Raw genomic sequence first — 60,979 nt, 5'->3', positions numbered from 1 at the left:
AATTGGAAAAAGAACATTGCACTTTAGGTTTCTTAAATATTGCTTTTGCCTAAGAATATTTAAGCCGCATTAATACTTAATATTAAGTATGGCAAAATGCAGACCACTAAACAATAAACTTGAATGCCCTTTTTCAGTTTAAGTAATGTTACGGTTCTTGAATACATTTAACTTCTATTGAATAAATAAAATTGGGAAATAAAATATATAATCTAATATATAAAAATGAATTTTTGTTTGTTCGTACTTTATGCGCTGCCATACCGTTCAACCGATTGCGATGAAAATTACTGCTTGCACCTGCATCAAAGGTTATAGGCTTAGTACAGTTATCATTTTCATATCGATCAGTATGTGGCAAGAATCGAAAGACAACGTTAATATGCTAGCTGATCATGCGCATCAGAATCAAAAGACCAATATTCGGCAAAAAGTGAGGCAACTATTCTTAACGGAAAGTCGATTGTAGAAGATATGTTCATTCCACACATTCCCATTATTGCCACTGACATGCCTTTTCATTTCAAACGACTGCAGTTCCCCATTCGACTTGCATTTTCAAAAAGGCGCAAGGTCAATCACTTCAAGTTTGAGGATTGAACCTAGAAAATCCATGTTTTTCACATGGTCAGTTGTATTCTGGATGCTCAAGAGTCGGGCAACCAAGAAATTCTGTTTGCTTTTGCTGAAGACGAAAAAAAAAAATGTCTACCCTAAAGCACTTAAATAATAAAGTAAAAAAAATAGAATAAATATTATTTGTACGTTTTTTTGATATGTCATTCAATTTCAATTAATGTATTCATTGCCGATAAGAAAAAAAAAATATCATTCTTTCTATCAATCCTAACTAAACAAGACAGCTATTTTAAATTTCAAATGATATTTTCAAAATTATATCTTCTTAAGCAGCAATGCGCTTGATATCAGCTAGTAGCAAATAAAATGTAGAAATATGATAGTGATACACAAAATACACCATCATACTTGAAAGCAATATATAAATTTATATAATAATTCATAACATGTTTTGAGAAAATAAGCGAAAAGAATACTTATTTAAAAAAAAATTGAAAACTGATATATTGTATTTTTTTCTGGCAACTCTGTTTTGGACAGTGGTTATCACATTCATAGCCTCCCTCATTTTTAAGAGATAATTGTCAAATTTACTAGGTTTGCTCTTGAATAATTCTAAATCAGAAAAGAAACCTCAATGGAAAAATATATGTACATCATCCTTCTATGTTACTCAAAATTTTTATTCCTTCCACCGATAAGAAACTGATGATCTTCAAGTATCAGTTTTATCACCATTGAATAAATTGCGTTTTATATTTATTCTATTGATTTCGCCACCTGCTGTAGAGTACATTTTTATGCTAGGCCTGTTAGTATCAGATGTATAACATGATGATATTTCTACGACGCTCTCCGTTATATTGAGCCAAAACAACTTCGTAAAGATATAGTAGCAATATTGTAATGCATCTTGTGATAACAAGACGAATTTTCCAATTTTTCGAATTGTGCTGAAGATTTTGCCTATTAGGATTTCCTATGTAAGTATAAAATTAGATTGTTGTTTGTATTTTTCTTCTTCATTTTTCTATTCGTTCTATAAGCTAGATTTTTAATTTTATTGCTCTTGTTCTGACTGTTGAATTTTTCTGCCCTACTTGATACTTACAGTTTTAAATTAGATAATAAGTAATTTAAATCCTTGGAAAGAAATGTTTGCATTGGGCTTGCCATTCATTTGTTTTTGCTTCTTTTTTATCACTCTTATCTGATTAAATTTCAGTATACTGATAACTGATGTAAGATAAACTTCGAAACTAAACATGTAAGATGGCCATAATCGAAGTATAGATGTTAGGAACTCAATTACAATGCATGATGTTGAGCAAACACACAAGCATTTTATATGAATATTTTTCATATTATTGGGAAACGATTTTAAAAAATACCTTTTATGCTTTCTAAAAAACCATGGCTAAAGACTAACTTCCACAATGTAAGAATAAAATACAACGCAAATTCATTTTGAGTTTAAACATGGATTTAAAAACCAAAAAATTCAGTTTTTTAATATTTAACTAAATTTGGACGACTATTTTTTTTAAAAAAATTACAGAGCAGTCGAGAAACGCCTACAAATATTTTTCTTCCAATTTAAATTCACGGACCGAAAAACAGTTTTATTCTTAAACTTTGGTTCTTTCGTTTCAAATGATATTATAATGATCAATTTAAAAAAAAATCATTACCTGTAGGTAACATTTAATTGGTACTATTAAACATGGACACATTTCTAAAATTCTTTATGATTCCAAACATTTCTATTAAATGTTTTTCGCGAATTATTTATCAGCTCTTTTTTTAATTGGTCATTATGATACTATTTGAAATCGAAATTTTAGAATAAGATAATTTCTGGATTCGCAAATTCTGGTTTATAGAAAAGCACTTATAAGCACTTCTGATAACTTTGATTTTTTTTAACAAAATTGAATTTTTCTAAAAATAAAGGAGTACATAACATTTTTAACAGCTGTTTCCTTTTGTACAACACGCATTTAAGTTCAATAAAAAAAACTAAAAAAACCTGAATTCTGGTAAATAAACTAACAGTTTTCAAGACCACCAGCAAAATAGGTTTGTGCTAATGAAACATTTCAGGAAAACAAGCAATTTTTTTTTCTTTTGGAAAATGATGGTAATCTTAATATAAATATAATGTATATTTATGTATGTATATATGTTTTACACCTCCTCTTAAATAACAAGAGAAAGAATACTGCCAACGTCTCAAAATTCAAAATACTCAAATAAATATCAAGTTAAATACTCAATTAGATATAAACGGATATTTTGCTTTTAGCATTAATTTCAGGGGAAATTATTCCAGAAGAAATATTTAAAAATCATCTTAAAATTAAAATTTTTGTCATTTTAATGATGTTAATTAATTTCTGCATAATATTCCTTTCGCCAGTTATTAATTAAAAAAGTTAAACGCATGAAAATTAATATTAACTTTGAACTATTCTCCTTTTTAAATTTATGTTTTATTTTAGTAAATATCTTTTTGTCAAGTTTTATTTGTTCGAAAATAGTGATTTAATTATACCGACAAATTTATACTGGCTTGAAATTAAAAATTTTATTAAATTAAGTTTCTCAGAGATGCGATAAATTTAATTTTTATCATCAATCTATTTTAATTACATGCAGAAAGCATTTTCCCCCTTTATTTTTGCTTTATTAATGCTCTTGTGAAAACACAATATTTATTAAAAACAAATTTCAAATAGTTATTGACAACCTAACAAAACGTGGGAAAAATGATTTTGTTTCTCATCTTAGAAAATCGTACGTATGCATTTTTGAATAGATGTACAAATTTGATATAAATGTAGGAATTATTTCTTCTTCTGCTGAGACAAAATTATTAGAAGTGATATTTTGAAAGAAATGAATAATTCGATCACGCATAATAAAAAGACAGGAAAATTTGTTCAAGCTTTGAATATTCTTAAAGATTTTCGACTAAGTTGCCATCAGAATATCATTAATGAAACTTTATGAATCTTTTAAATGTTCAAAACTCTATTGCATGGCACTAATATACGATTCAACACCCATGTCAGTATGAAAGCGTTGCATGCAGTTCGTAATCAGGGAACTGTGTTTCCAGAGGAAAATTTAGAAAATAATCAGTTGTTTTTAATCTACATTATCATGCAAATATCAGATGCTTTTTGTTTCCTATTTTTATGCAACAAAGAGCATATTTTCTCATTTTCTAAGTAATGTGATTGTAGATGCAATTTATTAATTATAATTTTCCAAGAAAATATTCTACATGAGCAATAGGACAAATGATAAGTACATTTAAATAGACAACTTTCTTGTTACAGTCATTATGGAAAGGAATCCCCCCCCCAACTTCCCATAGTTGGACAAAAATGTGATTTCATTAATCATTTTATGTATTTTCCTAAACCATCCACATCAGAAATATTTTCATAATTATAACTTTATCTTTATGAGTAATGAGAGTTCTAAATTTTTAGCTCATGTCGATTCAGAAGTTATTTTACCTGATATTACAATTCTAGAAAACATCAAACTTTCTGTTCAGTTTACCAGAGTTGCTACTACAAAGGCCATGTAATAAATTCATATCGAATTTCTTAAAATATATTATTCAGGCAGACTCCTAAAGCAACATTTACATAGACATTTCTTAATCCAACAATATTTATATCACCTAAATATACTCAACAGTTATTGCATACCTACGTGTTGTTTGATCCCAGCACACGCTGGATTTCGAGGAATTGAAGAGACAACACAGTGATCATAATTTTAAAAAATATCAAAGATAATTTTGTTTCCACTTAGTAGACAGTTCAACTCATTAAGGCCTCAGTTATCTTAGTAGACAATAAAAACGAGACTTTAAAACATCTTAAAATCATATACGGCAAACAATATTGGGAAGAGAATCTAGAACTAAATTGTTCCAAATACACCATTTGTTACAGATTCTTAAAACGTGCCTTCATTATGAAAGCATGACGTAATTTCATATAGATCACGCATTTGTAACACAATTGTGCCATGTAAACTCTAAGTATTAATCGTTTGCAATGAGTGTTATATCTATATGAATAAAAAAATTTATTTAATTCTCTTTCAATAATTCAGCTATTTGGCAATCATTGTCAATTTATAACACATTTTAGGGAGCAAAGTTCTTATATATTTGTTGTTGTTGTTTAAGCAAACTTCCGAAATGCTAAAATCATAAATACGTCAACAGTTGTTTTCATTTTTATAAATATGAAATAAGGAAATGAACAAATTTAAATTGCTTTATATTTTATTTTAATTCTTCAATGTTTATATATATCCCAATTTTTCGTCTGAAACCACAATTCATTCAAAGTTAATTCTTACATAAGAACATGTTGCTTTTATAAAACGCATTTCATGGCATTCCTTTGGCATTGACGTCTTTTGTGCATTTTCCCTCTTGAATCTGTTGATTCATATTAACGAAAAGGCAGTGCTGGAAAAAGAAAAAAGAAAAATATTTACTATTTATTACATTTAAAGAAATCAAGAACGAAATAGCAGAAAATTTGAGATTAGAAAATGATCAAAACGCTATTAAACTCTTATAAGGGCTTAAAAGTTTTTGAAAGTAAATTAAAGTAAAGGATGTCCCAAAATCAATGCAAGATTTGAATTTTCCACCATTCGTACAGTAAAGTGTTGGCAAGCGTATCAAAAAAACCCTTCTGATATCTGAAAGATGAGAGGTATTAAACATGGAGTGTTACACGCTAGAACAACGTGTTAAAGCAAGATTTGAATTAAATAAAAAAAACAGTTCTTTTTCTTTAAATTGTAATATTTTCACTGAATCGTAAAGTACATAGAATAAGATTATGTATGTGTGATGTCCCTATATCATGTGATTTAATTAATTGGTGTTAAATCATTCGATCTAGGGGAAAAATTTTCAAATTTTCTAACTGTGACAGTCAGACTATCATTATTTTTGAAATATTGATCAACAATCACTTTGGTCTATCGTGTAACACTCCATTTGTACTAACCTAAACTTCAACTGCCTAACTTTTTTTTAATAGGGTTGCCACCGCTTTACTGCACGAATGGTGGCAAATTCAAATCTTGCTTTAATTTTGGGACACTCTTCATATCTTATCTTTTATTGACTACATATTAAATCATAAAGCTTTTTTTATATTTTAAATCATTGGTGAAAATATGTTTACTTTTTGCTACCAAGCAATTTTAGTTTAGTTATATAAACTTTTTCTTTTGAAAACAAAGATGCAGCTGTTCTAGAATTGACCTCGTAATTGTGAGCGCCGGGCTCATGACAAAGATGCCACCAGAGCTGGCATTTCTTCTTCAATCTTTTGCGCCACACAAAAAGAATATTTGATCCAAGAAGTCAGATTTAACAAACAAGAAGCTCGAGGACGAAAAGTGTAATTTGTAGAAGAGGTTTCGGACCTGTAGCCCGCCTGCTCTGAGTGCAATGTCTTACCACTAAGTCACTGCATCCATGCATTTGTTTAAAATGCACGTTTGTGGTAACAGTATGAATACCTGTAGATCAGACCAGATTCAAAAAAACAGACAAACAATATTTAGACACTAATGAACTGTAACGAAATTTCCCGAAGTTCAATTTTTTTTTATAATTAAATATAATAAAAGCGAATTTAACCCCTTGTCTCTTAAGGTATTTTTTACTAGCTTTATTGTATATAATATTTTAGATGCCATCCTAACCTATCGATCTGGAATCGTTTCAGGTTTCTTTGAAATGCAGATAACATTTTTCAGTACTTTTAATTATAATTTTATATGTAATCAATTTCAGTTTTGACTTTAGAGAAATGAAACTGTTATTTTTATTTTTATTTGAAATCTTCTTTTTAAATGCACTCATAATTAATTTATCTGGTGCTTCGAAGTTCAAGTAGCTTGAAATTGACTTTCTTTCTAATTGTTGTGATCAGCTTTTAAATATTTTCAGAAAAAAAATCATAAATTAATTCAATATGATCAGTTAAATGCTTATTTGTTTCAATGGGACAGACCGATTTTGGTTTTTCTTGTTCCCTGTGTTTGGAAATGTAATTTCAACCTTTGATTAATTGTTAAAGACTAAACATAGGCTTATGTTTGAATTCCTTTATCCATTATTGACTATCCCCAGGAGCACACACACAGTATACAATAAATATTGTATGGTATCAAACAACATTCACAATATCATGAAATATTGAATAATATAATATCACACAATATTTTACAATACTGTGAAACATAATATACTACCTGGAACACAAAAATAAGTTATTAAAGAAATCTTTCAACTTCATATTACATTTCACATTTAAACTATATGCACATTTTTAAATATTTAACGACTTTACTTATCCATTTTTTTATATAAATGATTAACATTTTTTACCCCTTTTTCTCCTCCTTATTATGGGCTCAAAACCTCAAATGTCATCTTAAAATTAAATTTTTGACTGAAAAAAGTCTGAAGTATATTTTTCCCCATTTCATGTCCTCGCGAAATAAATTTCTAATTTCTAAACATTATATATTCCTCACTAAAAATATATTTCCTCACTAATAATAAACAAAGTTATCTCATAAAGTGCTATCCATAGAGTACATAATGAAAATTGTCTTCAACGTGATTAGAATCTCACAACAAATTTGGAGCATGACAGGAAAAAGCTTTTTAATAATTTATTGGGTCACTTATCTTTAGTTCCGCTCGTATAAACCTTTTTTTAGATAATTTAAAGAGACGTTTTGCGTCTTACAATGAAAAGCCACTTTCAAAAGAGATATAACTTCAGTCGTTGTTCAAACAGTAATAATTAATCCATAATAACCTGTGAACAAACAAGTTTCGGAAAGGTACGACGTTTTCAATTAAATAGTATTGATACATTGAAATAATCTCAAGGTGAAAAGATTAAAAATTTTATTTAATAATTTTAATTTGGTTTTCTTACATAGAGAAAAATAGAGAATACAATCTAGAATTTACAAGAAGTTTTTAATTTAAGAAAAAAAAAATTGTGGATTTATTTAAACTGTAATCATTATTGTTTCTAATACTCTTTTATACATTTAGCATTGTTAAACCATTGTTTAAATTATAAAATACAGATTTAATTTAGAACATTTCATTCAAAATTAAGATAAATAATAATTAAAACGGCAAATGCTAACTTTTCCTTTAATAGTTAATAGCGAATGTTTTTTTTTAATTTATTGATTAAACAAATTTACTTCTGCCGCACACATGTATCCATAAAAATAATACTTGATCATATGTGTAAACATGCTGTTTCTCATAGTCTACTAAGATTATAAATTTAGAAAGATATCTTACAAATACGTCTTTAACTCTCGAACATTCGCTTGCCTTGTCTGAATCACTACAGACCATCTGTAAAATAAAAAAAATAAAATTTGTTACCCTATTGCATCCAGTTTATTTTTTTTTTAAAGTAATGTGAAATGTTTAGTTTTGCTTCTGTTCATTATTAAGATTTTTATAATTCTGTATTATATGTATCGCAGTATAATGCAATTTGTCAATTACGTACTTAATTACTTACTTATTTGTAATTACTTTGTTAATTACTGTTACTTTGTCAATTACTAAAAATAAAATGAATTTTTCTAATTTATAAGACATTTCTATTTCTCTGACTGCTAAAACGGGAGTTTAAATAATTCTAGAAATGTTGGAAAACATTTTTCTTGCCTGAATCACAAAGTCCAAACCTACAATGAAATTTATATATAAATTTTTATTAAATTATTTTTTATAAATAAAATTCATTAAACCATTTACTTAAAAAGCACATTTAATACAGCTAGAAAGAATTCATTATTTATAAATAGATTTCTACAAAAACACTCAAGCATTGTAACAGAGTAAAAATGTGAATCGAGTTGATAGTCGAGTTGATTGAATTTTTATTAAATTTAAAAATAACCAATAGCAAAAGTTTAAAATGTCAATATGTTTTTCTTTGTAATTAATAGATAAATTGCAATGTCATTAAAATACTTTTTCTGAAATTTTCTTAATTTAATTCGAAATTAGATAAAACATTTCATTACAATCAGGGCAATTTTCATTGCCATTTACTTTATCTACCATTTATTTTATTTAAATTCCTTAAAGAGACAGCAAAATTAAATTTTGTTGAAATTTAAAATGCTATTCATATGATGTGAGATTAACATACTCGTTCTTTTTCATTTAAGATAAAAACGTTATAACTAAACTATCACAATTTTCATTTTCTTAAGCAAATGATAACAATAAAATGTTGTTTGATTTTTATTTCTCCAACATTAATTCTTTTCCTTTGTCCAGGGATATTCCCTATCAGCACAAGATATTGGAAATTATTCCCAAGATGTTGTTCGATGGTTTGAATTCCTGCCAATGTTGGAAAAGATATCGTAACAATATTGTTCGGCATTTTGTGCTTATAGGGTTGTGTGATTAAGAGTTAAAAATGAAGACACATATTGATTAACTTATTTAACATGTTGAATAAATATTTTCCAAATCTCATATTTATTTTTTCATAGTTTAATTCGAATCAAGTTAAGATATTTTTTAAAAAATTATCATATATCTCGTGTTTTTTTTCATTTGTTTCTAAATTTATGCAAATAATAAGATAATAAAAATATCGAAGTTTGCTTTGAGTATCAATTTACTTTCATTCACAACAAAAGTATTTTACTACTTAAGGGATTCTTTTGTATGTTGATTTAAAATGTAACAAATAAACATTTTTTTAGCTCTTAATTGTAATAACCATATTTAATTTTTTTTTAAAAAAAGGTCAAAATACTTGAACACACACGCACTAAATTTATGTCGATTGCTCTCACATTATTAAAAAATAACCACACAAGAATAATTTTGGACTCTTTTTCCTTTTATTCTGGTCATTGCTTGACAGCACGCTCTTGCTGCCGCAAACACACTCGCTCACGATACACTGAAGTGTTTTGCCACAAGAGGGCAGCACAAGTGACAGGTCAGAACAATACTAGTGATATAAATTTGTAAAAGTAGGATAATGTTTTGGAAGGAATGGTATTTGAAAATGTATTGGAATTTTTCTCATTTCTTACAATGAGGGAATGTATAGGTTTCATCTAAAAAATAATATACAATTCAAAGCCTTTAATATGTTTAATGTAACAAATTATAGTTCTTAAAGAAGTACGTATTCAATCACATTTGAAGAAAATCTTTCTTATTTTTTTCATTTCAAATTTTAAATATCTGTTGAAGAAATGGGAAATGTCCCAAATTCATTAACATTTTCAATTCCTTTAAATGTTATTAAATTAATAAATTAGATCCTTTTAAAACAAATAATTTTAAATAGACAGTTTTTATCTCTAAAAATACCTAAAGATTATCATTATCTAACTAATAAAATTATAAATTTAAAGCCTAATTGGAAATAAAATGCAATGCATATCATCCTGCGCAAAAAAGTTAAAAGTAATAGTTTGCCTCTCATATGTTGAAGCTTTTAATAGCATTATAATCTTTAAAGTATAGCAGTATTTTTTTTATTTCTTACCTTCAGAATGTCAATCATACCCTGTGCTGATTTTTGATAGGCTTTTTGCTGTAAATCAGAAATAAAAGAAAAGTCAAAAAGTGGTTTGTTATTTAAATATAGGTGTAAAAGTATTGGCTAAAAAAATGAAATTTACTGCAATCAATCTTATAATTATTTTTTTTTTAAAAAAATGTAAAAAAATGTTTAATTTCAATCATTTTTAAATATTTAGAGCTATTTAACTAATGTTTTGTAAACTGTTAAAAAAAGTCTAAAGAGTCTGAGATTTAGTGACAAGTCGTTTCTCCTAAATAAATAATTTTGAATAACGTATTTATAAAGTAGAACGCTTACTGACAAACTTAACTCATGAATTTGTGACTTCTAATATTGAATTTTCAAATTGGTCATGACTAAATTTTTTGCAGTTTATAACTAACTCTCCACAGATAAATTTTTAGCATCTTTTAATCCCTTGATTATTCTTCAAAATTATAAGAAGCACCATTTTTTCTTATTCACACTATTATTAATCGTAGGAAAAGCATTTTTTAAGAAATAGGAATTAAATTTGAATACACACAGGACAATGGAACCTGGCAATACCTAAGATATAAAAATTAGTTCCTCCTTATTCTGTATTTCTACAAAAAGTGCCTTTAATAACTGATTAAGGTAAGCTGGATAATACGTTATGCAGCCAAAATGTTGACTGGATTCTTTAAATATGTTTAACAATTTTTATTATGTGAGGACATGATGTTGTTTGGGTTTGAGGTTTTTGAAGATACAAAATGCAAATGCAAGTGCAGAAAATTGTTGATTTATATTTTTTAAGGCGTCAATTTTTCTAAGGTTATTAGAAAATAATAAAGAAGGTTATCACATTTAGGGACTTATTGCCAACAAAGATTTACAATTTGGCCCTGCCCTATTTGGCCAATAAAGACTAAGATCATAAGAAGTTATCGTTATAAGAAGCCCAAAAGAAAGCGGAAATGAACACGAAACAGCGAGGTGAGGTATCGAAAGGCGTATATATATATATATATATATATATATAAGTTTTTTTTAAAGTTTCATTTTCAACTTTTCTAGGTGGCAAAAAAATTTTAGAGGTCGAAAGATTTTCAGATGGGGAAAAAAAACCGCGTTTCAAAAAATTCAGGATTGCACAATACAGCAGTCACGTGATCATTTCAAAGTGGTATAAACTGAATTTTTGAAACACACACACACACACATTCTGGACTCGAGAAAAAGTTTTGGAGCTCGACTGATTTTGAGATGTGGGGGGGGGGCATCGTTTTTCTAAATATCGATGTTGCTTAATCTGATAGTCACGTGATTGTTGAAACCAGTTTAAACTAGTTAATGACTAAAAATAACAAAGTTATTAAAAATAATAATAAAGTTCTGATATGATAACTGCGTCAGCTGATTTCAAATTCCGTAAAACTGATTTCACTATTAACAGATTAAATTCTTTGATACGTTTGATTTTTCTCACGTCTATTTCTCGACACTTCTTTCAGGAAATGATTTATATCAGATTTTTGATTTCACAGAGCATTATATATTATATTATATGTAGAGTATGTTAATTTCCATTAAAAACAAATTCATCTTCCCTATGACAAACTTCAGAAAAATAAGTTCACTTAATATGCTTTCTGGGGAGACTAGTAATGTATTGTAATCAAATATAGAAAAAAAATGTAAATCTTCTGAAATTCGAATGGGACAATGGAAACATGCCAGCTAGTTAAGTTATAAATTGTAAATCAAATCAAATGAATTTTGAATTAGCTCTCAGGTAGGGATTGAATAAATACTTCAATACACGTTTATAGTTTCGGTATTAGGAAAATATACAAAATGCCATTCATCTAGATCAATGAGTTTCCTGTTTATTTTTTCCTCCTTATGTTAAACACACACATCCGTATTCAATACTCTCATCTAATTCTAAAAAATTCATATTAGGTAAAAATAATTAAAGTTAAACCATTTTGAATATTACAGTGCCTCAGAAATATATTTATTTTGCTATTTAATATAAACAGCGATAAATGATTTTGCTGTATTCTTTTAAATATATTTAAAAAAATATAAAGCAACTTCTAAATACTTGTAAAGTTTAGAGTTATGATCATTATACAAATTCAATTCAACACCTATGTTAAATTTGTCTCAAGGTAATCAGCTCATAAAAGACAATGTTACTTCACTTTTGCTCCCGAATTTATTAGAATACTTTTTACATTATGCGATTAGTGGGAATAAAGCAAATGTAACTTAGGCACTATAAATTTTTCCAGTTCGATTTACAAGTTTACAGCTTTCATCATACACTTTCAGCTTTAAAACTTTAAAATAGAAATAATAATTAATAAATAAGAGTAAAATATAATAAAAAAGAAAGTTTAGTATATTTTACTCTTTATATAAGTAAATTTAAGAAAAAAAAATCTTTTATTAGAGCATTAACTTACATGAATCACCAGACACATTCTCTTTAAAAAGCATATTCCAAGAAACAAATAATACTTATTAAGTTAAGCATCATCATACTATATAAATATATTATGAAATTATATCAAAATCCATATTTAGTAAAAAAATATTTTTAAGTGGTTAAGTGAAAGGAAAACTGACCCTTTTGGTATCATCAAGATGGCAGAATTCATTTATTGCATCGAAAACGTTATCACTTTTGTAATGAGAATAATTTTCTTTCACGTGCATATAGCTGGTTTTTAATTCCTGAAAGAAAAAAATACATAAGAAAATTCATTAAATCATAGATAAGTAAGTTTACCTTTTAATAAGTAACAGTATTCTTATTTCCAAATTTTCTAATATATTAATACCATGACTTCCCACTTATAAAATTTTGCATCCATAGAATCTCAGGAGAAACGACGAAGCTTGCAACTTATTTAAGAACAGGAATATTCAGAGAGGCACGCGGCGTGTGATATCAACAATGATAATTGTTACATCTGCTTTCGTTTCAGAAGCGTTTCGATATATCAGGCACTTTAAATCTACCCGATTAATTCAGTGAACTACTCAAAAATATGATAAAATCTATCAGCAAAGACAGTCACTTGCGTTTTAAAATATTTATTTGATTTAGACGCAACATATTTTTATGAATTCACACTCAAAACACGGCTATGTGTAATGCTTATATACAATCAGTTACGAAACATATTTTATATTGATGGAACAAGAGCACGCAGGCTCGTGAACAGTCCGTTCACTTCAGTTTGCTTTTAAACGTTGACGGTCTTCTTCACATCCTCCCTACTTTTTGAGTGATTACTGCAACTCAAAAACATACATAGTTTTGTTCAATAAATCAAGCTTATTGGGAGCTTTAATACATCTGGCAGATCGTGTAAATTTACATTCGGTAGCTGCAGGGGTGGAGGAAGTGTGAGAAAAATCGCCCTTACATATAGTTTTATTTTGAATACTTTTATTCTCACTATTTGTGAGAGAATCTATTCCATTAATGTTTAATTCTAGTGGAAAAATTCGCTGCACAGGTCTCAGAGAAACTCCAGGCTGTGTTTTTACTTTAACGGTACGAATTTTTACGGCGCGACCTGGCAACACATCTACCAGTATCGCCAAAGGCTAATTCAATCGTTTTTTACTGTCGTCTCCTATTAATACAACTTCACCAATATTTTGTTCATGAATGTCTTTTTTCTTATTTTTTTGAATTAATAAACTCAAATATTCTTTTCGGAAACTAAGTCTTAAATCTTTCAGTAACTTAGTTCTATATCTTATCCTTTTTCTTAAATGATCGGTCTCTACCATGTCTATGTCATTAGTACTAAAATTTCGATTCTCAATTAAAAACATAGAAGGAGTTAAAGGAATAAGATCATCTGAATTTTCAGAGATATAAGTTAGGGGACGCGAATTTATAACAGACTCGCTGTCACATAACACAGTCTCGAGCTTCTCAAAAGACAAGATCGATTTTCCGAGAGAGCATCTTAACAGTTCTTTGAGAGCCAGAATCAACCGTTCCCAAAAGCCTCCCCTCCAGGCAGTTGTGGGAGGATTAAATTTCCACAAAATTCTAAGAATGTTTGCTTCTCTAGTGATTTTTTCCCAATCCAGTTCAGATAATTCATTATTTGCACCTCTGAAATTAGTGCCATTATCTGAGTAGACGGTTCTTGGTCCACCCCTTCTAGCTATAAATTGACGGAATTCCATTAAAAAAGAATCGGTACTTAGAGAAGCCACAAGTTCTAGATGAACAGCTCGATATACAGCACAAGTGAACAATACAATACAAACCTTCGAACTGTTCCTCAAGAAAAGTGGTCCTGCTAAGTCGAATCCCGTCACTTCAAACGCCACTGTGTCGGAAACACGATCTTCAGGCAGTGGACAAGACTCAGTAGCCAATGGTTTTGCTTTATAACGTTTACATTTCAAACAACCATTAAGTACATTTCTAATAGTTTTACGTGATTTTACAATCCAAAATTTTTCTCTAGACAGCATAATCTGAGTACCAGCATGACAATTTTTTCTGTGAACAGATTCAATCAAACACTTAGCAAATATACAATCACTTGGCAAAAGAATTGGATTCAAAAAGTCTGGTACATCTTTACGTTCAGTTACACATGTCTTAACTCTTAAAATACCAACATCGTCTTTAAAAATGTCAATTGCCGATATCGAACTTTTATCAGCAAAATATTGGTTTTGGATTAAACGTATCAATACCGTTTTTGCGTTTTAAATTTCTGACAGAGAAAGTTTAGAAGATTTAGAAACAGAATTTTTCTTACAATTATTTATGAAACGTAAAGTCCATGCAACCACATTTATAATTTTATCATAATCAGAAAACCTAGAGGCATACCAGGGGTTTTTCTCTTCCTAAAAATTTACACTACTTAATTTGGATTTTCCTCTTTCTATCTCATTAATGTCATAGCAAATATTATCTAATGGCCAGCCTTCCGAGGGCATTAAGAACCTATTGAGGCCATTCCACCATTCAGACTTCAGCATATCTATACTTATAAATAAAGCTCAATGTGTGTGTGTGTGTGTGTGTGTGTGTGTGTTGGCGCTCTACAGGCCAGATCATTTGACATACAGCTAACAAATTTGGTACATGTGTACCTTAGAGGTCGGGAATGTGCACCTGGGGTCCCTTTTTTGAATTTTTAATTATAATTTTAATTATTAATTAAAAACTAACTTTCCCGCCAAATAAATCTTCCATTTTCTCCACCGAAAAAAGAGTAAGGCTTCAGTATTTTTTTCTCCCAACAGTAACGAGGCTAGGGTTAACATTTTTCGGCGGATTATTTCAAACGATTCTGTTTATTCTGTTAATGTTTTATGTATTTAAAATTAAACATTGTTAATTAATCCATTTTTAAGATTCATTCTGAAGTACTTTTGAATTAAAATAACACAGAATAAAGAAAATTAAAAATGTCTAATATGCATAGCGTTACCCCAACTGGCGTAGAAAAATTCACGCATTTGCGTTACCGTAACTGGCGATGGAAATTCACGCATGCGCATTGTGCTCTGATTGTTGACATGACAACCATTATCAACGGATGATTTAAATTATTTTTAGGTTAGTTGCATGCTTTTGTAATTAAGTTGTATTTGTGTTAATTATATATTTTTTTGTATATGCTTATAGTTTTAAGTACATCGTTTTTTAAGTAGTTTTTTTAAACTTGTTTTCGACCGATTATTTTAAACGATTCATTTTATTTTCTTAGTGTTTGATGTATTCAAAATTAAACATTGTTATTTAATCGATCTGTTCATGATGAATATGAGAAAATTTTGTTGATAAATTCTTGAGATATTACATAAATTAAGAAAGATATTCTTTAGTGCCATAAAGTTTAAACGCTCAGTGACTCTGTTATCAGTAATCATATTATTAAAAAAATGCTTTTTTTCAGTAAAAAAAATATTATTATATTAATTGCAGATTAATCATTTACACTTTAATTTAAAGCATAAAATCTACGAGAGGTAACAGAAAATTAGAGAGATACTTATTGCGTTATGACTGAAGGCCTTTATAATATTATGAGTGAATTATATGACTCTCAAAATTTGAAGTTTTAAAATATTTTGAGGAAAAATCTATTAAAGTTGGAATTGCGTAAAATTTTTAATGGTACGACCGGAGATTAACTCCTTACTTGGCGCAATTTTTAAAAATCGCCAACAACGGTCTTGCGAAATGTTCAAAATCAAAGGAGCAGATGTCCAATTACAGTTCATAATAAATATTGCCAGCTTTGGTGCGTTATCGCAACTTGGCGAAGAAGGGGGTTAAACTCCGGTTCAACCTATTTAATTATTAAAATTTAAACGAACATTAAGATTGGCGAACCGGCTGGTCACCAAAGGCGGCTAGTATTTAATAGAGCAACCTCTTGATAATAAATCAGCAGGATTCATATTTCTTGGCACATGGCGCCACAACTGAGAACTAGATGACTGATTGATTTCTTTCACTCTATTCGTAACAAAAACTGACCAATCTCCTTGCTCCTTGATCCACCAAAGAGCAACTGAAGAATCAGCCCAGAACGTGATTCTTATATCTGGTAATTCAAGGACATTACGAACAGAATTCGCCAATCTTGCCCCAATGCAACATGCCATCAGTTCGAGGCGCGGTATGCTCAAAGTTTTCAAGGGAGCAACTCTAGATTTCCCCCGTACAAAAGTAACTTTTACTCCATCCGAATCAACAGATCGTATAAAAATACAGGCTGCATATGCTTTTTTACTGGCATCTACAAAAACATGAAATTCAGAAGTTTCTAGAATTACAATATAATGCGGAAATTTTACATTGCTCGAAAAAGATATCAGTTAGCCTTTTACAAAACTCTTCAATAAAATAACTTGGGAGTTTTTCGTCCCAAGAAATTTTACTCTTCCAAGTTTCCTGTAACAGAAGTTTGGGGAGTAAAATGGCTGGGACTAACATACCGATGGGATCAAATATTTGCTGTACAAGGGATAAAATTAATCTTTTAGTAACTCTAGTTTCACAAGTTAAAGTTTTGAAATTAATGTTGCGCATTAGAAAATCATTATCAAGATCCCACAGCATACCTAAAACACAAGTTATACCAGATGATGTGCACATATATTCACATGGAAAATTACTATCCCATCCTCGAAGCAAGCTCTCGACATCACCTTTTGCGCTGTTTCAATAAAATGTTTTTTTTTTTCAGTAACATTATTCACACTTATAAAACAATTATCAACATAAAATGAATGTCTTAATTTCTGCACCACGTCAGCAAAGCCATGAGGAGCGTGATCAAGGAGATATTCAATTGATGCACTTAAAATAAAAGTGCTAGAAGTAACCCCGAATACAACCTTAGAGTACCTATAAATTTCTCCTTCATTACTAGGATAGAAAAAACGAAGATAATCCCTATCATGTGGAGCAATCCCAATTTGAAAAAAGGCCTTTTCTATGTCTGCACTTAAACCTATAGGGAACATTCTGAATCTATCAAGAATATCAGGTAATAATTCAATTAAATTGGGTCCAGTAAATAAACATTGGTTTAAAGACGGTTTTCCCTTCTCTCGTGCCGACGCATCGAAAACAGGTCTTATCTTAGTGCTTTGGCTACTATTTTTAATAACAAGTCTATGTGGAAGATAATGACATATTTTGTTTAATTCTAATTCTGGGGCACTTTCAATAATTTTTAAATTTTCCCATTCATTGAGTATTTTTTGATATTCGTAAAGATAACCATTTTCACGCTCTCGTTATAGCTTTCTTATGTCGTTTCGACGCTCATTATTTATTATCTGGCAAGTTTGAAGAATCTAATTTCCATGGTAATTCCACCTCGTACCTACCATCGGAAAGAACAGTTAATTTTTCATGAAACTCTTTTAACTGCTCGTCAAATAAATTCCTTTTTGAAATATTTTCAATGGGATCAGGAATACATAAAGAATCAATTTCCCACTATTAAGGAAATATCATTACCATTACCATACAAAGACAGAACTGTTTGCACAGAAGAATCTACAACTATTTTATCATCACTGGAACCGAGTACAGTTTCTTTGCCAACAACAGTCCATCCTAATATTGTATGAATTGCCCCTAAGCCAAAATTTAACTGAACACACTTTCCCGTTAATAATTTCCCAATTAGATCTGATCCTAATAAAAGGTCAATTTCATCTTCGTTAGAAAAAGCATCAGATAATTCGATCTTATTTATTCTTAAATTCTCTAATATATGCTGATTTTCTATTTTAGGAATAAATCCACAAATCTTACGTTCAGAAAATACTTCACTGCACAATTTGAATGAGCCATTTAAATCATTAATTTCTATCGCATGTATACCATGCTCTAATGGAACAGTTTCTTTCCCTTCGAATAGACCATGAATTACCTTTTCACGTCTGAGAGGTTTTAGTTTCAAGTACTTAATAACTCTATCACTAACGTACAAACAGGAAGACGCACTGTATAAGAGTACCAGAACTCGAATTTTATTTCCCTGACCTACAATTTCTACACAGATAGTCTGCAAATATACATTATCATTATAATTATTATTCGACAAATTATTTGCAACTTCATTGCTTTCATTAGCTTTAAATGAATGAATTTCCTTTTTATCAGAACACATTAAAGTTACTGCTTATTACATTTTAAACATTTTAGTTTAACTCTGCATTTTCTACTAATATGGCCGCAATTCAAACATTTAAAAAAAATCCCTTTTTAAAGAATATTTGCTTCTTTTCATCATAAGACATTATTTGAGCCAAAAGGCAATCGGAACTCAAACTCCCAAAATACACAATTTTGCTTACCTTTGGGTATCCTGTCACGAGAAACATTTGTACTTACTAACATGGCTGTCAGCAACTATAATTTTTTTATTATTTCGTTTAACTTCACCATTATTTTTACCAAATCCTTCTCGAGCTAAACTTATTATTTCCTCCGATGCGACTTCATGACGCACAAAACACATTATTTTACAAGAGATCTTTGACTTGTAAAGTCCTCATTATCTTCCGAAACTCGGCTCCTTTCCCAGGCACGTACAGCGCTTTCAGGTAGACATGATTCGACAAGAGATTCTAGAAAGTCCTCAAATTTTTCTTTCGTGCGTCCCAAGCTTTCCAAAGCTCTTAGTCTCGTTTCCAACATGTCGTAGAGGCTCGCTAAATCAGGAGAATTCCTTCCGGCAGTAGCATTCTTCATAACAAGAGAAAGAAGATCTCGCACATAGATCTGTACTAAAAGATCCTCCCTACCTTATTTTCAGCTTTTAAACGGCTTTACAATAATTTTCAGATGTTATTGGTAAACTGGAAAAAAATCTTGCAGCTTTGGATTCAGGCACCATTGCTTGATATAAATAATGGAATTTATCGATTTCAGATAACTCATCCAATTCATGAATTTTAGAAAAAATACTCCAAAATGTAAGGAATTCATTCGGATCACTAGAAAATATATTTACTTCAAATTTCGGTAGTTTCAATTTCGCAGCATTGCTTTTAGAAGAACATTCTGAATCACATCTGGAATTTTTATTCAAGAATGTCGCCACTTTCGATTTCAGTTCGAGATAACTATCTCGGTAATGTTCAGCCACTTCAAAATCTGTTTCGTATTCGGCCGTGTTCTCTTCTAAAAGTAATGTGGATATTTCGTTTTGAATCTCATCCAAACGAGAAAATTTATCCTCTAGTTGTGAATTTAATACGTAAAGTTAATCAATATCCTTGGCATCAGTTTCAAGTATAGCCAAGAGTTGCGCCAAATTTCTCTCTGCATTTGTAAATGAAATTCTTAACGACTTTCGCTTCATTTTAAGAGCATCCATGATTTCAAATGCAAATTATATTCTATAAATCACTCACCAGATTAAAGAGTCCTGTCGCGGACGCCACAAATGTTATATCTGCTTTCATTACAGAAGTGTTTCGATATATCAGGCCCTTTAAATCTACCCGATTAATTCAGTGAACTACTCAAAAAGATAGTAAAATCCATCAGCAAATACAGTCACTTGCATTTTAAAATATTTATTTGATTTAGACGCAACATATTTTTATCAATTCACACTCAAAACACGGCTATGTACAATGCTTATATACAATCAGTTACAAAACATATTTTATATTGATGGAACAAGATCACGCAGGCTCGTGAACAGTCCGTTCACTTCAGTTTGTTTTTAAAGGTGGACGGTCTTCTCCACAATAATGTTTGCTTCTGAATTTACCGTACTTTTAGAAAATGTGATGCCTTTAGGGTTCTATAATAGTGGTAAAAACTGGAAGTATGTCGTGGAAGTCTTCTGTTCCGTCAACTGTGATCAATATTTCGCACAGATATGAATCTTTGTCACAAGACCACTCAGCAGATTTTATTTGTCTTCATTACATTTAAGAGTTATCGTATTCACATAAGAGGGAGGGATGGGCGACTCGACGTCCTATTCAGCCCAAAATTGGATAGAAATCAAAAATTTTGGTGAAGGGGAAAAACACAATAAAAATTCTTCCTTCTATCTGGTTGAGATTTTGAGATAACCAGTTCACAAACAGATTCGAAAGTGCAAGTGATTATTAATTCTGTGATTATTAATGTCTAGAAAAAATGTCTTAGAACATAAGACCTGTTTCTTATTTTCGCCTTAAGGTTAACTATTCTTACTTTTACAAAAATTGCAAAATTTATTAAAAAAAGAATTTAAACATCTGTCATGGATGCATAAAATGGAACAATAGAATAAAATCCTCCAGTATATCACGATTAGATATTTTTCTATGTCAGGCTAAGATGAATGGCAGATTATTTAAGTGTAATAAGGTGAATATCTAAAGCGTTAATCACTACAAAATAAAAAAAAGAAATATTATTGAGCCAACATACATATTATTCGAATGGAAAATGTTAAAATAAAAATTTTAATTCAGAAGCATTCTCATCTTTCTTTTTTCATTAGAAATCTAGAGAGCTGTCGTCTGCTCTATCTATGCAGGAGGATTTAAATCGTTTCGACAAACTGTAAATGTACTTCAGCAACAGACACAAATCGGTTTTCAATGAATCATGCAACAGCGAATGTAATTGACAATCATCAGGAAAGTCTTTGCTAATAAACTTAAAAAATATCTCATCCGCTAAGTATACGACACGAGTACAATGAAGTAGAAATTCAAGAATAGCACAGCAAAGTAGTTGCCAAGAAAGCAACATTCAATGTGGTACTCAAAGTGGGGATATGATAAATTGGACTTAAATGGAAGGAACGCGAATAAAATTTAGAATTTGGTGTAATTTTTAATATAATGATAGTAAAATTTAAAGGGTGTTCATTCATTAAAACATTAAAGAGCAATAATCTGTCTATCCAAAGAGAAAAACCATTAAACATTTGATATAGTTTATATACTAGTAAGATGGCTTCCTCTTTAGGCTTCGAAAAATATGGTCGTTGTTCGTGGGTAATCAAATAAAGGGACCTGATCTGTCTTTTTTCCATTTATTATACGTAAAGCAACTACTGACGAAGACATCTAAAGCAAGGGTACAACTTGCACATAATCGTGCACATACATCACATAAACACACACACACACACACACACACACACACACACACACACACACACACACACACACACACAGCTACAGGAGACACATATTTTCAACGCGCGGTAAAACAAAAGTACTCTGGCGGGAAAAAGTTGTTGCCAGATCAAGATTTAAGTTCTTGCGCTGGCTCTGCAACATTCCGCACCCTGTTGGACACTGGTCCAACATCCTGAATTGGAAGGGGAATTATGCGGTTCATGGCTCGCAGAAATAGTCCGTTGGAGGTTTGCACCTCAACTACTCGAACAAATCCATCGGTTCCAGGTATTGTCTTCTTTATTTGCGCCAACTTCAACTGTAATGGCTTGTGGTCGTCCTTTAATATGACTAGGTCACCTTCTTTCAGATTGGGCTATGGTTTCTTCCATTTCTGCCTCTGCTGTAGTTGTTGCAGATACTCCCGACTCCAGCGGTCCCAAAATTTAGATTTAAGGTCCTGGACATGGCTCCACCTGGTAGATAAACTGACAGCAGTATTTTGTTCAGTTAAAGATAGCAACGATGACCCAACCAAAAAATGTCCCGATGTTAGTGGTTGTAGATCGGTTGGATCGACGGACAAGGGACTGAGGGGTCTTGAATTCAATATCGCTTCAATTTCGACAGCCAATGTGCTAAGTTCCTCAAAGTTCAGAATTTTTTTCTTGGTGACTTTCACTAAGATTTTTTTCATAGATTTTATATTTGCCTCCCAGAGACCACCAAAGTTGGATGCAGCTGGGGTTATGAAATTCCAGTTGATGCCTTCCTCGACACTTCACCTTTGAATGGAATTGGATTTGCATAATTTAAATAGGGGGTTCAGAAGAGCATATACTCCTTTAAAATTAGTTGCATTGTCGCTCCAAATTACTGAAGGTCTCGATCGCCTTGCGATGAATCTATTAAAACATGCCAATAAGCCTTCATTTGTTAAATCAGATACTACTTCCAGATGAGTAGCCTTAGTGCCAAAACATATAAATATGGCGATACAAGATTTGACTGTTACTCTATTTCTTTTCAAATTAGGTTTCGTTATGATTGGGCCTGAAAAATCAATTCCCACCTTGTCAAACGGTCTGGATGGAATGACCCGATCTCTTGGTAAATCGTTCATCATCTGTTGAATAGTTTTATTTTTTACTCTAAAACATGTTAAGCATCTTTTGATTACACTTTTAACTTTGGCTTGACCAGCTGGTATCCAGTATTGCTGTCTAATTAAATACAGAGTAGTTTGAACACCGGTGTGGAGTGCTTTTTTTTATGAAAGTATTCTATAAGTATATCTGTTAAATGGTGTTTCTTTGGTAAGAGTTGAGGAAATTTTTGTGAATCTGGAAGATCAGAAAGTTTTAATCTTCCGCCTACTCTTAAAAGCTCATCATTATCTAAGAATACATTTAAATTCAGAAGGGGATTATTCTTTGGAAGAACTTTATTCTTTTTTATACAATTTATTTCTAATTCAGTTTGAAATAAATTGCATTTGAAATTTTCATTTGTATAATTTTTATTAAAGACTTTGTAGAATTTTGTAACTTTGTTACACTTAAATGATCTCTCTTTCTTTTTTGCAATTTACAATTATGTAAGAATCGTAAACTGCTGAACTGCTGAAAGAAGAATATCTTTTAATCAAATCATCATCTAATAGATTTACTCTTGCTATTGTTGAACTTATTAGAACGTTCTTTTTCAATTCTTAATTGTCTGCGTCTTCTTTGATATTTGTCCCATTATTTATTTTACCTAATTTAGGCCATTTACATTCATTTTTTAACAACCAATTTGGCCCATGCCACCAGAAGTTAGAGTTTCTCATTTCATGCACCGTTACCCCTCTTGATATTAGATCAGCCGCATTATCAGTTCCAGGAGTGTGATTACATTCAGTGGGATTGATTAGATTTTGGATTTCTTTAATTCTGTTTTTTATGACCACTTTAAATCTTTCAGGGTCACCCTAAATCCAATAGTAAACAATTGAAGAGTCAGTCCAGAAGAATCGTGTAACAGGAAAGTTAATGCACTTAACTGTTTTACAGCCTAGCCTTGCTGCTAAAAGAGCACCTTTGGGATCGAAAGCATCTTTAGAGGGGCTACTCTACTTTTTGAAGCGACCAAATTTGATTTGATTTCCCCGTTTTTCAATAAGACTAATGTACACTACAGTTCCATATGCCCTCTTAGAGGCGTCGGAAAAACAATGTAATTGAGCTTCAGCTGTTTCATTGGTTTTTTCTTCGGCGAAAAAAATATCTAGGTATTTTAATAAGATGTAATTTTTTTTTATTTCTTCGCACCATTCATTTATTTTAGTGGTCAGTGTTTTCTGGAGAGGGTCATCCCAGTCTAATCTCAAGCACCAAATGTCCTGTATTAGACATTTTATCTTGATGGTAAAAGGTGATGATAAAAAATGCGTCCAGTTACTTGAAGAACATATCGTTTGGAATTTATCTTTTTAGACAGGAATTTCTCTAAGCTTCGAGTGTCAAACTGGAATACATCTAAATCGGAATCCCAGGCTAATCCTAGCACTTTACAAGGAGTTAAAGCAGAGTTATCATTAATTGAATATTTTTCTTCGTCTATTTCTAAACCCGTCTCTCTCCATTTATCACGAAGCTCAACTGAGTTAGTTTTCCATTTCCTTACTTCCATTCTCGCTTCTTTAAAGATGTTGAAACATTCTAGGCTTGTTTTAAAAGCTGAATCAAAGTCTCTTTGGCTATAGATTAAATCGTCGACATACAATGATTTTTCTAGCATTTGACAGGTATAAGAAAATTGTTCTACATACCTCTTTAGATGGTGTTGGATTGTAGCTTCAAGGAGGAAGGGGCTTGATTTGACACCGAAGAGAACTCGAGTCATCTTGAAAATTTCCTCTTCTTCCTTTTCTGGATCTTCCGTCCAGAAGAAGCTAGTATAATTCTGATCTTATTCGGCAATCTGTATTTGCAGAAAGGCCTTCTTTATGTCGGCAGTTATGGCAATAGCCTTTTCTCTAAAACCTATTAAAATCTCAAAAAGGTCTGGAATGAGATTGATACCAGTATGTAAACAATCCTTTAACGACAATTGTTCTTTCGCATGAGAACTCGCGTCAAATACGACTCTCAAACGAGTATTAGTTTTATCTTCCCTTATTACCGCCCTGTGAGGCAAATAAAATGATGGTTTTCCTTCTTCACATGTTATAACTTTCTTAATGATATCTTCTTTTAAATGATCTTCAATAACAGCTTTATAATCTAAAAATAACGAATTATCTTTAATAAATTTTGATTTTAAGTGCTAAAACCTCCTTTTAGCCATTTCAAAATTATTAGTTAAATATTCTTTCATATTTGTTTTCCAAGGAAACTTTACAGTATATCTTTTATTTTGATAAACAATATTTTTTTCAAATTGCTTCTTAATTTCTTTGTCTATAGTATGTTTTTCTAAATCATCCTCTTCAACCTCTTCTACCTCTAATTTCTCAAGATCCCAAAATTGTTTAAGTTGGTTCGAAACATCCTTTTCATCTACTACAATCTTCATGATCATTAAATCATTTGATAAACCTACTTGTCCTTGCAAGCACCATAAAAAATTTTTTTCAGTCGCTACCAGTTTGTTGTTTAATCTTTTTATTCTGCCTGAAACGATTTCATAATAATAATCTACTCCAATTAATATTGAGATATTCTTGCCTCTATTATCAATATTATGAGCTAGCTGCAAATGCTTCAATTTATTGTACGTTTTAGTAATATTGTTGTTAGGTACAGGAAGAATGGTGGCTGAAATGTTTTCTGTAACCAAACGTCTACTTCAATACGTAAAGAGGGATCCTCACGGTTTTTTAATTCTGCTCTCACTATATTGTAAGAATGTTCCTTTGCTTGTTTAGCACCAAAAACGTATACCGATAAAGATTCTTTTCTTATTACTTTTAACTTTGATTTTTCTGAAACTTCAAGTGTTCTCATACTTCCATTATCTAACATTAGTCGTGCTGTTTCAAATTCGTTTGTTTCATCATTGCGCACGAGGGCTGCACATGTTTGAAGAAATATATTACCACGAGAAAAGCTTGTTTTGTTTTTATCGTAATGAGAAATCGCGGTAATTACGCTCTTATTATCTTTACTTATACCGGGCGTGTTAGATTCTGCTTGAAAGCAAATAGATATAGTATGCTTCTTCCCGAATATCTCACATGTCAAATATCTTCACTGGCGGCATTCATTAACTCGATGTTTTGGCTTTAAGAATAAAAAACATCTGCCATCTTGTTTTAATACACCGAGTTTCGTTTCTAAGTCGGTTTGGGAACATAACTCCGATCGATGCTCGCCTTTACAATATAAACGATTTTCGTTTAATGCTGAAGCGGGAAAACATTGAAGTAGAGATGCATAATCCACGGTATTTTGAATAATAAATAATTTTGTTATTGTTATTTTTAAATATTTGTTCCAAATATCTGTTATTTCAAATATATTATTAATTAAAAATTATTACTTAATATTAAATATTAAATTTATTAATTATAATTAATACTTAATTTACTAATTTAAGTAACGTGTGATTGAATTAATTTATCTATTTCAGCATACTTCTTAAATTTGATTTTTTTTCAAAACTATTTATTTTATTTTTTTATTGTGGTAAACTGTTTTCTGAAAAATTTGAATTAAATATATATATCATTTCTTTAAATTGTTTACTTTAGTTCTATATTTTACCAATAGATGGCGCCAGCAGTAGACGGAATACATGCAAAGTCACAAGCAATAAAAAAGGATTTGTATTGAATATTGCATAATCAAATGCCAATATCGGAAAGTCAAGGTTACTCTCATGAAGTAGAGCGGCGACTTCACACTTTCCAGTGAAGTCACCGCTCCGATAAATTTCCGTGATATGCACAATGATACGATAATTCCAATAACCGGTCCGTTCACTTTTCAATCCATTCACAGATTTCTCCTTTTCTGTTTTGTTCGAGAGCTTCCATTGAACAGATCGTATCGATTGTTACTTTCCAGTGAAGTCACCGCTCTGGTAAATTTCAGTGATATCGTATCGATTGTTACTTTCTATCGTGATCCAAAACCTGTAATCGAAATATCACTAGTAAGATCGTATCAAGGATTTGAATCACACCCCTCTTTGAAAAGTATTGATCACTGGTATTTGTGACTTTATGATATTGGTTACGTAATAACTGCTCGTAAAATATTCGTCATCCCTACATTGAATATCTTTCGGTTTTGCGCTTGACCTTGGACTTCGCAATTTATCATGCGAGCTAGCTGTGTTTCGACTGAAGTTGTGGAAAGGATTCTGTTTCACTTTTGGGAGAAAATTTTCTTTGCGTTTATCGCCTTTTGCGGTATGCATAAACGCAAAGGATTCTCTACATTCAATTTCAATTCTTAAAAAAATTTAGTAACTCAGTTACATTAAATTCTAACTTCACCGAATTACCAACTCTTTTTCCATTAAATTCAAGGACAAGATCTTTGGGAATCAATTTAATTAAAATGGGATAGAGTAAATGCCCTTACTTCTCTGAAGTAACTTTTAATGATTCTAAACTTCTTAGGTTTATCTCTACGGTATTATACAACTTTCTAAGACCATAAATATTACTTGAATCAGTTACTGGTACAAGATTTAGTAATTCTGACATGTGTGCGTTAATAACCAGCTCTTCTCTGCCAAATCTTTGTTTCAACAATTTTAAAGCCTGATCATAATTCTCGTCTGAGAGAGCAAAGCCATTAACCGCAATCACGGCCGCACGCCCTAACAGCGACTTTAAATATGAGAATTTATCTATTTTTGATAGAGATTTGTTATTATCAATAGAATTTTGAAATTGATTCCAAAATTCTAACCGGCAACAGGGGTCTCCATAATATTTTTCCAATTGTAAGTTTAGGCAGTTTTATAGTCTTAAAATTATATTCGTTTACAGGTACGATGGCTGAACTTTCCTGAGTGTTGTTTATTGCATCTAAATTAGGATTTCCTGTAGCGCTCAGTAAAGAAACATTTGATGTCATTGATTTACGCTCTGATTCGTCTTGTAAACATTTTAATTGCGCTGTTAACTTAGAAAAACAAACGATAATTTTTTCATTGTATTCGAATGCCGTCTCAATTTCGGTTTCGAATTCTCTATCATCTTTGATTAGATTTTGTATAAGTTTATCATAGTCTTTTAACTGTGTAGACGGTATATTCAAATAATTTAAGGCTTCTTGCAAATCTTTGGTGGTAAGAGAATCTATTTTCAATTCCAAATCACTATTAATTTTGTTAATGTACTTTGTAAATGAAGATCTATGCAAACCTCTGGTTTTTGTCAATTTAGAAAGTTCATTCATCGTTCTTATGTTTAATATTCAAAAACTCCAAAATTAAAATTGTATTTCTAATACATCAAATTTCAATATCAATTTTAGATTTATTCACACATTATTGATCAATATTTCAATTGTATTCTATCAGAAACCAATATCTTTAAAGCGAATAGATAGTATCAATATGTAATGAAAATTCAACTTCAAATATAAAAATCAAATTTCACTTTATTGTTACATTCATTTCTTTTAACTTCGGACCTTCAAATCGATGAAATTAAATTATTTTAAATGTTCGAGTTTCTCTTAAATAAAGGAAAATATTCGCTCACCTTTCTGGTTACTGATTTCTTTCCATCTTCATAGCTGCTTTTCCATTAGATCAGGCCCCACGTTGGGCGCCAAAATGTTCGTGGGTAATCAAATAAAACGGACCTGATCTGTCTCTTTCCCATTTATTATACGTAAAGCAACTACTGACGAAGGCATCTAACGCAGGGGTACAACGTGCACATACATCACATAAACATACACACACACGGCTACAGGAGACACATCTTTTAACGCACGGTGAAACAAAAGTACTCTGGCGGGAAAAAGTTGTTGCCAGATCAAGAGAAAAAGTTGCAGTCAGATCAAGATTTAAGTTCTTGCGCTGACTCTGTAACAGTCGTCAAGGTAATCGTTTCGTAATCGGGAGGCCAGGAATCTGTCTTTCTTTTTAATTTTTTAATTTTTTTAAATTAAACTAATTTAAAATAATTTTAAATAATTTTCATCATTTTTTATGCAAACTATATTATTCTCCTAATATTTGAATTGTTGTTTAATTTTTAAAAGAAAAATTATTATAACTTTAAGGGTTATAAATAATTTAATTTTAAAATAATTAAAAGCTTTAAATATTTGGGATTTAAAAACGATAATTTTTTTATTCTAATTTATCAAAACGCCTTTATATCAGAAATTAAATAAAGCAATTGATAATTAATTAAATATGTAATTCAACTGTTCTGATTTTTATAACAGATAATTGATGATAAAAAGCAGGTATCCAAAAAGCTCACAAAATAAAATCAAAACAAATGGTTTAAATATAAAACACTTTCGTATTCGGTCAAATGCTAAGGAAGTAATGCTCTTTTTTCTCAAAGAAAAGCATTTATTTCAATAAATGATTTCAGTAATATCACAAAAATTTTGAAATCTTTCAATATGATGAGAAACTGCCAACTTGTAACTTTGAAATTATTAATTCAAAATGTACATCCCTTGTTCAAATCCTATGATGTTAATTTTTACAGACATATAAGAAAAACTCTTAAAGGTGTATACAGAATTCTGTTTATTTAATCGAACGTGATCGGAAAATAAATTCTCATGAAGACTCCGCTAAAATATAACCTAAAACACACAGTCATTTATCATAGCCACTTTTAAAGAGATGTTGTTGCAAGCATGATATGTAGTTTAGCTTTCTGATGAAGAATAACTATTTTTGAATGTAATTTCTTTATTTTTTTTACATTAGAGCTATATTCAACCTTTCTAATATGCTATTCACAGAACGTTAATGTGTATAGAATAAATTTCTAGAAATATTAAATAAGACATTTTTACGATATGAATAATTATACTTAATATTTATCATCATTAAAGTGATATTTGAAATAATTTTTCTGTTTAAAAATTGTATTACAATTTAATAATTAGATGAAGGAACCTTTATTTTCGAGTAAAAAAATGAACAACATATTATTTAAAACATTATTAAATTATGGTTATGAAAAATTATAAGTTTAAATTGAAATGATTTTTTTAAAAATGTAATAACATACATCTGTATTTATGTTTTTTTTCTCTTAAAAATTAAATTATAATTCACGTAACAAAAAAATAAGCCTTAACTTTTGCATAAAAAAATGAATTACATATAAATTAACGTTAAGTATTTTAATTTTTAAAAAAAATAATATTTAAAAAATTTAAAAGCAGACAAAAAGTGCAGAATCGCACCCTTATGCCAGGGCTGAGAAACAAATACTTTGATGACCACCCTGTTTGAACGGTGAAAGTGGCGATAAGTCATTAATATATAAATTATGCCAAAAGTTTTTATGTTATTTTCTTAGAATTAGCTGACTGTTATTCGTTCACATTTTAATGAGTGAACATACCAAAGGAAGACTATTATATTTATGATTAGCATGGACTCATTTTTTCAATTCATGCATTCCTATTGACAGTATCAATATCATCATTTTAAATACTTTAGTATCATTCTAGTTCGTAGGAAACTTTTTAAGTCGGGCAAAATCTTAAAAATATAAATTTGTATTTTCTTTTCGAAATTCGAATTTGGCCCTACAGAATCGATGTTTGATTCTGTGTTAACAGTGTCTTCCGTCTGATGATACAACATATCTCACCCTCTTCTGCCAATGGAACACATCGTTCACCCCCCACGTTTTGGTTTATTTTTACTTTGAATAAAATGGTTGTATTAAAGTGCTCTATTTCATTCAAATATTATATGATTAATGTGATTAATCGTTCATTATTAAGAAACAAGCATTATAAATAATAACAATCGGTTTTTATAATTAATAACCATTACATCAATAATAACCGATCACTAATATTAACCGATTGATGACACTCACCGAAACATATATGCAGATTACAATAAATGTGAAAATCAGTAATTATTAGTAGTAAACGTGAAAAAGAATAAATGGATTATTACTTTGACCCTTTCTATTAATTTTAATCGCTACGATTTTTAATAATAATCAATTAATCCCAATGTCCACAATATAATTATAAACAGACATTGAATTTCATTTCCAGTTGACAGATCATTTAGAATATTATCTCTATTTCTGATACTGAAAAAATATAATTATGAAACAAAGACGAATATTTATAACGCTCAGTTTTTTTTACCAGAGAGGTAGAATTATTTGGGACAAATAAATAAAAAAAAGGATAGTTTATAAACCGCACGAAATATCTGTTACTTTTTCCGAAAAATTTTCCTCCACTTCCTTTATAATTGCATGTTTTTTTTTCTCTTGAAACTCAAATAAAAATTTTTTCCAAATATTCCAAGATCTATATTTTAAGATTTCATTGCTTTGGAATAATTTTATCAAAGTAATTTCTGATTTGCATTGATTTGTCCATTTTTCCGTATTAATATTGCATAAAAAATATATCAATACGTTATACAGACATATTCAGCAATACATTATAGATTAAAAATCAGCAAGTGTGTAATTTTCCTTATTTGAAAGTCATAATTACATATAAATTTCGAAGCATAAGTACAAAACAGAATTTAGAAGTATAAAGAAATTTCAAATAGAGATCGAATGAAAAAATTCCATTCTTTTAAAATTAAATTTACTAACAGGGTTAAGACAATTCTTGAAACGTAATAAACGGCTTTTAAGGAATTTCTCAACAAGAATATTTTATATGATAATCAATTTCAATAGTTATAATTCAAAATATTGAATGTAAAGTTTTATAACAATGCTAGAAAATTGAATTAGCTCCTTTCTTCATAAGGTTTCTGTTATAATGTGCTTGATAAAAATACTTTTGAAATGTGAAAATAAATCTGATTTTTTTTTACCTCTGGTTTTAAATTCATGAAGCAGTTTCTCAGTTTTTGAGCCTCTTCCTCATCTGAAACAAATAAGAGTTTTAAGTTTTAAATAATCTTCATACTTGTGATAATTGCTTAGCATTTATTGCTATTTTATTTTTTGAAAAAAATTTAAATTTTATATTTTTGAGAAACATGAAAAAAATCCATTTTTAATCATTTATTTTGTTGATTAAAATTTCTTAAGAACCATGAATCATTTTGCTATACTTATAACTTATAAAATTGAACAGATCTTAAAATATTTAATATTGGATTTATTGTAGAATTTTTCATTTCAAAAATTCAATATTTTTAAGCATGATTCCTTTCTTATAAACTTAAAACCATTAAATGTATCGTTGTAAGTCAAGCGAAACATTCAATAATCTAAATTTGTAATATAAAATGAAATATCTGGTAATCTGGAAGATAAATAAACCGAATGTCATCTCCTCAACTTCCCATCTATGATATGCTAAAAGCTTGACCATGGAAGTGCGTTCTGTTGTTTAGTTATTAAATTAAAATAAATAATTTACCTTTCGTACATAGAATTTTTTTGTGTTTAGCATTTTGGAATTTATTTATCTAGAAATCAGATTAAAATATCACGACTAAATCACATGGAATTTCGTTGGATCGAATAAAAACCACAATGCTCGTTGATAGTGAATTTTGCTGTATCGTGTGAAATACATCAATAATGACGCGCTTACAGTGTCGGGAAGCCAGAGTGCAGATCTGTTGATTTCACTCGCTGTTTAAATTCTCAAACACTAAGAATGCAGTTTTGTATCTGCCGTTTATTTGACCCCATGTTAACATCCATTATCAAGCCATCAAATCAGACAGCTTAGTTGTTGCTATCACGATAAAGGATAGATAGTTCATGCTCAACATCTACAATAAAGATACTTTACCTTTTGGAGTTCTTGCCATTGCTTTTTTTTTTCTGTTTTCTTGATATATTTTGTGCCATCAATAGTCAACCAATAATTCAGCCGGAGAGTCAATATACGTGGCATTGCAATTTAGTAGATAGTCACAGTCACATTGCAAGTTAATAGATTGCAAGTCACATAGATACAGAAATTGTTTCTAACAATAAACAATTTCTTACGATAAATTGTAAATGTTTATTACAATGTTATTCAAAAACGGAGGAAAAAAATAAAAGAAGTGAAAGAAAATAAAATTAATTTAAAATAAAGAAAAATAATGTTTAAAACATAATTATGATGATGTAAAAGATCAATCCTTTTTTGGGTGTATGTGATATATTAGAGCATTCAACTATGTTTTCTGGAAGCTATATTACTTCTCCTTTCTGGTAAGCATTCATTTGAAAAATATTTTTTAGACATTGAATTAAAATTTCGCCTAAATGTTTCTTTTTTTAAGTTATGTTATTATGAACTAAAGTCTAATCTTTCAGTTTATATTTATTTTGTCCGTCTTTTAGTAAAAAAGAACATTTTTATAAATACTTAGAATTTTCTTACGAAATCGAGATTTCCAAAAAAATTTTAAATGTTAAAAATTTTATTCTTTATAACGCAGCTAAAACTGTAAGTTATTATGACGTTATTATTAGAGAAACAGATTCATTAGAATTTTTTTAATTATTATGTTCCTTTGTACTCGGGTAGACAAATAAATGAAATTCCTGAAAAGCATTTCATTCAAAATTTGATATAAATCTACAAATTCATTCGCATGCCAAATATCCTTCATTTTGCTCAAAGCGTTTTTGAGATATCGCATTCACAGACAGAGAGACACATAGATAGCTAAATCTGCAGTCCTTTTCCCAAACTAATGTTTTCTGGACTCGGAAAATAAAGGAAAAAAACCCCGAGATCTTGATTTCGAATTTTCGGCGATTTCAATATTTTCTCTTTGTTATGCTTCTAACATGAGAAAGTAAAACGTGTAAACATAACCATGCGAAAATAACAGTGACCGTTTTTGAAGGCAAAAAATGATAGATTCATTAACAGAAAAAATTGTTGAACCAATTCACCAAAACTCTACTGTAGAGCATCTTATCTCTCCTTTCGTGATAATGAAGGCTTCTTTCCCTCTTTTTTACTTTGATTAAAATATTACCTTAAAAATATCAAGTTACGTTATTAAAAGTCTATTTGTATTATTCTGATATAGTTAATAATAATAAAATATTAAGCTTTATGCAATTGTGTTTAGCTTAACATTTTCAGTTAATTATTTTCATTTGATATTTAAATAAAATGAGAAAGATTATAAAATTATGTGAATTTCACAGCAGCTGGTCAAAACATAGCACAATTTCGAATATATATTATAAGAAATTTGGCGGACATATTTTGTATTACTACATAAAATTAAACTTTATATCATAATATTAAAACAAACTCCAATTTTACGAATTTCCGAATGTTTATACCTACTTAATACAAATGACGAAACTTAAAAATCGCAATTTTGAATGGCACTTGGCAACAAAAATTAAAATGTTTCTGGCAAGCAATGTAAAATATAAAAAAAAAAAACTTAGCAGCAATTCTAAATTTTTTTTTGTTTTGTTGACGTAGAAAAATTGTTTAATAATCATAATTTTTATTTATGTTGTAGATATAAAATTGAAATTAAATAATATAGTTCAAACAGATTATCTATCAGAATTCTTGTTTGACAATAAAAAAGAAAAAAATCATTAAAAGTCATTGATTAAATAGTAAAGGATTAATTAAGTTACATCCAGTTGTTATAGATTATTTGTCAATTAAATAATAACTGTTTTCACTTTTAACAATAATTAAGAACAAGAAATGATTCATTAACTTAAACGATTTCTTCAAAATTTCATTTTGTTACCTGAAAGGCACTGGTTATTTATCCAGCAATTATAATATTTACTCAAATCCTCTGGATTACGATTACCCTGAACGATAAAAACAAAACTTAGAAAGAGCAAAATAACAATACTTAGCTTGCCTACCATCTTGTACCGATTTAGGTTCAAAGAAACCTGAGTTTGGAAGTATTTCTGTGTTTTTATACCTATTGGAATCAAACAAAAATTTTACGAATCAATAAGCTTTGCAGTAAAGTTATTTAATTTAATATTCGATAAGAAATAAAAATTGATAGCTTTTTTTAATCATTTTTATCAATATTTACTAAGTTAAACTAAGCCTGGCTATCATGTTTTATTTTATTAAATTCAAATATTTATTATCGCTTGGAAAACATCTTGATAAGAAGATTACATTCAATCGAAAAGTAATATAGTTAAAAAATAAAATGGAAGTATGCGGTATTAAACTTACATTTTCTCAAAAAATTTCATGATATTTCTTAATTCTTAATTACTTCTTATTTCTATTTTTAATAGTTAAATCAATTAAGTAATTTCAAATTTCATTAATATTGAAGTAAATTATTTTAAAAATTTGAGAAACGTTACAGAAAGTTTGATGTTTGGAACTTTTCTTTTATCTTTAGCGATTTTAATTCTTGAAATTTTACTCACGATATATTTATTTTTTAAATTTACAAAGAACCCATGCTTAAGAAAGAAGAGAAAATAAGTTACAATAGAAATAAATTATATTTCTTATTTCGTGAATGTATAAATGGAACTAAATTGTATTGCATGTTTAACCATTTGCAACTTGTGAAAATCGAGATTTGATGGTTAACTTAGTCAAACTGAGTTCTAGCTATCCTGAACGTTTCACATTCAGAACGGTGCTTAGAAAATTGATGATTTTGAAATCGATAGCACCTGGCTTGTAAAAGGAGAAGAGATCTGCATCTTGTATTAACTTATTATTAATAAAATCCCTTTTACCAAAATAATTAGAAACTTAATCGAAGCAAGTTAGTCGCATGCTGGACATAGAAGAAAATTATCTTGATAAATTTATATTGCATATTCTCATTATTGCCCCATCACTTATACAAAAGATAGGTGGGTCCTGTAAATCAGTACGCAGTTGTTGTGACGTGTAATTAGTTAAACGTTGGGCGTCAGTCGATGATTTAAAATTGGATCATAGAAATGTATTTTAATCTACATGGTGTATTTACTGCAAGCATATCTAGTAGATATAAGAAAAAAAACTCTTTTGCAATGGATATCTCACCACTGAACCGCAACACGAACATGATTCGGTTTCCAACAATCAAAGAAAAAGTTCATGGCATTTATTACAGATCTGCACCATCTTTAAGAAATATGGTGTTCCATCCGTACCATCTTTGGAACTATTTTTATTTCAAGCTTTCTTTCATCAAAGAAAGGATCGAAGCGAAAGACATATTTATGGGTGGAAAGAATAAGATCAAATTACTCTTTCAAAAAAAATATTATTAACCATAGAATGTGTGGTAAGCTAAATCCATTGAGGTTGGCAAAGAACAGAAATAAAGCCATTTACCTTCTTCATAGTGATCCAGAGAGAAATGCCTCTGAAGAAAATCAGATATAGCAAACAAGATATGAGCATAATCTTATTAACTAAACAGGAAAAAAAATAGAATCACATATTTCTTATGAAATCAAGAAATCACAAACCAAAAGATAGACATTGGAAAATAACTATAAAAATGTTAAAAAATCATCGATAAAAAAAATTAGAAACGAAACTCATAAAAGGAATATATATTTTTCATAAATTAAATTAATAGAAAATTATGATTTCATATTTTTTAGTGAACACTATTACGTCTATGTGTGTCTAGATATGGAACTCATTAAGAACTGAAAGAATAAATTCAAAATTAGGTACGATGAAAAAGATATGTTAAAAATTTTCTAACAGATTAAACTTACTTAAATAATTTATGAAATTAGGTTTCTAAGATAAATATTTAGAAATTTTTTTCGATCATTTTATTGCTATTGTTAATTAAAATAAAAAAAAATCATTCAATTACAATTTTCAGAGTCAGATTCTTAATATTTCAAAAAACGAGGTTATATTATATAAAATGTTTTGACAATTAAAAAAGAATATGCAAACTATAAAATGTTTCAGTCTAATGAGATAATTATAAAAATGAAATGAAATATTTATAAAAAAAGATTTTAGAGGCCAAAATGGTTCCTAATTTATTTTAATTCTTATGATATATTTGAAATGACTTTCAAAGTGGCATTTAATGAATTTGAAGAAATTTTATGATGGCCAATTAGAAAAAACATATTTGATTAATAACTCTTCCATTAAGTTAGATACAATGCGAGGCAGGGCAACACTACATATACCATCATATCCGGGGATTATCTGCAGGACACGAGTCAGTAGTTAGGATAGTGGAAGGAATTTATCGTCTTGAATAATGACCAGACCTCCGACACGAAGCTCATGTCTCTTTTGCTCGGCTTGCAACTGATGAAGGAAGTATCCGGTTGATCTATTCGAAATTTCAGGTTCAGATTTTAAACGTCTTCATCATAACACTTTTCCTGTCTTCAAGAAAGATTAATATTTTGATTTGAGACATAAGTTTCATACAGAAGCTCAAGAAGGGGTTCTCTGGTTCGGAAATAATTTTCTGACGTGTTGCATCTTTTCTTGTACTAAATTTTTATCATTATTTTTAATGTATTCTTAACAAGTGGTCAAATGGTTTACATGCTCCTAAGGAGAGACTAGTTCTTAAATGAAAATCAATAATTAGCCTTTTTATTAAACGAAAAACCTAATTGGTAGGAATACGAGAATTACATTTTTGGATATTTTCTGTGCTCCATAAATACACTTCTTCATAAAAGTTTCTATTAACTATTAGAGACATTTTCATGATGTTCGCCAGCAATGAAATGGTTTCTAAAATGTCATAAGTTCAAACCATATGTGTTCTTGCTTTTATGCTATTTTATTATTCTGTTAGCGTTCACTAAAATTTGTTTGTTGAAGAGGTTGCCTCCAATTTTTCTATAACAATAAAATTTGCAGAAGTTCAGAAAATCAACTTTAAGTATTGTATCACGAGACACCTGTATAGATAACCTGCATAGATTTTTGGTTAATGTCTTTTATATTTCAAAACACATGTGAAGATATACTTATGCCTATACTGTGAAGTGATTCTTGTTTGCAATATTACCATTTTTATACTATTCAGGTTAATTTTAATTCATTCAAAATGCGCTTAATTAAATTATTTAGTTCTTATATAATTCAAAAGAAGAAGGAACTTTATATGACAAAGGTATTATAGTTAGGTAAAAACATTCATTTAACTCTCTAATTTTAATCAAAAAATGAATTAACATTAAAATTAACCTTAAATTATAGTGTAATCATATGGTACAATCTCTATGTTACTTTCTTTATGATTATCATTGGATACATTTCCCAGCAATTTTGTATAATTGGACAGTTATTTTCTCAAATGAAATCCCCACTTTTTAAATAATTACAAAAGCAATTCAATATGAATTATATTTAATAATAATAATAATAAAGGCAAAGGCTTAATAATAAGAAAGAAACTAGAAAAGGCGTTGATGATTTTTACTTCATGTATCAGAGTTGTTAGTGCTCAAATCAAAAATATTACAGTCATTAGTTTCATTTACTTCAATGATTTCGGAAAAATTAAGATTTACTTTTATTTATTCAATTCAGTTTCCAATGGCATAGTAACAATTAAAATACAATTTTCTAACATAGATACAAAAATGAAAACAAATTAACTTTTTGAAATATTAGTAAATCTTTTAGAATACAGATGCGTACTTGTACCTTAATAATTTCAAGTGAATTCACCTTGTTTTCAAATCAACTTTCGCTTTCAGAAAAAAAAAAATTGTACTGAATAACAATGAAGTAATTTCAAATTGCAACTCTGATCGTATGTCGCGTGTTTTTGTATCTTTTCTGATAACCTAAGAAACAAGAAACAGCTTTCAATCAATGATATTTCCTTCAGATTCCCTCTAATTTCATAGATGCATCATAGAAAATGAAATTTGCTTACACAACTGCAATTGACATAAAATAACGACTGTTAAAAGAGCAGTGAAATGTTGAATGAAAAGAGAACGTGAAAATCAACCATAACAATTTCGCAAACAGAATGAAATGCAGAAAGAGATGCACAATCTAAACAAAACATTTTAACTTGCAAGAATATTTACATAAAATAACGATTTATACAATGATATGTGTGATCTGCGTAATATTTGAATGTGAATCAAATTTTGATAAGTTTTTATTCTCACGTTGAAAGCACGTGTAATGTTTTCAAGATGTAAAAAAAGAATATGAAAAAGTTGCATATTTGCAGGAAATTATTTTACTTTATTCATTATTTGTGTCAATTTAAAGAATAAATTAAACTTTCTTGATTTTTCAATCGTATATCTATATTGAGTTCGCTTGTATCCCCAATTCCAATAATGTTAAAGTGCCTTTATTAATGTACTTTTTTTCAAACAGTATATAAAAGATGCAAATATGAAATATATTTTGAAACTAAAGTAATTAGAAATATTTATATTAAAAAACATTTGACAGAAATATTGCTTTTGTTTAAAAATTTAACTGAAAGTCACTGTGAATTTTTTTTAAAAAAATGCAATTTTCTGACACAAAAGCAGCTTTATTAAGAAATAATTTTAGAATTTCAGATTAATTTCACTTCAGTTTATATAATTATATGTATAAAATATGTAAATAAAATTTCAAATTTTTAATAGCTGAGAAAAGACTTATTTCCTCATTAAAATCATCATCGCCATACTGACAATGTCAAATAATGAAAATTAATGTACATTTTTTCTAAAACTGTGGTAAAGATATAAGTATGAAATTTTTCTACAGATTAAGCGCACAAGTATCTTCTTACTGAAATGAAATTTTACAGGAATATTGATAGAATTTCTTTGAAAATTTTAACTGTTCGTCTCTCAACATTTTTTCAGAAAAATGAGTAAGAAATATTTGTGGGAATATCTCACAATTTACCCTTTAGAATATAAATTTATAAGTATCAAATATGTGGTAAAAATTTCAAGTATATATATTCGGGTGTTTCTGTGAAAGAGATATTTGTAGCTTCAAAAATTAGACTTGCAGAATTATTAGAAAACATGTATTTATTGAAATACCTAGAATTTTTTTATGTATTCTACAGAACATAATTCATAATTATTGGTACACTTATGGCATTTGAAATTAAAGGAAGTTGATGTGTCGGGACGATCTTTAATACTTGCACTTCAAATCCATTCCTCATTCCTTGCAATTAACAACACGTTTTAACACCTATGCAAAGTTATTCAAGTTTATTATGGCATAAATAATGTCTTTAACTGCATCATAGAAATGGTAAATTATCATTAACATAAAAAAACTTGAATTTCCATCGCTCATTATGTCACAAATGCAATCGCGTTGCCGCATTGTCACTTCAAATGCTATCTAACACAGCACAATTTAAATTTTTAAAAAATACTTTTTAAAACGCTTCAGACCAATTGTTTTTTAAAAAATCATTTTTTATTGTTGCATGTTTCAAATTTCCTAATAAATAAATCAAAAGTATCTAACATTTCAACAACAGCAAAAATAAAGCCCGCTGAAATAGATGAAAGTTTTAAACCCAAGTCACAATGAATAAAAAAAAAAAAAAAAAAAAAAAAACGTGATTAAAAACAAATAAAAACGACGTGAAGTAATTTCAATGTATTTATCTATCATAAATGCAATTAAACCGCAACACTTTATGAAATAATTAGGGATTGCAATACCGGTATACCGGGATACCGAATACCGGTATTTTGAGCCATTTGTACAATTTCGTAATACCGGTATTCACAAGTTTAAATACCGGTTTTTCGGTATTTACTAGAAATTTTTAAAATTGTTTCCAATATATATTCCGGTATCGCGAACATAGCAATATAGTATACGCTTTTGTTTTTATGTCTCCCTAACGGGCGAAATTAATTAGCTAATTAATGGCTTAATTAATTGCTTAAATCTAAATTAGCGAAACATGGATTATCCCTGAAAGAAGATGTTGTATCCATAACGACTGATGGAGCAACAATTAAGAAAAAAGTTGGAAAATGGATTGGTGCAAATCAGCAGTTGTGCTATGCACATGGAATTCAATTAGGAGTAATAGATGCATTATACCAAAAATATAAAGAACAGAAGAATCCAAATACTGTGGATATAGAAACTTCGGAATCCAACTTAGAAAAGAGTAAGAGTGAGAGTGATATTGACAATGAAGATAATGACAATGTAATTGAAGATATTGCTAATGAGGATGAAATATGAACCTATCAAGAATTGCTTCCTATAATTTATAAAGTTCGAAAAAATGTTAAAATATTTAAACGTTCCCCTATAAAAAGGATATATTACTAAAATATATACTAACTGAAAATAAAACAGAATATATGTTAATATTAGATTCTAAAACAACAGTTTACTCCTAATGATGGAACGATTTTTGAAACTGAGAAATCCAATCCAAAAAGCAATAATCGACTTAAACCGGTAAATTAATTTTTCAGATAGTGAATTCGACTTAATATCCAGAACTATATCAGCTCTATTTCCAATAAAACTGACTATTGAGGCATTATGTCGGAGAGATTCTAATTTATTAACAGCTAATGCAACAATAAATTTCATGTTGCAGTCACTGAAAGAACAGCACACATCACTATTTAAAGAATTATATATTACATTGAAAAATCGCACATAAGGAAGGCATACCGAAATAGAAAATGTCTTATGGTATTTAGATAATTCTAATGATTTTAAAAATGAAAATGAAAAGAAAAGAAAAGAACCAATTCAAATCTGATTAAGTTAGAGTAAAGATTCTTAAAAATTTTTTCCCACAAACCTATCCACATTCAGAATTCGGTTCAATTATCGAAGATTATGTTGTCACTACTGTCGATAGTGAAAAGGAATTGTCTCTTGAACAAAAATTAGAATTAGTGATAAATAAAATTTCAACGAACCAAAATACAATACAGAAATCAGCTATATCCAAAACCATCCGACGGGTAATCGATTAATTTGAAGATGAGGGATTTAGAGGTAAGTACTTGGAAAAAGTATATCGCGCATTGCTAACAGTACCACCAATTAACGTAGATGCCGAAAGAGCGTTTTCGACAGCTGGTCATTTTTACACAAAATTACTTTTCAGACTTAATGATAGTACAATTGATGCATTATGTTTTTTAAGATCACATTTCAAAAATTTGTAATAGTACCACAGACTGAATAGTGATATTTACACTTTTTTTGTGATTTAAATAAATAAGATGTTTCTATACTTTTTTGTGATTATATACTGTTATAATTTATAAGTTACAGATTATTTTTTGTGATATTTACACTCTCTAACAAAATTGGCAAACAAAAAAAAGAGAAAAAAAGAAACACCTGTGTTTTCTTCCTTTTTCTAAAATTTCTAATACCGGTATTAAAACCGGTATCCCGGTATTAAGATTTAAGAAATACCGAATACCGGTATTGAAATTTTGGTCCGGTATTGCAATCCCTAGAAATAATAAATAAAATTAGTTGAGGCTTTGTATAAACAGTTATGGATTAAAAATCCAATATTTACATTTTCATTTATCAATGGGGCCATGGAAAGTCATTTAAATTTTTCATCTTTCCAACTTATTTTAATTGTCTTTTATTACGAATAATATATGCCATCAAAAACATTACTTGTAAAAATAACCAAGTCTCGCAACTCAATTCTTCTATCGTAAAAAGTTGTGAGATCCATGTAATACCAAGTCGGTCAATTTATTCAGTCTCTACTTAAGGGTCCTTCTGTCTTAAGTTATTACGTAATTAGCTAACCTAACAACATCTTATAGTGACCATATCAATATTAAAAATCTTTTATGGTTTAAATAAATAGATTGACTTGGCCATCGCATGAAAACACAATGCATCTTTACATTAAATTAGATTACATTAACATATTATATAAAATTAGATTGTTTAGTGCGATTGCCAAGTCAATCTATTTATTTAAACCATAAAAGATTTTTAATATTGATATGGTCACTATAAGATGTTGTTAGGTTAGCTAATTACGTAATAACTTAAGACAGAAGGACCCTTAAGTAGAGACCGAATAAATTGACCGTCTTGGTATTACATGGATCTTACAACTTTTTACGATAGAAGAATTGAGTTGCGAGACTGTGTTTTTTTTACAAGTAATGTTTTTGATGGCTCACAGCCCACTCCCTGTCTCTATGGGTTTTTCTCGTAAGCTTTGATTTTACAATTTTTGACAAGTCTGAACGGTAAATGCTTCTTAGTCTGTTGTATTCACAAATTGACCATTCCTGCGCTTTAATACTTCCAAAGTTGACATTTATTAGATGTAAGCCGTCCAGATTTATAACTCTCGAAATTGCCACGTCAGTTTGACCGGATGTGAATACTGCAGGACCGATATTCATTAGTGCATTATTTAGATTTAGGCTCTGACTTTTGTGTATAATTATAGTATATGCTATACATATGGGAAACTGTTCGCGATGAACATAAGCTCTATTAATAATTTCAAATTTAATTTTGACCGAACTAAGCTCGTAAACATGTTCTTTATTAAATGTAATGTATATTTTCTTAATTATTTTTGTATTTTCTGAATCAACCTTTACTCTTTGCACTATACCGATAGAACCCTGAACTAAACCAAGACTCACATCAATATTTCGCCTTAACATGACTTTTGCTCCTATTTTTATATGTTCTCTTCCAGGCCTGCAGTCTTAGAAGCATTGTTTTCATATTTTTTTATGCATACACGAGCTCTTTTTGTGAGGTATCTGGGGCAATCTATGCTATCTACAGCTGTAAGTTTTATTTCGGAATGTGGAAGAGATTTAAGAATTGCAGAAGAGAGAATTAAGAATTTATTATTGACATATGTTTTTTGTAGGTAATAAGCAAACTGTATCATCAGGAAGTTTCGAGAGGTGTTCAATTATTTCAATTAATCTGTTTTCATTTGAATTGGATTTTAGAGTTATTAATCTAGTCGAGAGTAAGTCGAGGTCCTTTTGTGTAGTCACATCTAATCTTATTCTATTTAGCATTTCAACAAAGTCAGAATCATTGAGCTGTCGCATTTTAATTGTAAGTTCATCGAATATGAACAGTTCAATCCACAGATTCGGTATCCTGAGGGAACCCAACAACTTATTAGTTTCAGTAGTTGGTAGTTTTTCCAAAAGGTGACTTCTCTTACCGGTGGAAGCTGTAAGAGATCTCCGAAAACTACAAGATGTTTTTTTTCCAAACCACCCATTCTGATCATCGCTTGTGTCGAATATTTCAGGTAAGCGTAAATGAATATACGTTAAAGTAACATTGGATATCATCGACACTTTGTCTATGATAAACAACACTACTTCTTTCAAATCTGATCTCAGAACTTGGAGCACTTCATTAGAAAGTGGCTTGTACTTCGGTGTTTGCTTGTGTTCTACAGGCAGCTGCAATAGTCTATGTATAGTCAATCCATTTACATTTAATGCAGGTATTCCTGTTGGAGCACTAACTGCCACTTTTTTGTTTAAATACGTCTTAACCCAAACTTTTAGAGTTTTTATTAAAAAGCTCTTTCCAGTGCCACCAGTTCCACTCACAAAACAGCATAAAACGTCAGCGTTATTATCAGTTGTGTCCATTTTATTTGTGATCATATCGAAGACTCTTTTTTGATCGGCATTAAGTTTTACGATCATACTTTGACGATCAGATTGCTCTTCTTCTACCAGATTGATTCTCTGAAAGTCACCCATAGCGTTTGCAGCTTCCACGGCTTCAAATTAAATTATTTCAAATTAGATATTGTTACAAACCTGTAATTTTGCTTCCCAGAGAAAATAGTGTCATCATAAGAAAGACCGTTTTACAGTAATATGTATCGGATGCTGTCGGATACTGAGCCAGTGATCCCAGAGCTTGGTGACAAACTTGGCGACCATTTGGCGACTTGGCGACGAATTTGCTGACAAAATGGATAATGCTCGAAACTTCGATAAATTTATCGATCCGTCCATTATTACACGGATATTTTAGTTTTTCCTTGATTTATACACTAAACACTAATTGTATTCTTAATTTGAAGCTTCTATGTCTGCTAGAAGTGCCTTAGAGTTTTGATGATCGGTCAGTCAGTCAGTCAGTCAATCAATCAGTCAGTCAGTGACAAAATTCACAAACTTTGACTAGTTATAATTTTTAAACTACTGGTTCAAATTTAATGAAATTTGAAATATACCGTATTTATATAATGCCTGCTCGGTTACTGAAAATTCAGGCTTCTAGTTTTATCCATAACAAAGTTATAGGGGGTCGAAAATGGCCTGAACTGCTTCGAGAAAAGGATGGTACGGCCTTGCCGCTTGTTTTTGCTCGACTTGACGGAGGCACCCCCGTGCCCCTAGATTTATATCTTTGAATGAGTCTTGAAATATAGATTCGAAAAATATATGTATATCTTGTATATCTAATATGTTTGTGTTCGTACACCTTTGACCTGGCTCGACCAATTTTTATGAAATTTTTTGTATGCATTTGTTAGGTATGAGAATAGGTCGTAAAGTAAATTTCATAACGCTAGGTAATTAGGGTGTCCCTATCCAGAATTTTTTTTGTCTATTTTTTGACAGACATTTTTGTTTTGTATTTTTATTTATTTGTTATCAAAAAATACCTATAACCCCAAATTTTTACCCTCCTACCCCCACCCTCCCATTTTTTAATCGCAATTTTAGTATTTTTGTATGAACTATATCCAAATAATTAACCCGTCGTTGGTACTTCAAACAGAACGATATGATTTATGTGTTGTGTAACAAATAGCGCCACGTCCGCCTCATCGAACTTTCATCCACACATGCATTCAGTCATTCACGGGAAGCGTCGCGTAATTTCTCCATTTGTTTTGTATCACAACGCAGTGAGTGCAAAATTTTGTACAATTTATTTTATTTTATAATCATTCACGAGAAGCGTCGCGTCATTTCTGCATTTGTTTTGTATCACAACGAAGTGCGCGCAAAATTTTGTACAATTTATTTTAATTTATAAGAAATTTATACGTGTTTTATGATTGCAAAAATGTTGGTAAAATACTAAGAGAACAAATATCGTATACCGTTTTTCCTCAGTAAGTATACAATTTTTCTCTATTTGTGTGTGTGTATTACTGTGAACAATGTCAGCAAGGCGCAAGGGGGCCCATTTGAGCCGTCGAACGAATAATGCAACAAACATGCGAAATAGTAGAGCAGAAAGAACAGACAAACAAATCAAAAAATATAACGAAAATGTGCGTGTGAGCATATTGCAATTACGTGCATCTCAATCACAAGAGGCACAAGCTGAACGAAATCAACAACGAAGATGGGAACGGAGACAAGCGCGCCGTTGCGTAGTTAACACACATAGGGCAAATGGCCGACAACAACAAGTACATCAGGCATTTATTTCCGCTTCGTTCCTTCGTTTCGCATTCGAGTATGAGCCAGATATTGATTACTCCGCTTATCCGAAAGTACTAATTGGTACTATGGACGAAGAATATCCCCATTGTCATGCTCTCAAATTCAAACATGAGTCAGCGGGATGTGTTGCGCATCAGGAAAAGTGAGGCGGTGAGAAAATGAATCGTGCGGATTCATGTTGCAGCGATAATAACCTCAATTCTCCTAATGCCAGGCGCATCGTCGGCGTACTGGAAGCCCTATTGAATGAGCACAATGAATTATTGTTCTTTAAATCATACATGCACGAATTGCAAAGTGATAATCACACTATTTCATCAATCCTGATAAAATACCAGCTTTAGAGAACGTGAGTAGTATAGTATGTCATCTTCTGGACTATTTGTCAAAAACATGTCATTTTCTGGACTACATCGCGTAAGTTTCTGCAAATGCAGTTGAAGCATTTGTTGCCCACATCGCGTTTGTTTCTGCAAATGCAGTTGAAGCATTTGTTGCCCACATCGCGTTTGTTTCTGCAAATGCAGTTGAAGCATTTTTTGCCTACATCGCGTTTGTTGCGACTGCTGCGCACATCGCATATGTATCTTACATTGCAATCGAAGCGTCTACTTCTCACACCGAAGTAAATGAGTCTACCGCATTTTAGTTTCACTACACCTTAATTTCAAAACATTGGATGATTCTACTAACCCTACTTATTTATATTTTATGATTTTAGCGTATCTTATTTTTTTTAATGAAATCAGTGTGTTAGTATCATTTCGGTCATATTAAAAGGGAAAATCTTGTTTTAATAAAATATTTCATGCATTTGAAATTATTTATACAAACGAGAAAAAAAAAAGAAATATTGCTTTTTCAGTTAAAAACATAGGTCTTTTCACATTGTCTTTTTATAAAAACTGTTTTTATCCACTCTGAACCTTCAGAAGCAGGAAAGGCGCGCTTGAACAGGAAATTACTTATCTTGTTATTATTTTTATGGTAAGACGTCAGAGCACTTGTAAAATATCTATTCATATATCCGCTTCAGATTTTGATATCGTGTTAGTACTAACGATTATTTCTTAGTGTAAAGCAGGAATGATTCATCTGTTTTGGAAGCAAATTGAATAAGTAAGTGTTTATATTCTTTTTGTATTATTTTGAATAATATTAATCTTTTATATGAATATATTTCAAAGCATACAAATAAAAAATTCGATAGTATTCTGAGGCAAACTTTTATTAAATGAATCTTTACAAAGGTTTAATTTAAAGGAAAATAGCCTGCTAAGAAAATGTCCATAAGTTCTTCACTTTTCATTTCGGGTCTGTGATTTGCCGACTGATTTAATTCAGGTTTATATAAACTTCTGTGGATATTTTTCTTTTTCAGTTCTGGCAGTTTATCTATAAAAAAGCAGAAATTCATCTCTATTGTAAAAATTTTATATATGGCTAAATATGTTAAAATTTGTGAAAGTAATCTTTAATTAAAAAAATTTCATAAATGGTTTAGAAGAAATATGTTGAAACAACTGATAAATGAAACTGAATCTACCTAGTGATTTAGATAAAAATAAAATGAAGAGAGGGGATAAGTAAGAGTCACTGAAATAAAGAGACAACATTGAAAAAGAAAAGAAAAATATTTATTGAGCAAGAAAAAGACAAATTGTTTTACGAAATTCATTAACACATTAGTTTTATTTACAGTTTCCCTCAACAGTTTCTATCATCATTTGATAGATAATAGTGTCCATATGAGATACAATCAACTCCATTTTCCAATATAAATTTTTTATCATAAAAAGAACAGAGAGATTTTTTATTCACAACATTAGTACTGATTTCATGATTTCGACTTAAAATCTGATGTTGATAACATCTTTCATTTGACATATTTTTTAAAACATTCACGTACATATGATTTATTTTTTTGACCTCAGATCGTTTGATTCCCTTAGCGGTCTTTTTGCAATTGTCACCGAAAATATAAGAATACATTTTTGGTTTTAAACTGCAAACTTCCTTAATTGGTACTCCTTTTGTTTCATCTTTAAAGAAACCTAATTTATTTTCATTAAATGTATTATGTAGTTCATGGCTTTTATCATAGTTAGAAAAATCAAAAATTGGAGGTAACTTATTTTCTAAATCCTTATAAATATCCTCACATTTAATTTCTAATGTGAATGAATCTGTATCCATATACAATAGGGTAACGTTTTCACCATAGTTTTCTTTGAATACTTCATAATATAATTTATACATATAAAGTTTAGACAGTTCTAAAACTGTAAATCCAATGTAAATTGGTTTATTTAAGAATAAATTTGTCTTCCTTTTTTTGAACAAAACACAGTTCTCGTTTATTATGGAAAAATACTCCAAAGAAGAGCTAGATAACTGGTTTATGCATTCGCGTTTAGTTACACCTATTTTAACATCTATTCGTTTTCTTACGTTCATGCAGCTACGACCGAAAAAACTATTAATCATTAATTTGAAAAAAGATTTGTCAAACTCATTTTTAGATTCTTTTCTTTTCAATGTATTAAATTCTACATAAGATTTTAACCAATCCCGTTGTCGAAAAGACATGACTCGGTGAACTTTTTTTAGTTTTAATCCTTGCTTTATATAAAATTGTAAATTTAGGTAATGAGTTACATAATGATGCTTATTAAATAAATTAGGTGTTAGCTTTTTAGTTTTACAATTAAACTTAAAATTATTTTTTTCTAATGCTTGCTTTTGATATGGGGATAAATTGTCATAAGATATATTTAAGTGTTCAACGGCCAGGGGAAAATCATCATGCATGCCATGTAAATTTTTAGGATAATCTAAGTCAACCTCCATAATATACCCTGTTTCAGCATCAGGAGTAATGCTCATTATATCTAATTTATCTATTTCTTCATGATTTAACCATTTAAAATCAAAAAATGGTAGATTAGCAGTCATGGAAAAACCATACAAATTATTAACATCAACTGAAATAATGTATTTATGAGGTTCGTTATGATTATAAGTTTCAGGCACATATGGGTTATTACATTTGGAATATCTTTTACCAATAAAACAAATTCCTCCTCTAATTCCCCTTTCAAGCATTAAGTACATATCCACGTCTGTTAAAAGTTCAAGATGTGCATCTGTCATTTTCAGGCCAGCACTCCATGTTAAATCTGGTGCTTATATAAATTGTAAAACTTCTAAGTGATACATACGATAAGTTATATCTCTAAAGTTATTGAAGATATCTGCCAACAACAAACAATCCACAAATAAATAGAGTTTAAGGTAATCTTCAAACATGCAACATCTGAATTTCTTCCATACATTTAGAGCATGAAAATAATCCTCATCTGATATATCTTCTCCATTTAAATTATTATAAAAGTAGTGTTTTGGAGGAAGCTTTTTCTCGACTAAAACTTCAATATTATTAAAGTAATCATACGGAAAAATCCCTTTTCTTAGCAAAAGATCAGCATGCTTTATTCCATAAAAGTATTCTCTGAAAATAGGGAAATCATAATTTGATTCTTTTAAATTATTTGTTAGCTTAGACAGAGATGAACTCAGAAAATGGTAACTATCTAGAAACTTTAAATTTCCTATAGTGAAAGTTGTAAATTTTCCTTTGTTTATTGGTATAACTTTAATTTTTTTTCCGAATCTCTGTGAAATTTTTTTGAAAATTAAATGGCAATCGTAATTAGTAAAATTATGTAAAACAACTGGTATGAAATGGAAATATTTATAATTTAAGTTACATGGTACACTGTGTGCGAAACCTAAAAATTTTCCTGAATGGTGACAATGGTTACGGACAATAATATCAGTTGCTTTAAAATCTTTTTGACATAAGTGACATTTTTTAGGTTGTATTGAATCCGATTTCGCAAGGGGGATATTTTTCTCCATAAACTTTAAAATCATTGTTTCAAGGTATTTTAGACATTCCAAAAAATTTTCAACGCAATCTGTTCCACGATAATAATTGTGAAAAACAATTTTGCTGTTTTCATCAATGACGAAAAGTGCATAACAAATTGGCTCATGCTTTTGGGTTCTGACGCTAAAACTTCTATCTTTTCTTGGTAAAGAAGTATGTATTTGTGTTGTAAGACATTCGAAGTCTGCATAAATGCAAAAGGGATCTTTGAACATTTTTTGGTACGAGTTGAATTTTAGAGTATTATTATTTAAAGAAGGCATTTGCAATTTCTGAGGTTTGTTTAACATTAAAATCTTTTTGACATAAGTGACATTTTTTAGGTTGTATTGAATCCGATTTCGCAAGGGGGATATTTTTCTCCATAAACTTTAAAATCATTGTTTCAAGGTATTTTAGACATTCCAAAAAATTTTCAACGCAATCTGTTCCACGATAATAATTGTGAAAAACAATTTTGCTGTTTTCATCAATGATGAAAAGTGCATAACAAATTGGCTCATGCTTTTGGGTTCTGACGCTAAAACTTCTATCTTTTCTTGGTAAAGAAGTATGTATTTGTGTTGTAAGACATTCGAAGTCTGCATAAATGCAAAAGGGATCTTTGAACATTTTTTGGTACGAGTTGAATTTTAGAGTATTATTATTTAAAGAAGGCATTTGCAATTTCTGAGGTTTGTTTAACAAACAGAACATTTGGTGGGATTCGAGTGTTTCTTTTCTTCTGAAACTCAATAAACAATTCTTGCAGTAAAAACTGCAACTATTTTTTTCATGCAATAATCTGTTAAAATTTGTAATTAAAAAGTAATGCTTTTTATATAGCAATGCGTCAACCTCCTTTCTTAACTTTCTTTTAGTCAAATAAATTGGAAAGATATGTTTCTCAAACATGTAAACATTAATGCTAATATTATTTTTTTCTTCAAACATTTGTATTTGATTAAGTGCCACAGGAAATTACAAGAAGGAAAAATTTAAATATTTTAGATGTTTTCTGTAAGAAGCTGGGCTGTTTTTATTGTATTTTGCTGGAAATAATCTAGCAATTATGCAGTAAAGAAAGCATTTATCATCACAGTTATTTATATTTAAAATACATTTTTTTTAATTTAAGACATTTTGGGAGCGATATAAAACATCCACCGTTTAACGGATCGTAATATCCAATATGAACATCAATAAATTTGATATTATCGATTATCCAGCCGCTTCCAAATTTGATAAAAGTTTCAATTGAGGAGAGAATTTTTTCAAATGCTTCTGATATATTTTTACCTAAATCTAAATTCGAAAGAGATCTCTGACAATAAGATGAAAAATAAAAAAACTGCTCTTTAATGTTATCATTATCATCAAATTAAAAAAAAATTTATTCCCATGCATATAACAAAATGTAATCGATGAGAAAAATTAGAACCAGAAAGTAGCTCAAAAATGTCTGTTTCATTATCTGATAGAGCAACTAATGGATCTAAATATACAAGCAAATCTTTTCGATAGCTTTCAAGAAAATTTTGGAATGCATGTTCCTTTAAGTAAAACATCTTACTTTAGAATATGACTGTTTGAAAGACTTGTTTCTCAGTTGTACTTCGATGCATGGTCTGCAGCTAATTTGATGGCTTCTTTTAGGTTATCTTTCAAGCTAGCTGGTAAGTTGAATCTGTTAGTTATACGACCGTTGGTTTCTCTTGAAAAGCACATGTATTTACTACTCTGGTATTCTTTCATCGTTAAGATGTAACCACGACCAAGATGAACGGAGAACTCGGGCATAGAAGAAGAAAAATTACCATCTTCTGATAGATCCACATCGAATTTTGGCTCAGTTGGTGGAGTGTCGAAAGATGATGCGGAAGACTAGCACGATAAGGTTACCATCTGGGATTTCTTTTTACTCTTCTCAGCTTCATGTTCTTTGTTCTTCCTTTTTTTTGTTTTTCAGCATTCCTTCCCTCTCTTGAGAAAAGAAAGAGATGTATATAAGACAAAAAGATAATTTTAACCTTTAATGTAAAAACGAGTTAGTTAAACATAGTAAAAAAATCCTTAGTTTTATCTATACCACAAATATTTAAGTGCTACAATATCTATACCACAAATATTAAGTGCCACAAATAATAAGTAAGTATCTACATAGCTTGTAAAAGTCAAGTTTTTCTCTGAACTCTTCCATAAACTCTTCGGAAAGTTTTTGATATTGAGATAAGATAGAAAAATCCAATTCATTTTGCAATGATCTCATAACCTCCTCTGTGAGAGTTGTGTTTTTAGAAAACTCAACCCAATCGAAATCGTTTCTCCCCATCGTTATAGAGTTCGTAAGGCTTTGTGTCTAGTAGTACACTGAGAAAACTACCGTTCCAAATTTCTTTTATAGCATAGTATTGTAAGTTTTGGTTTGTTTTTTATGACATCAGAGATTTAATTTATTCATATGGCTCATAGGTTTGCATTTTTGGAAATAGTGCGATAAATGACAACATGGGTGTAGTTTCAGTTTTTGCTGTACAAAGCGTTTCACAACCATTTCGTTTTTCTGTTTATCTTGAAAGCTTAGTGAATTCAGTGAAATGTGTCTAGAAAATATATAGAGGAAATATAAACAGAAATGGCTGCATGTAGACGTATCAGCATCTTGAAAACATATTTTGTTGAAAAGTATCGTGTTGGCATTTCTTTTTAAGAATTCAACGATATGTTTTTGAACTGGTGGAATGCCATAACTATCAAAATAATAAACTTTTCCACCTCTGAAATATGCACAAACCCAATGGCTCCCTGGTTGAGTTTTAGCATCTAAGTTAATAACGAATGAAGCAAAATTACCTTTTACTAAAGGTAAAGAATCAGATGCATATACACCACCAAATTCTCGTTTTATCATAGGATCACTACATGCTAAACGACAAATTGTTATGGTATCCATTTTTAGTAGTCGATAAACACTCTTCGCGATCGATCAATTTCTATAGTGTTTCGGAATTCTGAATAAACTACCAAACTAACAGTCTCTGAGAGTGCTTCTTTGAATTTGAGGTCAATTGAAATATTCCCGCTTTTGTTAACACTAGTATGTGACTCATTAGATGCGAAATCAGGTGTTAAATCGATTGCATGTAATGCATAACCATTTTTATATTCTATATAGTTTATGTTGATATTTTGAAAATTGTGATAACGATTTAAGTCAGTGAAAAGACTTAAGTAGCTGCGGGCATAGGAGTCTGATGCAAAATCAGGATTGTATGGCTTTGCTGGATACATTTTATTTCCATCCGATATGCTTAGATAACTCAAAGAGTAATGTGAAAAATTGAAAGGATTTTTTGCTAGATTTCCGTTTAAAGCATCATTTGCCACAAACCCACAAATAATTCTGTAAGAAAGAGGGCCAATAAATGCATTAGATATTGTAATAGTTTGAAGGCCATTTGCTAAAGAAAATGTTCGAACATCAACACGCCTTATTGGTAATTTCATCGAGCCATGTTCTAGCGCTTTTTCTTGGGCGATAATTATCGAAGGTGCAACATTCACCTTTCGAACAAAAAGACTTGCTGATTGTAAAACAATTTTACAATCAGGACTGTTAGACATTAAAGCAAATTCTGACTTGTGTTTGAGTAATCGAATTCTCACATCTACACCATTTGGTAGCAAACGTGGTTGACTTGCAATGTCCATATGGAGAGGGCCTATTAGATCTAATGCTTTCGATTCTGCTGCTAACTTTTGGTGTTCTCTGAAACCTAAATTAGTTGAATTTAGGCCCATTGTATTAAATTGATCTGAAGTATCTTTGTAGAATAATGCAGAGGTTAACATTGTTTCTTGAGCAGATTTTGACGAAAATAATAAAGCATCTAAAAAGGCACGATAAGAAAAATTCACTTGGCTAGAGACTTGACGATCGTTTAAAAATACACTTAATTCTGAGAAGAGAGTGTTTAGAATATAATTTATTGGGGCAACTTGATCTGTGGTCGCAAGATTTCCCCCATTTTTCTTGACGACTTTAATTTGCAAATGTAAGATTGTATGTGCTAAATCGAGATATTGATCTCCATTTCCACTAATAAAAAATTCTATAGGGGAAGTGTCTGATAGCGAAGCAACAGGTTGAATCTCAGTGAAAGCCGATGAATCGATTGCAAGTTGAACAGGAACGTTCGAAAATAAATCAAGCTCACTCTTTAGACAGACAGTATTTTCCTTCATGTAAAAATGTCCTCTATTTCTTTTCGCTTTTTACTAGGTCGAGTTTTACCTCTTGACTGTGTTTTTTTCAATGTACGTTTTCTTTTTATACCCTTTCCATGCTGAAGGTTTTGAAAGAAGTCATCTTTAATGCGACTTGAGGTTTCTCTTAATCGATGTCGAGCAGAATCTTTGAACGATGCGTCCTCTGTTACATCTGTTAGAACATTCTTACTGGTTCTCAGTAATTGATCGCCTAAATATTTTCCTGCTCTTATTGCTAGAGGAGTTATGAAACGTCTCAAATCACCAAATATCCCATAACCACGCTGATAGGGCACTCCAGTGAAATAAGCATTGCCTCCAATTTGTTGGAGACGATAGTACTTCTCACAGTTTCTAGTGTCCAACTGCATTTTGTGTAATCCTGGTAATGTATGAAAAGTCTGTAGAAAAAGCTGCTAATTTATAGGTTTGCGTCGAAACGACAGTATGGCATATGTTTTTCCGCCATTTATTGTTATATCAGTAGCAAAGCTTGTTTTCAGTTCAATTTGGATTGTTTCTATAAATGTTTTTCGCACAGGAAAGTATAGAGGTCTATCATAGTATTTTACTATTTGATCTTCTTTCTCGTTAATGCAAGGGATGATTCGTAGGAGAGGAGCGAAGGAGTCTCCTACGTGATGTGATTGCACTAGATCGCTATAAATGAATATTTCTGTTATTCCACCACTTATATCAAGTGAATACTTGGATTCGTAGTTACCGCTTTGAAATGAAGTTTTATCAAAACCCAGCAATTCCGCTAGAGCTTTTGCGAATTTTACTTCATAGTAGTCAGGGACGTGAAGCTTGGTTTTCGAGTTTCCTAAGAGCGATAGTTGGATGTACTCAAATGAGTTGAGTAAATTCGAAGGCGTTTTGTATATTCCTGGCTTAATGACTAAATCTTTCGAATGCTTAATAGATTTCACAAAAGAAGGATATTCTTAAATGAACATTTTAAAAGAATCGTTACTGTTCACTGAGCTAAATAATCAACTCTCAGTTTCTGCGTTTGCTTAATAACAGTATTCTCTTGGAGATTCAGTCTGCGTAGCAGTGAAGATCCTGAAGACTTTTCTATATGCATTTCGACATATTTCGATAAAATGATAGAAACCTCTAATTTATGTCGATCGTATTCAAATTTTATGAGCTCGTCTATATTTCTCGCTGCTAGATGTCTGTTTAATATTTCAAACAAAACTCTAGGCTTGTGAATAGTCATCCTTCCAAACATTGCACACATTTCAATTTCTATTTCGAGAACGCTTCTAGGAGTCGAATCAACTATTTTCACCACTATTTCTACGGGAGATTGTTGAGAGATGCGAAATTGATAAATCCTAGAAGTGCTCAAAATTGTTTCTTCGTTAGGTAAATGTAGCATATATAACAATTTCGATACTTTCGCAACATGCGATTCCACTCCTTTTCGAATGTGGGCTGCGACCGTTGCAGCATGTGCATCGTATTCAAACTTTATTTTAGTTTCACCAATCGTTTCTACGATTTTTCCATTCAGAGTAAACCAAAATGCATCAACACTCTCTGACTTATAAGTGATTTTTATTTCCTGTTCAAACTTGTCCATAACGTCAACCTCTTCTTTTTCGTACAGTATCGTATAGAAATTATTATGATTTGCAGTGATATTAAACCAGTTGTGAGGAATTGATATTTCAGATAATGCAACTTCCCATTCACCATTTAAGATTATTGGAGCTGATAATTTCGTTCTGTAAGATGATTGTGTATTTGAGGGGAAATAATTCATACTTTAATCACTTGGTAAAGTGACGTAGAACTCTTTTACGTCATCCATTCTGCTTTTATCCAATAATTGAAACGTTTATCAAATCCTTTCCACTTAACGAAATGCTCTTTCTTTTTTCCGGTGCCTCTGCTTTTCAAAATTTTTTCTATTCTCCAAAAATCACTAGCTGTTTTTATCACTTTCTGCAATTCCTGTTCATAAAATCGCCCTTTCACTAATTCGTTTCTCAAGTCTTGCAGAATGTAAGTAGGTGGATTTGAAGGAAATCTTTTTTGTATACTAAAAACCTCATCAGACCAATTGGGTAAAAATCCTCTACGGAACGTTTTAGTAATTTTAGAAATTCTAACCTGATCTCCTATATTAAATTTATATTGAACTTCGCGTTTTGAATGGTATAATTTGTTAAAAATTGGAGACTGGTGCTCTTCTTTTACTTGAGAGGGTGCGAATCCAGTACTGCGATGAACGCTGTTGTTGTAAGACTTTAATACATGATCTAAAATGTCTGTGTATTTATAGGAACTTCTATGAGTAAAAATACGAAATAATTTGTTTTTTAGAGTGCGGTTAAATCTTTCAATAACGCTTGCTTTATATTCGCTGTGAGAACTGTAATGGTTTACACCTTGTTTTTTAAATAGTTCTTGTACTGATTTGTTATAAAATTCAGTTCCCTGATCTGTTTGTAGGTTTCGAATTTTGTTTTTCACTTTTTTAAACAATTTCTGAAAAGCTTCTACCAAAGAATGTGCATTTTTGTTTTTCAAGGGTATTGCATAAGCATATTTTGAAAAAACATCGATTGCAGTTAAAATATATTTAAATCCTTTATTAAATTTAGAGTATTTCGAAACATCCACCAAATCACATTGCATCAAGTCTCCTATGCCATACGATAGTACTTGCCTTCTCTTAAATCTCAAACGTATAGGTTTGTGAAGGGTATATACATCTTGCGTCATAAACCATTCCTTTGTTTTCTGCGGTGTCACGTTCGAAGCCTTTGAAAGTCTTGCAACTCCTCCAAACAAAGCTGGGTGCTTTATATCATAGTAAATGTTACTTAATATTCGATCCAGTTGTTGATGGTTTGACTTCGCATTTTCCATGGTGGTTCTGCTTCTCGTACAAGAGGTCTCTCGCTTGCTGATCGAGATCGTCGGCGGTTAAAAATTGGGGTTGAAGATTTGTAACTATTGTCTTCTCTTTCGCTCTGGTCGATGTCGTCGGAAAATGAAAGGGGAAGTTTCAATTGACTTAAGACGTTTTTGTTCGATATCCACGAATGAGGTATATTAACTTCTTTAATTGCTCTCACAAATCTTTCAAGGTGTTGCGGTTTCTCTTGTTTTTTCGAATTTCTCATCACATACGAGAACAAATCTACAATTTTCGAGCCTTTTATAGGAACTCCATTTTCTGTCATTTCTCCATATTCGTTCCAATGACACAGCCGCGTTTTGAATTTTTCTACAATTGCTGGTATATATTTTTCATAAGTGCGAGGAACTGTATATCTGATATCTCGCATTATTTCATCATCATCATCACGTTCAATTTGCCTTTCTTCATCTAATTTTGATGTAGATTGTTTGGTTATGCTAACTGGAATGGGTGGTGGTGGTTCTCGTATCGTCTTTTGATATCTCATAATTAACTGAGATAATAGTTTCGCTCGTTGGTCATTAGGTAATTCAGATTCATCGAGTAAATTCAATATGTTTTGTTCCAACTCTGATTCGAGCACTTTTGGGTGATGGTATGCAGCTAATAACTCAGGAGGAACCAAAGCCATTTTTTTACCCATGTTCTTCTTTTTAAAATTTCAAATGATATTACAGGCTGCACGACGGGTCACTCTAGCTACAACAGATGCAAATGCAGATAAATTTAATGATAAAAATATACTGATAATTGATCAGAATTTTCTGGTGAATGTTTTTGTATTAATGAAGCATAAAGTGAAGGATCTCTTTTATATATGCTTTCAAGAAGCGAAAAATAAAACTAGAATTGTTCTGTTTCATATGTCTTTAGTATTTATTTTCTTATCTCAAATCCTGTTACCGATAGCTCGACCTACCATTCCAGCTAATGCTGAAACAGCCGCTGGAAGTATTAGCGGCAAAAATCCTCCGTTTTGATTCACCAAAAGTTTTTTCTTTTGTTTAATACAAGTTGATCGATCAGCAATTTTTCTGATACTTTTTTTATATTTTGCAATTTTTTTTACATTCACAGGAATGTTGCCTGCAAGCACGTTCAAACAAATTTCACATATTGACAGTATTTGGGATTTGCCTGCATGTTGCAGCAATGATCTTCTTTGTTTTGGAGAAACTACTGATAATAAATGTAAAAATGAATAGTTCTTCTTCAAGTGTTTCATCATTTTGGTCTATATACCCAATATACACCACTACTATCAGGAAGCAAACTGTCACGCAATCTGTATTCCTCTCTCGTTAGGGGATGGAGATCAACTACTAAATAAATAAAGGGTTTCTCTGTCGCCTTTTTATATGCACCCATAAGAAATTTAGAATTTCCTGGATACAGTTGCCTACCAAAGCAATGGATTTGGCTCATATCTCTTGAATGTTTAAATAACATTATATAGTGCGAGTTCAAGCTAATATCTCGCATAACTTTGCATTTAGGAAATAAATTTTGTAAAATTAAAATTACACTCATATTACAGTGGTGTGAAACTGCAGTAAAAAATTCTGCGATTTTATCATTTAAATGATGCATAAAATCATCTATTTTTATCAGATCAGTTCCTGTGTAGTCTTCGGCAGACCATGAATAAATTCAACGTCTGGTTCTTCAAGAAACCAAGCAGAACTATATGCATAACACCATTTTATTTTATTTAAGCCCTTAACATATATATTGTTTTTTAAAATTTTCCGCACCAATGATGTTTTACCAGATTGACTTTGTCCAATGATTAAACATGTGCTTGGATGTCTCAGCATTTTTAAAGATATTTTTACAACGCAAAAACTTTCATAAAACTAATTGATTTGTACTCGAACTTCTATATTTTCTGAAATGTAACGACTATTACAAAACCGTATAGTGGTTACCGTTAATTACCACCTAAATCACATACAAGATTCGAACCGCGTTGTTCTAAAAGATCAGATGGTTTGGAAAGTGTTGCTTTAACCGTCCAAGCCATCTAATCCTAGAACGAATGCATCTATTGAAACTATAAAAGTGTGTTTGAAACTTACGCAACAAATTCATTCACTTACTCAAAACGTTGGAAATGGGCTTACATTCAAAGGGTGTAGATCCTTAAAAATAGAAGTACGATAAAAACATGTGAACAGAAACAGGAAGGTCGGTTGGGTTGGGAGAGATAAGCGAACATAAATAAATTGCATACAGCTCATATAAGAGAAGACATATCTAAAAATTATCTTTCAAGCAAAAGCAGACGCTTCGATTGAAATGTAAGAAACATATGCGATGTGCGCAGCAGTCGCAACAAACGCGATATAGGCAAAAAATGCTTCAATTGCATTTGCAGAAACTTACGCGATGTAGTCCAGAAAATGACATGTTTTTGACAAATAGTCCAGAAGATGACATACTATACTACTAACGTGCGTAGATTCAATGCGCCTGTTATTGACGACGTTGCTGGAATCATGGTTGACGACCGCACATCGACGCGAGAAATCGTGATTCGAAGAAGAAACAATAATCTGGAGTTCATCGCCGACATACACCGTTCATATGACGCTCTCCAATGTCCGCTAATTTTCTGGAAGGGGCAAGCCGGATGTTACATAAACATTAAACAATGAGATCCCGCACAGGTAATTCATTCATTATGAACATCATTACTCATTTTGAATGAATATTTACATTTTATTATATTTATGTTGTTACAGGAGCCGAAACAAACAAGAAAGTGAGCTCGAGCGATTTTTATGCGTATCGTATGGTGATTCGATGCAATAAAGACAACGTCATTCTGCGATGTCGTGAGCTGTGCCAACAATTCATTAATAACATGTACGTGAAGGTGCGTGCGGAAGAACACATTCACTTGCGAGACGCTATCATGAGCGATGCCGACATCACCGAAATTGGTAACTCTATCTACTACTATCGTACGTAGGCAGTCCACGTCATATGTGTTACGAGCGCCTTTGGCTAAAAACTAATTTTAACTTTAATCATACTAGAGCTATAACTTGCTTTTACAACTCTAAAATCAGAATTAACTGCGCGCGAAACCAATGTATGTTTTTGTATATGGCAACTAAATATAAATATAGCATGTAAATAGAATTGTAATTTAGATAGATAATAAAATGGAGTCAGATTAATAACGAGTGGATTATTTCACATTACGATCCCACATCTTTGAATCTTATTAGCGGAGAAACGACTGAATGAAATGAAATTCAGGTAGAGTCTCAACATTGTGGTGAACCCGGACGTGATTGCTAAAAATACGGTACGTCTGTTTTTATTTGCAATAAAAATTAAGTAGTGAAATAAAAATGGAGATGTCCGTTAAGAAGCGATCACCTATTAGATCTAACTTT

At 30.5% G+C, this 60,979-nt stretch overlaps 1 protein-coding gene across 1 annotated transcript; it reads right to left on the bottom strand.

Moving 5' to 3' along the window:
* Positions 1–4,863: 4,863 nt before the first annotated feature.
* LOC129975252 (uncharacterized) lies at positions 4,864–34,912 on the bottom strand. Its single transcript, XM_056088295.1, has 6 exons — positions 34,764–34,912; positions 31,893–31,945; positions 12,849–12,956; positions 10,209–10,256; positions 7,973–8,029; positions 4,864–5,080 (listed from the first exon to the last, which is right to left on the bottom strand). Exons 1-6 carry the CDS (start codon positions 34,888–34,890, stop codon positions 5,000–5,002), a joined length of 474 nt encoding a protein of 157 aa, XP_055944270.1. The 5' UTR covers positions 34,891–34,912; the 3' UTR covers positions 4,864–4,999.
* Positions 34,913–60,979: the final 26,067 nt, after the last annotated feature.

The sequence above is a fragment of the Argiope bruennichi genome, chromosome 7, assembly GCF_947563725.1.
Source record: "Argiope bruennichi chromosome 7, qqArgBrue1.1, whole genome shotgun sequence".
NCBI lineage: Eukaryota > Metazoa > Arthropoda > Arachnida > Araneae > Araneidae > Argiope > Argiope bruennichi.
This window is presented reverse-complemented; position numbering and strand designations above follow the sequence as displayed.

What these genes read in the sequence shown, in the direction of transcription:
- LOC129975252 (XM_056088295.1), bottom strand. Translation starts at nt 34,890, where the DNA reads ATGGTAGGCAAGCTAAGTATTGTTATTTTGCTCTTTCTAAGTTTTGTT. An exon ending in TCATGAATTTAAAACCAGAG is followed by an intron (nt 12,957 to 31,892) that starts GTAAAAAAAAAT and finishes TTTTTCTTTCAG; the next exon opens with GAATTAAAAACCAGCTATAT. An exon ending in GTATGATTGACATTCTGAAG is followed by an intron (nt 8,030 to 10,208) that starts GTAAGAAATAAA and finishes TTTATTTTACAG; the next exon opens with ATGGTCTGTAGTGATTCAGA.